This window comes from Anolis sagrei, chromosome Y (assembly GCF_037176765.1).
Source record: "Anolis sagrei isolate rAnoSag1 chromosome Y, rAnoSag1.mat, whole genome shotgun sequence".
NCBI classification, from domain to species: domain Eukaryota; kingdom Metazoa; phylum Chordata; class Lepidosauria; order Squamata; family Dactyloidae; genus Anolis; species Anolis sagrei.
Window position 1 is genome coordinate 71646136 of NC_090035.1, and position 60421 is coordinate 71706556.

At 42.5% G+C, this 60421-nt stretch overlaps 4 protein-coding genes across 7 annotated transcripts in view; all 4 read right to left on the reverse strand.

The window, feature by feature from the left end:
- LOC132780103 (cytochrome P450 2G1-like) overlaps positions 1-656 on the reverse strand; it is an 11912-nt gene extending 11256 nt beyond the window's left edge. The window contains exon 1 of the mRNA XM_060783642.2: positions 478-656. Coding sequence (XP_060639625.2) covers positions 478-654 — 177 coding nt within the window. The 5' untranslated portion in view covers positions 655-656. The remainder of the gene's footprint in view (positions 1-477) is intronic.
- Positions 657-4871: 4215 nt separating this feature from the next.
- Positions 4872-14643, reverse strand: LOC137095723 (cytochrome P450 2G1-like). Its single transcript, XM_067462530.1, has 9 exons — positions 14451-14643; positions 12209-12371; positions 11206-11355; positions 10925-11085; positions 9016-9192; positions 7511-7652; positions 5701-5888; positions 5441-5582; positions 4872-5224 (listed from the first exon to the last, which is right to left on the reverse strand). Exons 1-9 carry the CDS (start codon positions 14637-14639, stop codon positions 5043-5045), a joined length of 1494 nt encoding a protein of 497 aa, XP_067318631.1. The 5' UTR covers positions 14640-14643; the 3' UTR covers positions 4872-5042.
- Positions 14644-17847: 3204 nt separating this feature from the next.
- On the reverse strand, positions 17848-27066 carry LOC132780805 (cytochrome P450 2G1-like). Its single transcript, XM_060784597.2, has 9 exons — positions 26890-27066; positions 25388-25550; positions 24381-24530; positions 24103-24263; positions 22004-22180; positions 20839-20980; positions 20357-20544; positions 20089-20230; positions 17848-18029 (listed from the first exon to the last, which is right to left on the reverse strand). Exons 1-9 carry the CDS (start codon positions 27058-27060, stop codon positions 17848-17850), a joined length of 1476 nt encoding a protein of 491 aa, XP_060640580.2. The 5' UTR covers positions 27061-27066.
- A 5754-nt stretch (positions 27067-32820) lies between these two features.
- Positions 32821-49032, reverse strand: LOC137095336 (cytochrome P450 2G1-like). 4 transcript variants are annotated; one of them, XM_067461858.1, is made up of 10 exons: positions 48850-49020; positions 46921-47083; positions 45714-45863; positions 45437-45591; positions 43949-43956; positions 36773-36950; positions 35543-35684; positions 34424-34611; positions 34161-34302; positions 32821-33002 (listed from the first exon to the last, which is right to left on the reverse strand). In XM_067461858.1, exons 1-10 carry the CDS (start codon positions 49018-49020, stop codon positions 32821-32823), a joined length of 1479 nt encoding a protein of 492 aa, XP_067317959.1. The 4 variants fall into 4 exon arrangements, with proteins under 4 accessions (XP_067317959.1, XP_067317962.1, XP_067317960.1 ...); XM_067461861.1 differs by lacking the exon at positions 43949-43956 and having other exon boundaries at positions 45423-45591; positions 48850-49032; XM_067461859.1 differs by lacking the exon at positions 43949-43956 and having other exon boundaries at positions 36773-36968; positions 45462-45591.
- Positions 49033-60421: the final 11389 nt, after the last annotated feature.

Sequence of the window (60421 nt, forward strand, 5' to 3'; positions counted from 1 at the left end):
GAGCAGCATACAATGGTGGCAGCGTGCATGTGGACAATGGCTCAGACCAAATTGGACCTGATTCAGCTGTCCAGGTGGCAGAAACACTGGAAGAAGCTCTGTGGGTTCCTGCAAACTCTGAAGTATCCCTCAGCTTTACTTAGTGTGGAGCAAAGCTGATATTAGGGCAAAAATAAAAAAAACAACAACCTCTGAAGCAGTGGTTCTCAACCTGGGGTCCCCAGATGTTTTTGGCCTTCAACTCCCAGAAATCCTAACAGCTGGTGAACTGGCTGGGATTTCTGGGAGTTGTGGGCCAAAACAACTGGGGACCCACAGGTTGAGAACCACTGTTCTGAAGACTTACAGTACACCATCACCATGAAGATTGTCAGTACTAGATTCAGGGTGAGAACAAGATCTTTCTCATATTTATGAGAAGTCTTAGGTCTACTTCTAAGTCCGCCAAAGAAGGAAGACAAGTGAATTGAGACTCACCTTAACCAGGGACTTCATGATATCCTTTCGGTCCAGTTGGAAAAAATTTCCCAGGATGGGGAGTGGGGTGGGTCCAGGGGGCAGGAGCCCTTTGCCCCTTTGCTGCTTCCATGTCAGGACAATAAGGAGACAGCAGACACAAAGGAGCAGCAGCAGAAACCCTGAAACCATCTCCATGTGGGCAGAGTTCTCTGGGCTCTTGCAATGGGCTCAAAAACTGTGCTGGATTTATAACAGCTGGAAGGAGGGGTTTCACCCAATTCAGTGCTTATCACTGCCCATTCCACCCATGACTTTCTAATCCAACTAGGAGGACACCTCCACATTTAGGAGAAATAAGTTAATTCCCCATCTTATTATGTGGAACAATGTAGCCATACAAAGTTCATTATTAACTGATCATTTCAGACACTGTCAAGGAGGGAAAAGAGGAGATAACCATTATCTGCAGGAGAAGAATGGAAAATGCAGCAAAATGTTGCAACACAAACCATTACATGAAGGATAGTTTATTTGCTTTTTCATTGTCTATACCGGTGGTTGGGACAATGGTGTTCTCCTTCAACAACACTGAGTGAAACGTAAGGTACTCATTTCTGCCCTGGGAAAAAGTTGGGCAAGAGAAATGTGAAAAGAGGAAAAATAAATTGGGATATTGTGAAATTGATTAAAAAGCAGGGCAATTGATGATTAACCAGGACTATCCCATCTAGGTCAGGATGGCTGAATGATGTGAGAACCTTTCCTCTCAAAAAGAGTGAACAAAAATAGAAAATGATGAGCAACAAAGAACAAAAGTTACCAGGTTGTCCCCCCCCCCCCCCCCCGTATCAGGAGTGATTTGAGAAACTGCAAGTCGCTTCTGGTGTGAGAGAGAATTGGCTATCTGCAAGGACATAGCCCAGGGGGCACCTGGATGCTTTGATTTTTTATCATCCTTGTGGGAGCCTTCTCTCATGTCCCTGCATGGGGAGCTGGAGCTGACAGAGGGAGCTCAACTGCGATGTCCCCGAATTTGAACCTCTGACCTGTCAGTTGTTGGTTAAACACAGAGAAGTCAACATAAGGATGGATATAAAGGCCCATGGCTTGATGGCTCTGCTTGGGGGTTTGCAGGTGCCTGAAGGTTTCTGATAGGTAAGTTCACCTATAATCCAAGAGCATTCTGAACTCCACCAACAACGGAATTGAACCAAACTTGACACACAGAACTCCCATGACCAACAGAAAATACTGGGTTTGGTGGGCATTGACCTTGAGTTTTGGAATTGTAGTTCACCTCCACCCAAAGAACACTGTGGACTCAAAAAATGATGGATCTGGATCAAACTTGACAGGAATACTCAATATGCCCAAATGTGACCACTATGGAGTTTGGAAAAAATAGACCTGACATTTGGGAATTGTAGTTGCTGGGATTTATAGTTCACCTACAATCAAAGAGCATTCTATACCACATCAAAGATAGAATTGACCTTGTATTTTGGAGTTGTAGTTCACCTCCACCCAGAGAACACTGTGGACTCAAAAAATGATGGATCTGGACCAAATTTGACAGGAATACTCAATATGAAAAAAATGTGAACACAGATGGAGTTTGGGGGAAATAGATCTTGACATTTGGGAGTTGTAGTTACTAGGATGTATAGTTCACCTACTATCAAGTAGCATTCTGAACCCCACCAACGATTGCACTGGGCCAAACATCCCACACAGAAAATACTGTGTTTTCTGGTGGTCTTTGATGACCCTTTTGACACCCCCCTGGTGACCCGCCCCCCCGTGGCCTTGACTTTCCAGGTTGAGAAATGTTGCTTTAAGACCATCCAGTCCAACTCCCTTCACCAGGGCAAGAAAACATAATCAAAGCCCTCCTGACAAAGGGCCAACCAGCCATTCACACACACACACACACATGTATATGACAGATGCAGTATCAAAGATTTGAAAGGGACCCCTAAAGAAGGACAATGATACGTTGCCTGTTCCAGAGTAGGTAAACCAGACAATCTCCACATCAACATTAGCAAAGAAACAGCAGGAAATACTGTTCACCCGCAAGCATAAAGACATTACATATATTAGAAACCAACACTTTCTCATTACTTTATTTTTCAGATCACCAGGCTGGGCCACAGCAACAGGAAGGAAGGAGAGAAGAAAGGAGGGAGGAAAAAAGGGAAGGAATGAAGAGGGAAAGAGGGAAGGAAGGAAAGAGAGAAGGAGAGAGGGAAGGAAAGATAGAGGTACAGAAGGAAGGAGGAAGAGAAAGTAGAAAGGAAAGAAAAAGGGGAGGAAAGGCAGGAAAGAGGTAAAAAAGGAAGGAAGGAGAAAAGGAATAAAAAGTGAAAGAAGGAAGGAAACAGGGAGGGAAGAAAGGAGACAAAGGAAGAAATAGAGAAAAGAGGAGGGAATGAAGGAAAGAGAAAAGGAAGGATGAAACCAAAGAGCGAAAGAAGGAAAGAAAGAAAGAAAGAGGTAGAGAAGGAAGAGAAGAGAGAAAGGGGAAGGGGAAGAAAAAGGGTGAAGGAATAGGTAGGTACCTCTCTTTCATAATAGTCCAGATATCTACCTCTACTTTGAAAAGTCTTACTATAGGCCACAGCAATGTGTGGCAGGGCACAGCTTCTTCTTCCTTTTCCTCTTCCTCTTCCTCCTCCTCCTCCTCCTCTTCTTCTTCTTCTTAATATCACAACAAGATTAGTACACAGCAAACAAGATCACTATGCTGGTTGCTGTATTGGATCAGACTTTGGACACTTCCCAAGTGTCTAGGACTGTGTGATGTATCGGCGAATAATGCGTGCAGATCCCAGTAAGGTGGCCTTTTGCAGCTGGCAGATGGTAATTTTGTCAGCATTGATTGTGTTTAAGTGCAGGTCAAGTTCTTTAGGCACTGCACCCAGTGTACCGATCACCACTGGGACCACCTTGACTGGCTTGTGCCAGAGTCTTTGCAGTTTGATCTTTAAATCCTCATATCATGTCAGCTTTTCCAGTTGTTTCTCTGCAATCCTGCTGTTGCCTGGGATTGCAATATCAATGATCCATACTTGGTTTTTTAACATGATAGTGAGGTCAGGAGTATTGTGCTCCAAAATTAATAATAATAATAATAAAATTTTATTTGTACCCCGCTACCATCTCTTCAAGGGACTTGGTGCGGCTTACATGAGGTCAAGCCCACAATAAATCAGTAAAAACAATAACAACAGTAATACAAAACAATAAATAATACTCATAAACAGAAAATAAGCAGTAAACATTAACAATAACACAACAACGTTTAAAAACCTATGGCTGGGCCAGATGTAGTAATTAAAATTTTTAAAATAATGCTGAGCATGATCAGGTAAAATATAACTAGGATAGAATTTTCTGAGAGGAATAGGACGTGCAGACAATCCTAGATAAAGTGCATTTAGGGACATATTGCTTGGAGTTTCCTTATTCTGGGAAGGCACACTGGAACAACCACATTTTCAGGCTCCTCCTAAAGACTGCCAGAGTTGGGGCATGCCTGATGTACTTGGGGAGTGAATTCCAGAGTCGAGGGGCCACCACCGAGAAAGCCCTCTCCCTCGTCCTCACCAATTGCGCTTGCGATGGAGGTGGAAGCGTGAGCAGGGCCTCTCCAGATGATCGAAGAGATCGTGTGGGTTCGTACACAGAAATGCGGTCACGCAGGTAGGCGGGTCCCAAACCATTTAGGGCTTTGTAGGTAAGAACCTGCACCTTGAATTGGGACTGGAAAATGAATGGCAGCCAATGGAGCTCCTTAAACAGGAGGGTTGACTGCTCCCTGAAAGGAGCACCAGTTAACAATCTGTCCGCTGCCCGTTGAACCAATTGAAATTTCTGGGCCATTTTCAAGGGCAGCCCCATGTAGAGTGCATTACAGTAGTCCAATCTGGAGGTGACTAAGGCATGGACCACCCTGGCCAGATCTGCCTTCATGGATCTGTCAGTCCTGCACTTAAACACAATCAGCACTGACAAGATGACCACCTGTCAGCTGCAAAAGATTGAACTGCAAAGACTCTGGCACAAACCAGTCAAGGTAGTCCCAGTGGTGATCGGCACATCCTCCATTCTTAAAGTTCCTTTAAGCAAAAGTTCATTCCAAGTATTTTTTAAAAAGTCATTTAATTGATAGTCATCGATTTTAATGTGAATTGGTGCTTTGGACAGATTATTGTGAAAAAATTCACCTAAAGAATTAGAACCAGGGAATTGTAGAGCTGGAAGAGCCCCCAATCCAAGCAGTCCAACCCCCATGTGCAGTGCAGGAAGACACAATCCAACCAGTCCTGATAAATGGCTATCCAGTCTCTGTTTAAAAGGCCACACTCCAACACAGAGACCATCTGAATGGCCCATGCCTAGTAGATCAATTGAGTTCACAATTCCATTTACTATAGTGATTAGCCACCAACAGAACAAGATATGGCATGATCCAGAGGTTTTTTAATGCTTAAAACAATGCCAGAAGTGTGTGAACAGTTCTCAAGAAAAATGTTGTGTCTGCGCGCTACTAGAAAAGATGGAAAATTAGATTAGCAAAATTAGCGAGGCACCAAACACAGCTGGTAGACAGGAGGGATTCTTGCAAAGCCACTTAGTTGGGGAGAGATGTCAATGTCTTTTGGATCCAGAGAGGATTTCACTGAGAAGTTTTGCAGGATGGACGTGAAATATAAGAAGAGCTCCATGCGGGCCATCGATTCTCCTACGCAGGCACGTTTCCCTGGAGACAGAACAAAAGTCAGTCAAAGGCCTGCAGGTTGGGAAAATGGCTACAAAGCTTGATCCGTGTTGTATTCTGTGTGGCAATTAAATATTCCCAGCAAGACTTACAGAACTATATCTGCACATTCAAGAGCATGGCATTATTGCCACAATAATACATGCCTCTCCTCCAACCTACCTTAAAAGCAAACGGAACAGGGCAACAAAGTCCTACCTAAGGAGAATGGCACAAAGGCATCAATCTTCTTAAAGCGTCCTTCTTCATCTAAGAAGTGCTCAGGGTTGAATATTTCAGGGTCACTGAAATATTGGGGGTCATGCAAAGCTGAGCCTAGTAAGGTAATGATGTTAGTGCCCTGAAAAAAATAGAAGAAAATTGTCAATCAATGGCTGATGAAGGAAGGTGATGAAGATCCCAGACATGTATTCCCATTGCCTTCATCCATTCCACTTCGTACAACCACACACACCTACCTTGGGAAGAAGGTAATCCCGGAACTCGGTGTCTTCAGTTATCTTGTGCGGCAATCCTACAGGGAGGATATCTACCAGCCTTTGGATCTCATGGATGACAGCATTCGTGTAGGGCATGTTCACTCTGTCCTTGACAGCAGGGACACGATTGCGACCAATAATACAGTCAATTTCTTGGTGGACCTTCTCTGTAAAAATTTAGAGAAAATATGCCCCAGAGAGCAACCAGTGGAAGAGGTGATGTGCAAGCCAGGGAATGGCATTATATCACTGGAAATTTGCCTTGGGATGTGGAATCTGAAGATACAAGAACAAAGGCTGATGCAAAGCTCACCTGCCTGGATATTTTTCCCCCCAGTTCATAGGAACACAGAAAACTACCCTATATGGGTGTTCCTCGTTTTTATTTTTTTTCCAATGACCCGCTTTTCTTCAACTGACTGTTTTGACTTGTCGAAATAGATAGCTTGAACTTCATTTTGACACAGTTTCTTCCCTTTTGATGGTTTTGTGACCATGTTCTTAGCTGACTGTACAAAATAATTTCACTACCCTTATTGTTGACTCTATACCATCCTTTTCATTTAGTTTGTATCCAGTCATTTGTGGTGCATCTAGAAATGGTGGTTAGTGTGTCTCTGATACAAAACTGTATAATATATACAGATTATTATACAGTATTGTGAGAGATCTCTGTGGAAGAACGGTCACAGTGTGTTAGTAGGCTTCAGTATGAGTAGGCCTCAGTGTTAGTTTACCTCATTGGGAGAAAGGCCTGAGTGTAAGGTAGGCTGCAGTGTTAATAAGGCTTCAGTGTTAATAGGTCCAGACTACCTATCCAAACGTATCTCCTGCCACAAACCATCATGAAGTTTAAGATCTTCAGGAGAGGGCCTGCTCTCGATCCCACTACTATCGCAAACACGGTTGATGGGGACGAGAGACAGGGCCTTCTCTGCAGTGGCCTCCTGCCTATGGAAAGCCCTCCCTAGAGATATCAGATTGGCCACCTCCCTCTTGTCCTTTAGAAGGAAAATCAAGACCTGGTTATGGGACCAAGCGTTTGATCAGTGAGCAGCAAGTGGAAGAAGGTCACACAACTTATGGCAATGAATTGACTCGGACTGGTTTTTGGATTTCGATTTTAATGGGTGTGTCTTAATTAATTGTTTGAATTGTTGTTTTAATTTCTAATATTTTGATTGTACTGTGGTTGTTTTTATGATGCTAGCATTGTATGATGCTTTTGTTAGGCCGCCCTGAGTCTCCCTTCGGGGGGAGAAGGGCGGGGTATAAATAATAAATAAATAAATAGTAGGCTTCAGTATGAGAAGGCCTGGTGTGAGAAGCTTCGGTGAGAAGAAGCCCCAGATTGAAGGCCATCGTGTGTGAAGGCAGCTGTGTGAAAAGCTACTGTGTGAAGCTCCTGTGTAACTTTGGGGTGAGAGTGAAGCTGTCGATCTGCATGAGAAAGAAGCCAAGCGTGGAAGCAAAGAAGGAAGTATAAAGAACTTTCTTCATGTTATGGAAACTTTGTTTTCATAAATAGTGCAACCATATTATTTGTCTATAAAGAAAGGCCTCCTATGGAAGAGATAACATTGGTCTGTGTGTTTTTGTTCTTTTTTTAATCACTTTTGGCTACTGGTGCTGGTTCACGCTGCTGTTGATAAATTACTGTGCTGTACATTTATGAGAAAGGTCTTTTGTTAATAAGCCCACTCGCCCAACAAAGACATGGTTTGTTTGTTGTCTTTTTTTTTTAAGGAACCTATTAGCTGTGAGCCCTTGCATTTGGCCACCTTCATACCTTCCACTTCTGGGTATTTCAGCATCAGGAGGAGAAAGTATCTCAGGCTACTGCTGATAGTTTCTGTCCCAGCAAAGAACAAGTTGAGAACTGTGATGATCAAATTATTCATTGTGAATTCTGTGGAAGGGTCTCCCTTTTCCTTGAAAGGAACAAAGAATTGATGTTCAATTAGTGAATGCATAGCAGAGGATTTTATTATGGTTGGAGACATAACTATCTTATCTGGGATATGAAATCTAAAAGATCTGGAGGTTGGAAGGTTGAGAACCACTGCCCTAAATGAGTCTTCAAATCAAGTCTCTATACAAAGGATATAGTGAGCCTTCCATTTTCTTTGGAGTTAAGGATTCAGAACTCTTGCCAAAAGTAGAAAAATACTTTAAAAATGGAAAGAACGCCTCTTTAGGAATCTTTAGGTCATCCAGTACAACTCTACGGTTAGGTTCCACTTACAAAGAGAAGTGTTTTCTCTTGGACTCTTAAGGTTCTCCAGTATTACTCTATGGTCAACTTCCACTGGAAATTGATAACAGAGTTGTACTGGAAGATCTAGGGCAGCGTTTCTCAACCTTCCTAATGCCACGACCCTTAATACGGTTCCTCATGTTGTGGTGACCCCCAATCTCAATATTATTTTCATTGCTACTTCATAACTGTAATTTTGCTACTGTTATGAACCGTAATGTAAATATCTGATATGCAGGATGTATTTTCATTCACTGGACCAAATTTGGCACAAATGCCCAATATGCCCAAAACTGAATACTGATGGTGTTGGTGAGGGAGGGGAGATTGATTTTGTCATTTGGGAGTTGTAGTTGCTGGTATTTATAGTTAACCTACAATCAAATAGCATTCTGAACTCCACCAATGATGGAATTGAACCAAACTTGGCACAAAGAACTCCCATGACCAACAGAAAACACTGGAAGAGTGTAGTGAGAATTGACTTTGGGTTTTGGAGTTGTAGTTCACCTACATCCAGAGAGCACTGTGGACTCAAACAATGATGGATCTGGACCAAACTTGGCACAAATACTCAATATACCCAAATGAACACTGGTGGAGTTTGGGGAAAACAGACCTTGACTTTTGGGAGTTGTAGTTGCTGGGATTTATAGTTCACCTCCAATCACAGCAGGAGGAGGGCTTTTGGTGGGATGATACACTGTCTGTTTCCAAAAAGGAAGACAAGGACAGGCGGAGAGATCTTCAGCTTTCTCTGCCAAAGGGGTCCGTAAGACAATCAGAAATATGTGTTTTCTGATGGTTTTTGGTGACCCCTCTGAAACCCCCTTGCGCCCCCCAGGGGTCTCGACCCCCAGGTTAAAAAACACTGATCTAGAAATTTCTAGAGGGAATAGACTGATCAAATCTGTGGAGGAGCAAGGTTGTACAATTTGTATCAATTGGGGATTTTCCACTTTCCTTTTCATCATTCTCCCCAGTTTCCGGAACTCAAAGAAGCCCTGAATCCTTCTTCCTTGAGTGATGAAAAATACCTTCTCCATCTCAATGAGGAAGCAATCAATAAAATCTCTTGGGTTCTTCGGATCTAAGGTTTCTTGATTGATTTTGATTCTCTCAGCAATGAAGGCGTTCAATTCCTCCAGGAGGCTGGAGAAACGGTTGTGTCCCCCGGGAAAGTACTTCATGATGCCAGAATACATATCATACAGCTAGAATGAAGATCAACAGTTACGGTTCTTTTTGTCCATCGGGCATATACGAATGATATTTAAACACTTAGATAAATAAGTGCAGGAAAGAATAAAGATTAACCATAGACCCCAAAAATAGTTCATTTCTCAATCCCCTTAGCTGTTAATCATTTGCTTGTTTTGTTTCTGCATGCAAAAACAAATATTCTTTTTCTCGTTGAAGGCTTTCATGGCCAGAATCACGGGGTTGTTGTAGGTTTTTTTGGGTTATATGGCCATGTTCTAGAGGCATTCTCTCCTGACGTTTTGCCTGCATCTATGGTAAGCATCCTCAGAGGTAGTGAGGTCTGTTGGAACTAGGAAAATTGGTTTATATATCTGTGGAATGACCAGGGTGGGACAAAGAACTCTTGTCTGTTGGAGCTAGGTGTGAATGTTTCAACTGACCACCTTGATTAGCATTTGATGGCCTGGCATCTTTTGTTGAGAGATGATTGGATGTCCTTGTTTTTTTCCTCTGTTGTTTTGCTGTTGTAATTTTAGAGTTTTTAATACTGGTAGCCAGATTTTGTTCATTTTCATGGTTTCCTCCTTTCTGTTGAAATTGTCCACATGCTTGTGGATTTCAATGGCTTCTCTGTGTAGTCTGACATGGTGGTTGTGAGAGTGGTCCAGCATTTCTGTGTTCTCAAATAATATGCTGTATGCAGGTTGGTTCATCAGGTGCTCTACTATGGCTGACTTCTCTAGTTGAAGTAGTCTACAGTGCCTTTCATGTTCCTTGATTCGTGTTTGGGTAATGCTGCGTTTGGTGGTCCCTATGTAGACTTGTCCACAGCTGCATGGTACATGGTAGACTCCTGCAGAAGTGAGAGGATCCCTCTTATCCTTTGCTGAACGTAGCATTTGTTGGATTTTCTTGGTGGGTCTGGTGGTGGGCCATCAAATGCTAATCAAGGTGGTCAGTTGAAACATTCACACCTAGCTCTAACAGGCAGTTGAAACATTCACACCTAGCTCTTTGGCCCACCCTGGTTATTCCACAGGTATATAAACCAATTTTCCTAGTTCCAACAGACCTCACTACCTCTAAGGATGCTTGCCATTGATGCAGGTGAAACATCAAAAAAATCCGGGCAATGTCCCGTGGGCAACGTCCTTGCAGACAGCCAATTCTCTCACACCAGAAGCAACTTGCAATCTCTTAAGTCTCTCTTGACATGAAAAAAGCTTTAATGCACAAAAAGCATATTTTATTCTATTTATTTTGTCAAAAGCCTCATCAAATGACTATTTTCCTAAGTGGTGTTATCAATCAGATATCTGGTCTCATTATGTATGATTCTGCAAAGTGGAATCCATGACATGCGAGTGTGGAGAAGAGCAAACTACAAACTACAGATCACCTGCTGCAATGCACCCTGAGCCCTGCCACATGCACAATGAAGAACCTTCTTGCAGCAACACCAGAGGTACTCCAAGTGGCCAGCTACTGGTCAAAGGACATTTAATCAACTACCAAGCTTGCAAACTTTGTGTTTTGTTTGCTTGTTTGCTTGTTAAAAAATGCAATGCAACTCTTTGGTCTGCTCCTGATATGATAAATAAATTATGTATGAGAATATTTGTGAATATTCTTTTCATCCCTATTTTGTTTATCATCTTTTGCAGGAGGAGAGCTCCACAGAATTGGACACTTTGCTGCAGTATTTCAAAGGAATAGTTCTTTCTTTAAGCTGGGCCTTCTTACCTGTGCCCAAGGGGTACTCATCTCACAAAAGGCTTTGTTTATTACATCCAACAGGTAGAGAAAGGTCTTGTCGTCATACTCAAAACGCCTGCCAAAGACAATGAAGCAAATAATATTGGAAGCTGTGCAGCTTAGAAGGAAGGTGGGGTCAAAGGGCAGACCTGAAAAAGTACAAAAGGAAGAGTCATTATTGATTTTCATCCTTGCTACATTCTGGTTGGAAAAGCCATCAATATTATTTCCTCAGCTGAATGGAAAGAGCTCATCAAGCTGACACCAACCTTGAGTTTTTCTGAATTTCTCCAGCAGGTACTGTGCTTCATCCTGGATTCGTTCTTCAATGGAGCATTTCCCCATCCCAAAATTCTTCAACGTGCTGAGAGAGAAGTGTCGCAATTTCTTCCAGCGCTCCCCATTGGAGAAAGCAATTCCTGGAGATATTTATTTTTTTAAGTATTTATTCACAACATTTCTACCCTGCCCTTCTCAACCCTCGAGAGGAGACTCAGAGCAGCTACCACTGGCAACAATTCTATGCCGCAAATATCACAATATAACAACAATATAAAACCATAAATACACAATAGGTTAAAAACAATAACATTAATTATACAGTCATATAGCTGTTTCCATTATTATGTAGAGTTATTGAAGTTCACTGTCAAAGGTTACTCTCCTGCGCCAAAAACAAGCTCATCCCCAAGTGGAAACACAAAGCAGTGTTGACCAAGATGTGTTAGTGACCCTCTCACTGAATCCCTACAACAAAGCTCCTAATTGTTTAATCCCAATTAATGTAGAGAATCTGCATTAATGGGATGCAGCTCTGTGTTGATCCAACATTTGTTCCAATTGAGCTATTCTAGTTGGGACAAACCAATTTTTTTTTGTAATTATTCATTTCCTCCCTTTATAACTCCAAAGCCACCCCCCCTCAAAGACTCACTTTGAGAGCATTCCCCAGCCACTCCATAGCTAGCATACATATGTATGGATCATATAAGCCAGTTGCAGGCCAATGATACCATTACACTTCGAGAAGATCCCAGCAGATTCGAGTAGAAGGTGTTCTTGGTCTTCACATGGTTCTGGAAACATAGTCAGATGTTCCTCTGATATTGCCTTTCCCTCTTTCCATCTTATTGGAAAGGGGATTGTCACAACACTATGGTGAATCCTGGAGTAGTAACAGGTACCTGTTTCCTGTTACAATGTACCTGTTTCCTGTTACAATGGGGGATCTTAGCCTTTATTGGGAAGCCACACTAGATCCAGTCCACTCACCAAAACCTCTGAAGGACTGGTCAATGATAACCATCTCTCCCCTGCCAGAGAACTGTTCACCATGGTCCACCAGTGCTTCCTTCAGTATCTCAAGCCCACAAAGAACCACAACCCGGCGGGGCCCCAGGTACAATGTGTATAATGGGCCGTATTTGTCCCTCAGCTGCAAGGAAAGGAGGACAACATAAAATGATAAGTGTCAGATGGAGCAGAGATAAGCAGAAAATCATACAATTCATATACAGCATGGACTAAATGGATGGAGAAAATAATAATAATAATAATAATAAGAAAAAACTGGCAAAAGAAGGCTCTCCATGGACAGTTCCTGGAAAAATTGAGAGCCAAATTGACAAAGAAAAACATGGCTGTGGCTCACAAATAAAACTTTGAAAAAGGAGACGGAGGGCCTGATTCTGGAAGCCCAAGAACAAGCCATTAGAACCAATGCCATCAAGCCAGAATTGAAAAGTCGATGACAGAGCCCAAATGTAGACTCTGCAAGGAAGCAGATGACACAATAGATCACAACCTCAGCTGCTGCAAGAAGATCGTGCAGACAGACTACAAGCAGAGGCACAACACCATTGCCCAGATGATTCATTGGAACTTGTGCCACAAATACTATCTGTCTGTGAGAAAGAACTGGTGGGATCACACGCCGGAAGGAGTTACAAAGAATGAAAACGCCAAACACTTCTGGGACTTCTGAATTCAGACTGACAGAGTCCTGACCTCACAATCGTGTTAAAAAACAAAGTATGGATTGTCGATGTTGCAGTCCCAGGTGACAGCAGGATTGAAGGGAAATAACTGGAAAAGCTGACATGATATGAGGATTTAAAGATTGAACTGCAAAGACTCTGGCACAAGCCAGTCAAGGTGGTCCTAGTGGTGATCGGCACACTGGGTGCAGTGCCTAAAGACCTTGGCCTGCACTTAAACACAATTGGTGATGACAAAATTATCATCTGCCAGCTGCAAAAGGCCACCCTACTGGGATCTGCACACATTATTCACCGATACATCATATAGTCTTAGACACTTGGGAAGTGTCCGACGTGTGATCCAATACAACAGCCAGCAGAGTAATCTTGTTTGCTGTGGACTCATCTTGTGTTTCAAATAATAATAATAATAATAATAATAATAATAATAACTTTATTTATACCCCCCCCCCCCCCACTATCTCCCTGAAGGGGACATGGGGTGGCTAACATGAGGCCAAGCCCAAAGTTACAATACAGCAAAATAAAATGCAAGCAAGCAATAATAACATCAAAATAAAATACATAAAATAACAGAGTATACAATAAGCAAATGCAAATAACATGGTGGAGGAATAAATGCACAGTGGGTGGGCCAAATGATCAGAATAAAATCAGTAAAACCCTGGGTGAGATAAGTAAACGGAGTACTATGTGTCTGAGGGAGAACTCAGAAGGGATGAACAATGTGGTTGACCTTCACTAAAGGACAAGAGAAAGTGTATCATGAGGATAGCTCTTTGTGGCAGACAAGATATGGGGGTATGTGTTCATTTGTCAAAGGCACAAAGAGCCAGGTTGTTTTTTTTTTTGTTGTGTCAGGAGCGACTTGAGAAACTGCAAGTCACTTCTGGTGTGAGAGAATCGGCTGTCTGCAAAGACGTTGCCCAGGAGACACCAGGATGTTTTGAAGTTTTACCGTCCTTGTGGGAGGCCTCTTTCATGTCCCCGCATGGAGAGCTGGAGCCGATTGAGGGAGCTCATCTGCCTCTCCCCAGATTCGAACCTGCGACCTGTCGGTCTTCAGTCCTGCCGGCAGAGGGGTTTAAAGAGCCAGGTATTCAGGCCTTTCTTAAAGGCTGCCAGGGTGGGGGTTTGCCTAATCTCATTGGGTAGTAAGTTCGAAAGCTGAGGGGCCACAATGGAGAAGGCTCCATTGTGTAAGTACAGGGTATGACTACCAGGGGTCTAAGTACAGGATGAAACTATCTGCATACAGAATGAATGTACTTTTGGATGCTACGTGCTGTGGAACAAATAAGAAAAGGGGGAGAGAAGAATTGCTTTCAAGCCATAGTTTTGAACTTCCCAGATGAACCCAGTTGTCCATGAGATGCTGGACCAGGTGGACCCAGGACTTTTCTCAAAGTGAAGCCATACTATCAAGATGCATATTGACAGATGGGAACTCTCGGAAACTGAGCATGCAGACCCCTCCAATCCCATTTTCTCTCATAATAGAAATCACAACTCACCACTAGGAGGGATTTGAGAGGATCCTTGGGGTTCAGTTGCAGTAAGTTGCCGAAGAAGGGAAGAGGCATTGGCCCAGGTGGAAACCTCCCCTCTTTGTGCTTCCACTTCCATGCAGCAACAAGGACCAGGCAAATGCCCAACATGATGGTCAGCACCCCTTCGAGCTCCATAGTGAATGGGTTGGTCATTCAACTAGAGACCTGTTTTGATACACGCACACATGTAGTCTCCTTACAACTGAAACCAGTCAGCTTGACCTCTTATGTATGATAAAAACTAGTTTTTTGGCATGTTTACCTTTAGGGTGGCTGGAATAGGCTCTTTTTAAAGTTTAAAATAAGGGTTTTCAGAATCAAAGGATTTTTTTCTGCCTAAGGTTTAAACACCCTGAAGGCTTCAGATCCTGTCTGTACTTGAAAGGTAATAGAAAATCCTATGGAATTCATGGAGTCAGTGTTTCTCAACCTGGGGGTCAGGACCCCTGAGGGGTCGCAACAGGATTTCAGAGGGGTTGCCAAAGACCATCAGAAAACATATATTTCTGATGTTTTTAGGAACCCCTTTGTCAGAGAGGGCTGAAGACCTCTCCAGCTGTCCTCTTCCGCTAACATACGGCGAATCCTCCTACCAAAAGCCCTCCTCTGCTGTGATTGGCCAGCCTGGGGAGGGCTGTTTTTGAAACTCTAGGTGGGGAGGGGAGAGCTGGTGTGCTTCACGCATGGCCGTGAGATGTGCATGCACGGGGCAAGGGAGAGCATGTGAAGCTGGACGGAGGCTAGCATCAGCGAGTCCCTTCAAGGCATGGGCATCAGTGGGACATTTGGGCCAATTCTATTGTTGGTGGGGTTCAGAATTCTCTTTGATTGTAGGTGACCTATAAATCCCAGTAACTACAATTCCCAAATGTCAAGGTCTATTTTCCCCAAACTCCACCAGTGTTCACATTTGGGCATATTGAGTATTCGTGCCAAGTTTGGTCCAGATCTATCATTGTTTGACTCCAAGTGCTCTCTGGTTGTAAGTGAACTACAACTCCACAACTCAAGGTCAATGCCCACCAAACCTTTCCAGTATTTTCTGTTGGTCTTGGGAGTTCTATGTGCCAAGTTTGGTTCAATTTCATTGTTGGTGGAGTTAAGAATGCTCTTTGGCTGTAGGTGAACTATAAATCCCAGCAACGACAACTCCCAAATGATAAAATCAACTCCCCCCCCTCACCCCACCCACACCACCAGTATTTGGTTTTGGGCATATTGGGCATTTGTGCCAAATTTGGTCCAGTGAATGAAAATACATCCTGCATATCAGATATTTACATAGCGATTCATAACAGTAGCAAAATTACAGTTATGAAGTAGCAATGAAAATAATTTTATGGTTGGGGGGTCACCACAACATGAGGAACTGTATTAAGGGGTCACAGCATTAGGAAGGTTGAGAAACACTGCTGTAAGTCAACAGAAGACTTGAAGTTCCAGTCTTTCTCTCGTTCACACATACACACCTATGACAAAAAACATACTATCCAAATACTTCCTTATTTGGAAGGAAAAATAAAAAAAAATCTAGATGTGGGAGGTTGTATTCAATGGTAAAACCTCCCCTGATTTTTCCTGGTCTAAGCAAACCCTGTGAAATTCATCAAAGTGCCATAGGCGACTTAAAGGCACACACATGCACATGGACACAGAAACCAAGTTCTGAACTTGGTCTCTTTCTTTACAATATTTGGATCCTCTGGTTCCCTTACTGACCTTATATGTTCTCTTGTATTTTTCACTTGTGCAGGGAAAGAGGTGAGATGGCCAGCTCAAACTCTGGTGCCACAGCCTCACCCTGCAGCCAACTCAGCTGCGATGGGCGGAAGAGAGAGTCGGAGACATAGAAACAAAGAGAGCCTGAAGAGGCAGGAAAGGAAGTGAAGAAAGGGATGGGAACTTCCTCGGAGTGTTGCCAAAGAGATGGGGGCTCTGACTGGCTGGATCCTGGGCCCCACCTCTCCTTGCCCACCATTCGCTCTTAGCCTTTTCCTTGCCTCTCTCTCTCTTGATGTTCCTTCAGGGCTTCTCTTTCTCTCTGCTGCTCCACATTCTTTCTTAACCTTCTTTGCTGCAGTATTATCTTTCTTTACCAAATTCCTCCTCTCTTTCCCACTCACCTTCTGTGTTTTTTGCTCCCTCCCTCCCTGCAATTACACAAATACACACCCCTCATACAAACACATACTACCTAACCATGGTCAGACCTTGTTAGAGAGGCCCCTTCTTTGGTGGCTTTTAAGCAGAGGCTGGATGGCCATCTGTTGGGGGTGATTTGAATGCAATTTTCCTACTTCTTGGCAGGGGGTTGGACTGCATGGCCCACGAGGTATCTTCCAACTTTATGATTCTATGATTCTATGCTGTGGCACCAGAACAATGACTTCTAACTACAAGAAAAGAGATTCCATTAGATCATTAGGAAGAACTTCCTGACTGTGAGAGCTGTTCAGCTGTGGAACTCTCTGCCCCGGAGTGTGGTAGAGGCTACTTCTTTGGAGGATTTTAAGCAGAGGCTAGATGACCATATGAGAGGGGTTCTTTGAATGCAATTTTCCTGCTTCTTGGCAGGGGGTTGGATTGGATGGCCCATGAGGTCTCTTCCAACTCTATGATTCTATGATTCTATGCAAATCGCTTCTGCTGTGAGGGAATTGGCTGTCTGCAAGGATGTTGCCCAGGAGACGCCTGGATGTTTTTTTATGCTTTACCATCCTTGTGGGAGGCTTCTCTCATGTCCCCGCATGGGGAGCTGGAGCTGATGATCTAGAGCTAAAAGGCCAATGCCCACCAAACCCTTCCAGTGTTTTCTGTTGGCCATGGGAGTTCTGTGTGCCAAGTTTGGTTCAATTCCATCGTTGATGGAGTTCAGAATGCTGTATGTTTGTAGGTGAACTATAAATCCCAGCAACTACAACTTCCAATTGACAAAATCAATCCCCCCCCCCCCCCAAAAAAAAACACCACCAGTATTCAATTTTGGGCATATTGGGGATTTGTGCCAAATTTGGTCCAGTGAATGAAAATACATCCATGCATTATGATTCATGACAATAGCAAGATTACAGTTATGAAGTAGCAACAAAAATAATTTGATGGTTGGGGGTCACCAGAATACGAAGAACTGTATTAAGAGGCTGCAACATTGGGAAGGCTGAGAACCACTGTCTTAACCGTTTTTAATCTTTCTATGCAGGGGCATACACATGGCTAGAACAATGTCAAATGCAGACTGTGTATACGATAAAATACGTTTTATTCGACATCATCACCCAAACAATTGCACAATGTGTTATGTACTAGAAATAATGTTAATAGACTCTTCATGTCCTGATCCTCAAGATGGGAAAAGGCAAGATTAGCGTGGCATCAAACTCAGCTGAAAGATTGGAGGAATGTTTAAAAAGCCATTTAGTTGGGGAGAGACGTCAATATCCTTTGGGGCCAGAGAGGATTTCAATGAGAAGCTTTGCAAGATGGTGGTGAAATACAAGAAGAGCTCCATGCGGGCTATAGATTCTCCTACACAGGCACGTTTTCCTAAGGACAGAACAAAAAAATCAGACAATTGCCATCAGGTCAGGAAAATGGCGAGAGAGCATGGTACCTGTTGTACAGTATGAGTAGGAAGACATCAACAGTGATTGGTCAAGAAGATCATAATTCTGGATTCAGAATCTAGAGTTACAGAACCATAACTGAGCTGGCCATTGACCGTAATGAAGGGAACGTGGACCATAACTACTCCCTTTTAGTAAAAATCAGATAAAAGCTAACATGTCTGTAAAATGGTACAGCATGAACTGGAAAACATCAACAGCTATGGATCAAGACTGTGATTTTGTACATCAATCAAGGATTCATAATGGAGGTGATGTTGAACATGAATTTAGGGGGCCCTGCCAAGGCAGAGGCCGGCCAGACCCGTAAAAGAGGATCCGAGCACCTGGTGAGATAGAAAGCACCTAGAAAGATTTTTCCTAAATTTCCCAATAAATCTCACCAAGTTGAAGAAGAAGACACCGAATTGTTTATTTCATTGGAACGGATGACGACCGCAATCATTTGCCCAAAGAGTCGACATAACTCACAAGGGGAAATATTACAGTTTTTATAGGAAATACAGAGCTGTCAAATTCAAATTTTCTGCTTCTACCCCCCTTGCCAGCTTCTCGCTGATTGGTTGGAGTCATCAGTTGGCTGGGAGGCGCGGTTAGCAAAGCTGCGCCTCATCCAATCAGGGCACTAGCCCCGCTTTGGCCTCTCAGCCAATGGGAAGGGAGGAGGCGGGCCAGGCGGGAAACAATGAAAGAAGCAAAAAATGATAGGATTAAAAATGATGAATGTTTGTCCAAGTGATCAGCAATAGCTTAAGCCCTCGAGCTGAGCCAAGATTATTGTTGATATCTTTTGAATTAACATCTTGGTCTTGTTCAGGGGCTAGATTCTTTGTTTTCTTCCTTCCAGGGTATGGAATCTATTGATGAAGTTTGAGGCTGGTTTTGACCAGTTGGGCTGACACAATGGGAAAGCCTGTGGTGAAATCCTAATTCTTCGTAGACAGGAAAATACCCTTTGTGTTGAGTCATCCAAATGTCCATAGGTCTTATTTTTTCAGATGGTCTACCTTTTGCCCTCCGAAGTCTGATCAGATAAGAACCATTTATTTATTGTTCATGCAAATGAGTTTTGGTTGAGTCCTTTGTGTAGGGATTAAGTGGCTCAGGCAATTGGGAAAGTTTCCTGGAGCCATGAGGTGCTGGATTCATGGAGAAGGTGGCTTTTTCCTTCATTTTTTCAAAATGCAGACACACTCACATATAATGATATGGGGAAGTGGAACATATAAGGAATTCATAAGGGATAGATCATGCAAAGTCAAAGGGGAGCCATGTCAGCCCTCCCTCCCTCTAAAGTTCATCAAAAGTCCATAAAGTTTGGTGAAAATCATGAGGAAATCCAAAGGGATTTGGCAACAGGGTCTCCGAGAGTTCCAAAAGTCCTTTAAAGTTGATAAAAGTTCATGAGGGTTGGGGAAAGTGTATAAAATCCTAGAGAAGTCCATAAGAGTCCATGGGGAACCTACTGGAGTCAATGGGAGCATTGAGAAGTCGGAGTCCGTCATAAAACAGGAGTTTCATTCATGAAAAAGGAATCCAATAAATAAATAAATAGCCAAATTGGTCAGATACTAGATTGGGACACAGAGGCGTTGCCATGTGGGGCCATGGAGCCATGTAAAAAGCCTTAGGTTCCCACATGGGGGAGAGATAGGGGATTATAGGATCATTCCAGCCTGATGTCCTTGGCAAAACTATGAATTCCCTGATCTTGAACTATCTTTTACAGAGTCCTGGGGGGGGGGGGGGGGAGAGTCACCTCTGATCTCAGAGAGTTACAGAACCATGATGACTCCATTTTAATAACACTACATATTCACAAGAATGGCACGAGGGCCACAATACTGTATCTCAATCACCATTTATAAGGAAGGACCTTCTATTGAACTGCTTTTGGTTTTGATAGAAGTTTGTAATCAGACTTCAGAGTCATGCTATTAAGTAGTAAAAAACAAACAGAACATGGCAACGAGTCCTACCTGAAGAGAATGGCATAAAGGCATCATTCTTCTTGAAGTGTCCTTCTTCATCAAGGAAATGTGCTGGGTTGAATATCTCAGGGTTACTGAAATATTTAGGGTCATGCAAAGCTGAACCTAATAAGGTAATTATATTAGTGTCCTGGAAACACATAAGACAGAGAATTGAATTGTTAGTGAAGAGGTGATGAAGATCTCAAATATATGGTCACATGAGTATCCTCATTGTTTCTCTCCCTCCCACTTCATACAAACCACTTGTGTCTACCTTGGGAAGAAGGAAACCCCGGAACTCTGTGTCTGCAGTAACCTTGTGTGGCACTCCTGCAGGAAAGATATCTATCAGCCTTTGTGTCTCATGGATGACAGCATTGGTGTAGGGCATGTTCATCCTATCCTTGACAGCAGGGACACGATTGCAACCAACAACACTGTCAATTTCTTGGTGGACTTTCTCTGTAAAGATATTGAAAAAAGGATGTCCTGGAAAGCAATCTGTCAGAGAAATTAAATGCAGACTGGGTGTCATACTATATCATTGGAAACTTGCCTTGGGACATGGGATCTGAAGATATCAGTTCTTCTGTTGGTAAAGTTTAGAAAACAATAGACTCGGTGCATTTGTCCTGGTCTGTTGCTGGCATTAATGCTTCATATTTCAATGCATGTTAAACAATTATTGCAACATCAGAAATCAGGCAGGGTTTGGTTTGAGTTAAATTTGCATTGCCCTTGAATTGCCCTTCCTACCTTCCACTTCTGGGTATTTCATCAGCAAGAGGAGTGCATATTTTAGGGTGGAGCTAATAGTGTCTGTTCCAGCTGTGAACAAGTTGAGAGCTGTGAAGACCAAGTTGTTCATTGTGAATTCAGTGGAAGGGTTTCCCTTTTCCTTCGAGAGAACAAAGGAAGAAGTGATCTAAAACTAGCAAATGTACGACAGAGGTTATTATATCTCATCTTATCTTATCTTCCAATCTTATCTTATCTTTCAATCTTATCTTATCTTATCTGTCTTGGGAAGTCCAAAGCTAGAATACTGTTGATGACCTACCAGGAGCATGCATGCATGCACGCACACATACACACACACACACACACACACACACACACACAATGTTGTACAAGAAGGTATCCTGTACCTCCTTTCACAATGCCTTTCCTTAGCTGCACAATAGTAGCTGGAGGTCTCTTATGTATAGTTGTGCCTTTTGGAATCTGGCACCCATGCCTTGCATTGACTACATTTCCAGGAGGGCAATCCCATGGGGGGAAAGCATGAATATGCGTGGAGCACTCAGCTTCCCCTCATAGATTATGGCAACAACATGGGAAGCCTCCTTTGTTGCTGCAGTAGCAGCAGCATGCAGGTTTCACCTTCCTTCACCCACGGAGCCAGCACAACGTCGTCTGATGGGAGCTCCATAGGTGACTGGGGGTAGATTGGCATATGCCGCTGATTCTTGCTCCATGGGTGACTGGGGGTAGAATGGTGTATGTTGCCGATTCTAGCCCCATATGATGAGGTAATAACTGTGAGGTTTTGCCTGGATGCCAAAGGTTGAAAATTATTGCCCTAACTTGCTCCCCAACTATAAGTGAGCCTTTCACTCTCACAAGGATTAGACGTGCAGGACCCCTATGAAAGTGGGAAAACTACAAACCTTCTAAAACACCCTTTTAAAATGGTGTTTCTCTAGGAATCTCTAGCTCCTCAAGCATGCATCTATAGTCACCTTACAGCAGAATTCCACTAGAATACCAAGAGATTCCCAAAGAAAACTTATTAATTGAATGTATGGAGGCCAATTGTACACCGAAAATCTGTATCAAACTTGGGGATTTCCATTTGCCTTTTCTTTCTCCCACGTTTTTAGATCTCAGATAAAGTTCTTTGTTAAGTGTCAGAAAATACCTTCTCCATCTCGATGAGGAAGCAATCAATAAAGTCTCTTGGGTTCTTGGGATCTAAGGTCTCTTGATTGATTTTGATTCTCTCAGCAATGAAGGCTTTCAGTTCATCCAGGAGGTTGTAGAGACGGTTGTGTCCCCCAGGAAAGTACTGCATGATGCCAGAATACATATCATACAGCTAGAATGAAGAAAAACAGTTACTGGGTTTTTTTTGTCTGTCAGGCATATAAGAATGATACTCACACATTTTGATAAATAAATGCAAGAAAAAATAATGATTATCAACAGTTCCAAAAAACGTTCATTTCCCAGTCCCCTTGGTTGTTAATATCTTGCTTGTTTTGTTCCTGCATGCAGAAACAGATTTTCTTTTTAAACAATAATTTGTATTGAAAAGGAAAAATAATAATATGACAATAATAAACTAGAAATCAGATGAGCAACAGCCTCAGACAAAAAGTTCCTTTCCTTCTCCTCAGGATGTTAGTTCCGTACTTGTTTTGTTCTGGCATACAAGAACCAAGACCCTGAAAAGGTTTCTCCACATTGAGTGAGATTAAGACTACAGTATTTTTGTATAAATTCAGGGTCTTTTTCAGGTGGGGCCAGCAAGAAGGATATTGATGTGTCCAGGGATGGGCCAAAATGGTAAAAGTTCTGGAAGTCATGCCCTTAACTAGATCGATATGTTTAGCTTGAAAAAGAGAAGACTGAGATGGGACATGAGAGCCATGTATAAATATTTAAAAGGATGTCAATAGAGGAGGGGGTAAGCCTGCTCTAAAGTCTAGGACACTGAGCCATGCGTTCAAGCTACAGATATTCCATCTAAACATTAGGAAGAACCTCCTGATAGCTACAACTGTTTGACAGTGGAGAATGCTGCCTCAGAATCCACTGAAGGTTTCTAATCAGAGGTTGGAAAGCCATCTGATGGGAGTGCTTTGATTGTGTGTTTCTCCTTGGCTGAGGGTTGAATTGGATGGCCCTTGTTGGCCTTCAAGTTCTTTGATTCTATGAGTTTATGCACCTCTTCACACATGTCTAGCAGTTGCTGACAAAATGGTAGGCATGCAGGGTGTCTCATGGCACCCCACACACCCTCCTTTCTTGCCCTATCAGACGGGGACAATGGGACAAAGTGTGTTGGTACCTTGTCCCCATCAGATGGAGGAAAGGGAAGCAACACTTATTACTGCATTGCCCTTTTCCCCATCACATGGAAGAAAGGACCCAAAAATGCAGAGCTTCCTGAGCGCTTAGAGCAGGGGTCCTCAAACTTTTTAAACAGAAGGCTAGGTCACAGTCCCCCATACTATTGGAGGGCCGGGTTATAATTTGAAAAAAAATATGAATGAATTCCTATACACACTGCACATATCTTATTTGTAGTGCAAAAAACACTTTAAAACAATACAATAATTTAAATGAAGAACAATTTCAACAAATATAAACTTATTAGTATTTCAGTGGGAAGTTTGGGCCTGCTTTTGGCTGATGAGATAGGATTGTTGTTGTTGCTGTGTGTTTCATGTTGTTTCAGACTTAGGTTGACCTTGAGTGAGGGCTGGGTAAATGACCTTGGAAGGCTGCATTCTGCCCCCTGGCTTAGAGGGTAAATGGGACGGAGTCTGCTCTGCATCATGTGATGGCTTTCGGCAGGCCCCAAAGTGCTGCAAAGGAGCAATTTGTCCCACTGTGATGAGGTGGCATGTCACCTATTCAAGCTGGACTCAAAACATATTGGGATACCAGCTACTCGCAGTGGTTCTCAACCTATGGTTCCCCAGATGTTTTCACCTTCAACTCCCAGAAATCCTAACAGCTGGTAAACTGGCTGGGATTTCTGGGAGTTATAGGACAAAATACCTGGGGACCCACAGGTTGAGAACCACTGAGCTAGGGAGTGCCAATGTACAAATTTGTTTTGTAACATACACACCAGTGCGCCTTACACATTTTTGCATGATAATAGTTGTGAATATTCTTTACACCTCTATTGTGTTTATCATACTCTACAGAAGCAGATCTTCTCATTATCGGTCACTCTGCTTTGGTTTTTGGATGGAATAGTCCCTTCCTTCGGCTGTGCCTTCTTACCTTTGCCCAAGGGCTGCTTAACTCAAGAAATATTTTGTTTGTCAGATTTAACATGGAGATAAAGGTCTTGTCTTCATACTCAAAACGTTTACCAAAGACAATGGAGCAAATAATGTTGGAAGTTGTGCAGCACAGAAGGAAGGTGGGATCAAAGGGCAGACCTGAAAAAGCACAGAAGAAAGAATCATTATCGTTTGCCATCTTTTCTTAACCCTGGCTAGGAATGTTGTCAATATTATATTCTCCATTCAATGGAAAGAGTCAGAGTCAACAACAACCTTCATATTTTCTGAATTTCTCCAGCAGGTACTGCGCTTCTTCTTGGATCCGCTCTTCAATGGAGCATTTTCCCATCCCAAAATTCTTCAATGTGACGAGAGAGAAGTGACGGAGCTTCTTCCAACGTTCCCCATTGGCCAAAGCAATTCCTGGAGGAAGATTTAGTAGAGTTCACTGTGAAAGTTATCCCCCACCATAGGAGAGTTCCTCCCCAGATGGAACAGTAAAGCAATGTTGGCAGAGATATGACAGTGGCCCTCTCACTGAGTTCTACAACAAAGCCCCTTATTTTTAGTCCAAGTTAGTGCAGAGCCACTGCACCAATGAATTCACCTATATGTTTATCTAACATTTAGTATTTAATTCAATAGCCACATTCTACCTATAAGTTCAGGCCACAGTTTCTAATTATTCTGGTCATAATGTTCCATCACTATAGGGATCATTATTCTTTTTTTCCACTCATAACATCTAAGATCTTCCTAAGACTTATTGTGATAGCATTTCCGAGACACACTATTACTAGCATTATCTTCTGTGCTGGCTCTATATAAATAAATGATGATGAAAATGATGATAGTGGAATGAGTGGACATGTGTGGATCATCGAATTCAGTTGCAGTGCAATGATATCATCCATTAGACTTCCAGAAGATCTGAGAAGATTTGGGCAGATGCTCTTATTCCTGATATGGTTCTGAGAACACAGCCTAATACTTCTCTGGAATTTCCTCTATCTGCCCTGTAGGACTGGGATTATCCTTGCACAATAGTGAATCTTGCAATGATGACAGATGCTTGTATCCACACAATATATGATCTTGGCCTTTATTAAGAAGTAACACTAGATCAGCAGCTCTCAATCTATGGGTCCCAAGATGTTTTGGCCTTCAACTCCCAGAAATCCTAACAGCTGGTTAAGTGGCTGGGATTTCTGGGAGTTGTAGGCCAAAACACCTGGTGACCCATAGGTTGAGAACCATTGCACTAGATCCATTACACTCACCAAAACCTTTGAAGGTCCGTTCAACAGAAGCTACCTTTCCCCTCCCGCAGAACTGTTCACCATGGTCCACCAGAGCTTCCTTCAATGCCTCAAGTCCACAAAGAACCACAACCCTTCGGGGGCCCAGGTACAATGTGAATACTGGGCCATATTTGTGACTCAGCTGCAAGAGAAGGAACACAACAGAAAAATGCTACATGACAGGTGTGGGTGAAATGAGTAGAAATGTCTATAAATCACACACAACGTGGACTAAATGGATGGAGAAAACCAGTGGCCGAAGGGGAAAAAAATGAATGAGAACATTGTACTCCAAAGAAGAATCCCCACAATGACATTTTCCTTTATAGTCAGCCTTTTACAGTTGTAGGTTCAACTTTTATGGATTTGATTAACATAGTCTCAAGGAATCTCTAGGTGTGTGGATGCTAACCATGAAGTTGCACAGGAGGACCTTGAGATTCCAACAAAGGTTTTCTCTCCAGTTGAAAAAGTGTTACATTATCTGTCTTTACCACAGATTCATGAGCGCCATAATCCCTGCAAATATGTAGGATATACTGTAGTCTTGGAGCCCCTGGTGGTCCAGTGGGTTAAACCATTGAGCTGTTGAACTCACAGACCAAAAGGTTGCCAGTTCGAATACAGGGAGTGGGGTGAGCTCCTGTTGTTAGCACCAGCTTTGGCCAACCTAGCACTTCGAAAACATGCAAATGTGAGTAGATCAATAGGTACCGCTCTGGTGAGAAGGTAACAGTGCTCCATGAAGTCATGCTTGCCATATGACCTTGGAGGTATCTATGGACAACACCGGCTCTTCAGCTTAGAAATGGAGATGAGCACCAAACCCCAGAGTCAGACATGACTAAACTGCCAGGGGAAAACCTTTACCTTACTGTAGTCTCAAAATGGAGACATAGAAAATCTTCCGTGTCTCAGCCAAAGCTTTAAATTGCTGTAATGTTAAACATCTGGGGACTGAAGGAAAATTCTCTTTGTCAAAGTAGGATACATACGGGGAGAAGGGCAATGCCCTCTTTTTGCTCCTTTTGGGTTACACTTTCTGAGACTACCCACTCCTCTCCTTAATAATAGTAGAATTTGGGTTTGTCCATTGATAGGACAGGATCCAGGACAGAATTCAGTGTTGCATACAAATTAAGCTGGAACAAATGAATGGAAGACTGAGCCATCAGTGGAGATGAACCATAAAGTTTTTATGGACCATTTGCTTTCAGAAGGCATGTATGTTTGGATACCACATGTTGCACAGCAAATAAGGAAAGGGGGAGAAAAGAATTCCCTTCAAGCCAACATCTGGGCTTTCCAGAAGAACCAAGTTATCCATTAGCCAGGTTGAACTCTGGACTTTTCTCAAAGTATTCTCATAGTAAAGCCATTCTATTAAGATTCAAAATGGCAAAAGGATGGGAACTCTCAGAAACGAAACATGCAGACCCTCCAATCCCACTTTTTCTCATGCCAGAGATGACGAAACTCACCTCCAGGAAAGACTTGGGAATATCCTTGAGGTTCAGTTGCAGCAGGTTGCCAAAGAAGGGCAGGGGCATTGGCCCAGGTGGAAATCTCCCCTTCTTGTGCCTCCACGTCCATGCAGAGATGAGGACCAGGCAAATGCTCAATGAGATGGTCAGCAACCATTCAAGCTCCATGGTGAATAGGCTGAAGTGAACATTCAACCAGATGCCAATCTTGACACAAACATATACCTTCTTTTCAACTGAAAGAAGTCAGCTTGGCCTCTTATATTTAGAAGAAAAACAAGATTTTTCTGCCTCAGGTTTAAACACCTTGAAGGCTCCAGATCCTGTCTGATCTTGAAAGTTAATAGGAAATCCAATGGAATTTACAAGGTCATTACAAGTAAACAAGACACCCGAAGGCTTAGTCACAAACATTCTCCTAATATAAATACATGCTCACCTAAGTATGGTCAGGCATGATTAGGATGTGGATGAGGGAAAAAATCTAAACTAGGTCCAGTATGTATAATCAGAAGAAGTCAATGGCAAAACCACCTCTGAGCATTGCTTGCCTAGTAAAATCCTGTGAAATTCATGGGAGCATTGTGAATCAACAAATAAGTAATAGACATACAGATGCACACACAGACAAGATCTAAACTCAGTCCCTTACTACCAAATTTGGGAGAACAGAACTTTTGGAGCATGGGGAAAAGTAGGCTCTGTTGCAGAGGAACAAACTGGCCAAACAATAGAAAAATAGCACAAAAGAAATGTCTCACAAAGTTCATATTAAAACCTACAACGCCAAACGGAAGCCACCAGACACTATAGCTTACCAGTGTTTTTCACTTACTCTTGTGGCTTCACTCCTATTGACCTATTATTGCCTTGAGAAGTTGAGGGCTAAAATGATTACGATAGACACCACTCCTGGTAAAATGATGTGACAAGTAAGGTGATTACTGAAGCTAAATATCAAAAAGGCTACTTTTCAGAAGGTGACCTATCAGAAAGTTTTGGAAAGATTTGGATGCCACCTTTACATCCAGCAACTACTTCATGCAACTACATTAGGAGCCCCTGGTGGCGCAGTGAGTTAAACCCTCGTGCCGGCACGACTGAAGGTTGCAGGCTCGAATCCGGGGAGAGCATGGATGAGCTCCCTCTATCAGCTCCAGCTCCCCATGATGTTTTACCATCCTTCCACAAGGATGGTAAAACATCAAAACATCCAGGCAACATCCTCTGGACAACATCCAATTCTCTCACACCAGAAGCGACTTGCAGTTTCTCAAGTCACTCCTTGAGAATTATGCAATGAGATCCATTAACTTGCCAATCAGGGCAGAAACTGGACAATGTTTCTAGCTTCCCCCTGCCAGCAAACAAAGACTTTAAGGAGCTCCATTGGCTGCCGTTCATTTTTCGGTACCAATTCAAGGTGCAGGTTCTTACCTACAAAGCCCTAAATGGTTTGGGACCCACCTACCTGCATGACCGCATTTCTGTGTACGAACCCACATGATCTCTTTGATCATCTGGAGAGGCCCTGCTTGCGCTCCCATCTCCATCGCAGGCGAGATTGGTGGGGGCCAGGGAGAGGACCTTCTCGATGGTGGCCCCCCGACTCTGGAACTCACTCCCCAAGGACATCAGGCATGTCCTAACCCTGGCAGTTTTTAGGAGGAGCCTGAAAACGTGGTTGTTCCAGTGTGCCTTCCCAGAATAAGGAAACTCCCAGCAATATGTCCCTAAATGCACTTAATTAGTGCAGAAACTGATTGTTAATTGTTTAATTGCTGCTATATTGTTTTTATTCTACTGTTATGTTGATGCCGGCATCGAATTGTGCCTTTGTAAGCCGCCCTGAGTCCCCCTCTGGGGTGAGAAGGGCGGGGTAGACCTAACCGAAATAAATAAATAAATAAATAAATAATAAATTAGTTATCTAGGATTGTCTCCACGCCCCATTTTTCTCCAAAAATTCTATCCTAGTTATATTTCACCTGGTCATGCTCAGCATTATTTTTAAAATTTTAACTATTACATTTGGCCCAGCCATAGGGAGGTTCTAACACATCCTCACATAGGTTTCTTAAATGTTGTGTTATTGTTGATGTTTACTGTTTATTTTCTGTTTATGAGTTTTATTTTATTGTTTTGTATTACTGTTGTTGTTTTTTGCTGATGTATTGTGGGCTCGGCCTCATGTAAGCCCCACAGAGTCCCTTGGGGAGATGGTAGCGGGGTACAAATAAAGTATTATTATTATTATTATTATTATTATTATTTATGAGGAATTCGTATAGGGCTTTGCTTCTGATTGTTGTTTTGCTTGCTAGCAGAAGGGTGATGACAAAATCATCTTTCTTGCACCAGGATCGGCAGCTGCACGGACCTCTTTCATCCCATGCAGCTGCCTGCTTTTAAATGTGTCTTGCCAGAAATTACTTGGTTTTATACTAAGACTACATTGTTTTACTGAACAATTCTGTAATTAGGTTAAAAATCTGTATATACGATACAGAACATCAGCCCTTCTTAGCAAAATATGCTGGTTCAGCTGAGCTCAGGCAGCAATGGATGGAATAGGAAAAGCTTGCTAGAAGAGATGCCTCTCATCAGAATATGTCCATCCACTGGCTCAGCCACATTCTCAAACAATATTCTTTCTTATCTGTCCAAAACAGGGACCCTTGACCTGCTTTGAAGGTGGACAAGGCCCAACTTTGGCATGTGTGGACATGAGTTTTATCTGCTTGCTTTACAAAACAGTGAAAACATAGAATACATTTCATTCAAATAAAAAATAATAACAATAATAGTGTAAAATGGTATAGTGACAACCTTATGGAATTATAAATCTGATGCTGGTAAGATGGTAAACAATTAGAACATAATATGCCATACATAAATGGGGTTGAGAAAAGGAATGTTTGGATTATTGGTGTGGACAGCAGAATCGTAGAGAACGGGAAAAATGATGGACTGTTGAAGCCTCTAGTTTAATGAATTAGTATTGGAATTTTGGACTTCAGCTGGGCCAATCCATGCAGAGTGGTCTAAACTTTTCAACCACCATGCCTCCAATTTTGTTCCAATTTTAGCTGTAGTGCCAGTCAGGTGTTAAAGTAAGTTTCCCAAAATCTGAGGTCTCTAACTGCAGTAGTTGCTGATCTAGACCCACTTAACCATAGAATCATAGAATCAAAGAGTTGGAAGAGACCTCATGGGCCATCAAGTCCAACCCCCTGCCAAGAAGCAGGAATATTGCATTCAAATCACCCCTGACAGATGGCCATCCAGCCTCTGTTTAAAGGCTTCCAAAGAAGGAGCCTCCACCACACTTATCTGAAGGGTAGTCAGATCTGGACTTCAGCTCCTGACTTTTGGCTAGACTGGTTGGGGCTATTGGGACTTTAAGTTCCAAACAGGACCAAAGTTTGGGAACCATTGCCCTAAAGGTCCTAGGTCCTGTCTAATCTTAGAAGCTAATCTGGATCAGGCCAGGCCAGTGCTTACTGTAGATGGGAGGCTGCCAAAGACTACTGGGTGCTGTGGCTTCTATTTCAGAGGAAGAAGCTGCTGAAATCATCTGATGGTCTGAAAGTCTGTATGTCCCATATCATTCTGCTCAAGTATTATGATGCTAGGTTTTCTCTATGTCCCATCAACCTCCCAGGATTGTCTTGTGAGGATGTGTTAGAACCTCCCTGATGGTTGCATCTAGGCTATGGAACTCCCTCACAAGAGAGATCTGCTTCAACTCTTCTCAGCTCCTTCCCCCACCCTCTTTTGACTTGCCCCAGGCAAGTTAGGGGATTTAATTTAACTTCTCACTTGTTCTTTCCTTCCATCTCTTCATATCTTTCCCTCTTTCCTATCTCATCACTTCTTTTTCCTTCCCTCTTTCCTTCCTTCCTTTCTTCCTTCCTTCCCTCCCTCCCTCCTTCCCTACCCGTCTTTGTTCTTTCCTTCTATGCCAGCATTTCTCAACCTGGGGATCAGGACCCCGGGGGGGGGGGGGGGGGGGGTCATGAGAAGGGTTTCAGAGGGGTCGCCAAAGACCATCAGAAAACATATATTTTTATGGTCTTAGGAATCCATTTGGCAGAGAAGGCTGAACATCTCTTCACCTGTCCTTCTCTTTCTTTTTGGAAACAGATGGTGAATGCTCCCACCAAAAGCCTTCCTCCTGCTGTGATTGGGGGGGGGGGGCGACTATAAATCCCAGCACCTACAGCTCCCCAAAGTCAAGGTCTATTTTCCCCAAACTCCACCAGTGTTCACATTTGGACATATTGGGTATTTGTGCCAAGTTTGGTCGAGGTCCATCATTGTTTGAGTCCACAATGCTCTCTGGATGTAGGGGAACTACAACTCCAAAACTTAGGGTCAGTTTCCACCAAACCTTTTTTTCAGTATTTTCTGTTGGTAATGGGAGTTCTGTGTGCCAAGTTTGATTCAATTCTATCGCTGTTGGAGTTCAGAATGCTCTTTGATTGTAGGTGAACTATAAATCCCAGCAACTACAACTTCCAGATGACAAAATCAATCCCTCCCCACCCCTTCAGTATTCAAATTTGGGCGTATCGGGTATTTGTACCAAATTTAGTCCTGTGAATGAAAATATGGGCATCCTGCATATCAGATATTTACATTACGATTCATAACAGTAGCAAAATGACAGTTATGAAGTAGCAATGAAAATAATGTTATGGTTGGGGGTCAGCACAACATGAAGAACTGTATTAAGGGGTTGCGGCATTAGGAAGGTTGAGAACCGCTCCTCTAAGCTTTCATGCAATCCCCTCTTTCCTTTGTCTTCTTTCCTTTCATCCTTTTACTTTCTTCTCCCCGCCCTTCTTTTCCTTCCTTATTATTAAAACAACTACAACTACAACATCTCATCAGGAAACCGCCTTCATGTCAGTGGCATCCTTCCATTCTCATTCATTTAAAAGAGCTTCCCCTTTTTCTCCTTGTACCCCTTCATTTCTTATTGTTTATTTTGAAGGCTCTTCCCTCATAGTTTCCCTCTTTAATTTTCATTCCTCCTCCCCCCCCCCTCGCTTTTTTCTCCCTGTATGCTTTTAACTACAGTACAATCTTTCTCTCCAAAGGGGATGTGCTCCCTGATTTCTTGTGGAGGCACAAAACCATGGATTATAATGAATCCAAGAATACTATAGAGTTGTATTGGAGGATGTAGAAAATGCATAGAAGGTGCATATCTCTCTGATGTGGATAAAAGTGAAACCATGGATAGAAGTCACATTGATACAGGAGTCACACTGAAATAATGTGAACTGTCGTTTTACGAAGTCTTTAGGTATCTCTGCCAAAGACTGCTTGTGCCTCCCCTGAAAACAGCTTCCAGAATTCCCTAGCATTGAGCCATGGTAATTTAAGTAAGGTAAAGGTTTCCCCCTGACATTAAGTCCAGTTGAGTCCGACTCTGAGGATTGGTACTCATCTCCATTTCTAAGTCAAAGAGCCTCCAAGGTCATGTGGCCAGCATGACTGCATAGAGAGTCTTTACCTTCCTGCTGGAGTGGTACCTATTAATCTACTCACATTTGCATGTTATTGAACTGCTAGGTTGGCAGAAGCTGAGGCTAACAACGGGAGCTCACACCACTCCCCAGATTTGAACCTGTGACCTTTCAATCTGCAAGTTGAGCAGTTCAGCGGTTTAACCCACTGTGCCACCGGGGTCTCCTAGTAATTAAATTGTTATCAACCAATTCCACTAATCCATGGCTAAACACTAGGATCCCTTAAATGTTTTTAACATTTGTAAGCAGGGTGCATACACAATGTCAAATGCAGGCTATGATAAAATATATTTTATTCTACATTATCACCAAAACAATTGCATAATCTACTAGAAAAGTTGTAAATAGACCCTTCATGTCCTGATCCTCAAGATGGCCAATGGCATGATTAGCGAGGGATCAAACACAGCTCATAGATGGGAGGAACGTTTAAAAAGCCATTTTGTTGGGGAGTGATGTCAATATCCGTTGGTGTAAGAGAGGATTTCAACGAGAAGCTTTGCAGGATGGTAGTGAAATACAAGAAGAGCTCCATCCGGGCCATAGATTCTCCTACGCAGGCACGTTTTCCTGGTGACAGGACAAAAAAAAAAAGACAAAGGTGTACAGGTTAGTAAAAGGGTACAGTATGAACTGGAAAATAACCAACAGGTATGGATCAAGGTTCTTCATTCTATATTTCAGTCAAGGATTCATCATGTAGAGCAGCGTTTCTCATCCTGGGGGTTGACTCCTGGAGGGGGGGGGATCATGAGAGAGGTGTCAGAGGGGTCACCAAGGACCATCAGAAAACACAGTATTTTCTGTTGATCATGGGGGTTCTTTGTGGGAATTTTGACTCAATTCTTTCATTGGTGGGGTTCAGAATGCACTTTGATTGTAGGTGAACTATAAATCCCAGCAACTACAACTCCCAAATGCCAAGCTCTATTTCCCCCAAACTACACCAGTGTTCAAATTTGAGCATATTAAGTATTCGTGCCAAGTCTGGTCCAGATCCATCGTTGTTTGAGTCCACAGTGCTTTCTGGATATAGGTGCACTACAACTCCAAAACACAAGGTCAATGCCCACCAAACTTTTCCAGTATTTTCTGTTGGTCATGGGAGTTCTGTGTGCTAAGTTTGCATCAACTCCATCATTGGTGGAGTTCAAAATGCTCTTTGGTTGTAGGTGAACTATAAATCCCAACTGACAAAATTAATTCCCCAAACCTCACCAGTATTCAAAGTTCGATATATCAGGTATCTGTGCCAAATAAATCCCAGCAACTACAATTCCCAAATGTCAAAATCCATACCCCTCCCCCCTCAAACACCCCTATCTGTATTCAGATTTGGGCATATTGGGTGTTTGTGCCAAATTTGGTCCAGTGAATGAAAATACATCCTACATATCAGATATTTATATTATGATTCATAACAGTAGAAAAATTACAGTTATGAAGTAGCAACAAAAATAATTTAATGTTGGGGGTCACCACAACACGAGGAACTGTATTAAGGGGTTGCAGCATCAAGAAGGTTGAGAACCACTTATGTAGTGTTACCGAATCATGACCGTTCCATTTTTAGTAACTCTGCATGGTCACAAGAATTGTGCCTCAATCATCATTTACAAAAAAGGATGTCCGATTGAACTGCTTAGTTTTGAAATAAGTTTGCAGTTAGACTTTAGAGCCAACCTCCTGAGCTGTATAAAGCAAATAGAACATGGCAATGAGCCCTACCTGAGGAGAAGGGCACAAAAGCATCAATCTTCTTAAAACATCCTTCTTCATCCAGAAAGTGCTGAGGGTTGAATATCTCAGGGTCACTGAAATATTGGGGGTCATGCAAAGCTGAGCCTAGTAAGGTAATGATGTTAGTATCCTGATAAAACAAGACAGAGAAGTGAATTGTCAGTGAAGGGGTGATGGAAGAAAGTGATGAAGATCTCACAGATGTATCCCCATTTTCTCGCTCCCACTACATACAAACCACTTCAGTCTACCTTGGGAAGAAGGTAGCCACGGAACTCAGTGTCTTCAGTCACCTTATGAGGCAGTCCTGCAGGAAGGATATCTACCAGCCTTTGGATCTCATGGATGACAGCATTTGTGTAGGGCATGTTCACCCTGTCCTTGACAGCAGGGACACGATTGCGACCAATAACATTGTCAATTTCTTGGTGCACTTTCTCTGTAAAGATATTGAGAAAATATATCATGCAGAGTAATCAGTCAGAGAAATTTAATGCAGACCGAGTCCTATCATTGGAAGATAGCTATGGGTGTGAGATCTGAAGATATCGGTTCTTCAGTCTATATAGTTTTGAACAAAGTAGGCTGAGTGTGAAGTCTTGGCTCTACCCTTTCCTCTTCTTTGCTTTAGTTTTCCCCTGTTCATAGATTTATTGAATAGTGTAAATACCTTCCTCTGTATTCGTTTTTGGTAGAGCATAACACCTCCCAGAAGCCAGCTTTAGTTGGTCAATTCCATTTCCCTGTATAGAGCTCTCTTGCTGGACTCCTCTCTTTTCTAAAGTCACTAGAGGCTTGGGGCATTGTCTGGTAATCCTAGGCCAAGCAATAAAAAAACAGGCATTCTTAGCACCTGCATTTAGCAGTATTTTTATACCACCACTCCAAAGGATAACAGAAGCTTTTGGCCAGCCTAAGTTTCACAGTAAAGAAGATTAAGACAATTTATAACTATCGCTTTGCATCAGAGGCAGAAGATTCCAGAGAGATGACTGCAGCCAGCAAAATCTCCTTTTCTAATGTATTGTTTTTAGCTACCTTATGATAGTCCTGGGTGGAGTTAACCCTTTATTCATCTTGTTTCAGTAAACTCATTTGTTATTTTTTCACCTTGCCTCAAAGTGCCTCTGTCTGCTAAGGGTCTTAATCTTAACAGAAGGTACACAGAGGGCCCCCAAGTAAAGCCAGACAATATAGTTTCCCCAAAGGCTTGGGCGTACCATCACACTGAGTACATTTATCCTGGTCTCTTGCTAGCACTAATGCCTCATATTTCTAGTCATTTCAAACTATTATTGCAACATCTAAAAGCAGGCAGGGTTTGGTTTGAGTTAAATTTGTATTTCCCTTGGATTTGCCCACCTTCATACCTTCCACTTCTGGGTATTTCATCATCAAGAGGAGTGCATATTTCAGGGTGGAGCTGACAGTGTCTGTCCCAGCTGTGAATAAGTTGAGAGCTGTGAGGGCCAAGCTGTTCACTGTGAATTCAGGGGAAGGGTTTCCTTTTTCCTTCAAGAGAATAAAGGAAGAGGCGATCTATTAGCAAATGCATGGCAGAGGATATTATTACTTATCTTATCCAGTCCAAACCTAGAATCCTGTTTATGACCTATCAGGAGCATATGCATTTTTAACGTTGTGAAAGAAGGTATTCAGTACCTCAGAAATCACGAGAAATTTATGCTGCATTCTTCTAAACCAGGCGTTCTCAAACTTCAGCCCACAGCACTTTGAGACTCTAATTCCCAGAAGTCTCTAACTGCCAATCTCAGGAATTCTGGGAGTTGGAAGACAAAACAGCTGGAGGACCACAGTTTGAGGATGACTGCTCTAAACCAGTGGTTCCCAACTGTATGTCCTCCAAGTGTTTTGGAATTCAACCCAGGAAACATCAACCAACTTGACCAAATGCCAAGACTTCTAGTGAAGGAGGCCTCAAGGGTCTCTGAGCAAGGGGCTTTGAGAGCTTAAGTCCAATACACTTGGAGGACAAAAGGTTGGGAACTATTGCCCTAAATGATGGTTAGGAACATTCTAAGTTGCTCCTCAAACTATATAGTAAGCTCTGGGTTTAGGAGTGTTCCAACCTTATGAAAGTAGAAGACCCACAAATTCAAGAAAACTCATCTCTTAGAATTTCTAGGCCTTCCAGCATGCCTCCTTAGTCAACTTCCACCTACCGATGCCTAGAGTAGTGGTTCTCAACCTGTGGGTCCCCAGATGTTTTGGCCTTCAACTCCCAGAAATCCTAACAACTGGTAAACAGGCTGAGATTTCTGGGAGTTGTAGACCAAAACACCTGGGTCCCCACAGGTTGAGAACCACTGGTTTAGAGAAAAGTTGATTCTAGGAATCTCTAGGTCCTCCACCACAACTCTAAGGTCACCTTGGAGCCAAATTACATAGAAAGACTTAGAGATTCCCAGAGAAAAAATATTAATCAAACTTGTGGAGGCCAATTACACATTGAAAATCTGTATCATCTGGGTGTTTTTAGTTTTCCTCTTCATCCTCCCCAGTTTCCAGAATGCAAATAATAGATCCAGTTGAGTTTCACTTTAACACTGCATCCTTTTTTCCTTGGTGACAAGTAATACCTTCTCCATTTCAATGAGGAAGCAATCAATAAAGTCTCTTGGGTTTTTGAGATCTAAGGTCTCCTGGTTGATTTTTATTCTTTCATCAATCAAGGCTTTCAGCTCCTGTAAGGGGTTGTAGATACGACTGTCTCCCCCAGGCAAGTACTGCATGATGCCAGAATACATATCATAACAGCTAGAAAGAAGAGCAAAAGTTATTGTTTTTTTCATCCATGAGCAGCATAAAAATGGTAATCTCATGCATTTTGGTAAACTAATGCAAAAAAATTAAAATTAAAATAGTCTGAGATTTTTTCTTTTCCTTTTTTTCCCTTTTTCCTGTTAGGGTGTAATTTCCTTGCTTATTTTGTTCCTATATGCAAGAGCCAGCTGAATAAAATCCCATATTTTCTGCTTTGAACTGGAATATATGGCAGTGTGGATTCAGATAACCCAGTTCAAAGAAGATATTGTGTGATTTTCTGCCTTGATATTCTGGATAATATGGCTGTGTGGAATGGTCTTGAGACTCCAAAAAGGTTTCTCCTCATTGGGTAAGATAAAGAGTAGAGTATTTTTTGCATACTTTCAGGATCATTTGGGGGTGGGGAATGTTGCAAACTTTCGAACTGGAAATTCTTCTGTGCAAAAATAATTATGGCTGTGATCCTAACTGCAAAAACAGAGATTCCGTGGGTAGAATGGCACCGTAAAGTCAGAGAAAAACTAAGTATTATCCCATGGACAGGGATGCTAAAAGAGAAAGGCATCCTTGGTGGATGGGAGCTTCCAAAAAGCATGGGAAATCCCTCCCCACTTCCCCTTCTCTTCACACAGCGTTTTAGTGCACCAAGAACTTTACAAGCAGGCTATGTGTGTGGTTTTCAGTTAGGTTTTAGGACCTACATTTGGGGATTTATCTGTGTTATCTGTTTTCTGGGCTCCTGGAGCTTCAAAAACTAAGATGCCTGTGTGGATTGGGCCTGGGAATCATGTGACATGGTTAGGGTTAGAGTTAGGCTCAATACACATAGGGCCTATACCTGGTAAGATCCATATCTATCTTCTGAATTACCGGAGGCATCATTTGGACTCCTCCGGTAAAACCGAGACAGATCATGAGATATGGGCCTGTCTGGATGGGCCCAGAGTAGACCACAAGCTGCATTAATAGGAGTAGAGTATACGGATGAAGGTGTTGAAGCCCCTTGTTGTGCTGCTATTTTGACTGGTAGAGAATTTTAATTTTCTTTTTTAGCACATTCAATTCTATCCCTTCTTTCTGTCTTAATCTTCTTTGGCTTTCTCACAAAGTTCCATCTTCTTCCAAGGGAAGTAACAGTCCCACTCTAGGTTGCTGTAAGTTTAATGGGTTGTATGGCCATGTTCTAAAAGCATTCTAGTCCCACTCTATTTTGTTTTGGTCAGTTTCTCCTGGAAGAGTGTGTCCAACTCTGGGCACCACAATTCAAGAAGGACATTGCCAAGTTGGAATGTTTCCAGAGATGGGCCAAAAAGGTAAAGGTTCTGGAAGTTGTGCCCTATGAGGAGTGTCTTAGGCAGCTGAGTATGTTTAGCTTGGAGAAGAGAATGCTAACAGGATGCATGATAGCCATGTTTAAATATTTGAAAGGATGTCACATTGAGGAGGGAGCAAGCTCGTTTTCAGCTGCTCTAAAGTCTAGGACACTGAGCCATGCATTTAAACTATAGAGATTCCATCTAAAAATTAGGAAGAACCTCCTGATGGTAGAGCTGTTTGGCAGTGAAATTACCTTTCACTGATCCAAGAGAAGCTGGAGAAGTGAAAGGGCTTTGCCTCTTCCGCCCAAGGAAGTAAACAGCCCAAAGTAGTTCCTAACGGAACTACTTTGGGGGCGGAGCTGGGAGGGAAATAGCCTCCCTCCAGCTCAGTCTTGTTCCTGACGGCGAGGACAGCGGACGTGAGGAGCAGGCCTCCGAAGAAGGCCTGCAGGGGCGGCGAGACATTTAGGCTCTTGCCCCCATCGTCGGGATTCTCACGCCACAAGGAGCTGCTCCCGCTGCCAGACCGGCAGCTGAAGAGATCGCGCAAGTAGCCAAGGGTCTTAGCAGGGGCTTGTAGGCCTTTGGCCTCTTGCCCCTGGGGACCACGTTTTTTGGTGCGCACGTGGCGCACAGGCGCGGTTTTTTCGGCGCCGCTCGCGCTGGGGTGGGCGGCGTCCCCCACCATGGTCTGATTTGGATGGCCTTGGGCCTTACAGGCCCCATTTTCAATCGGGGATGCCCTCCCCACCCCTCCTTTTTTCTTACCCCATTTCCCATCCCCCCCCCACGGCATCAGGGGACGCGCATGACCCAGGGGGGTCGGGTTGGTCATCTTCAAACTGACCGCTGCCCAGCAGGCAGTGGGCTTGGCCATCTGCCTGTATCTCCCTTGCAGTGTCTAATGGCGGTATAGATCACACGCGCTCTGCCTGGGGGGCTTTGTTGAGCTATCTGGCTCCTTGGACAATTTTGGCTGGTGTTGTCTCTCGCGTTGCAGGATGGGTTAGACCCTTACCTGCCTTACAACATTAGACTATTAGTTGCTATACCTGGATGTTAACAGCCAACAACCCCCACCCTCCCCAATCCCAAGTTGATATTAGGCCACATATAGGCATCACTGTTTTAATTTGGAGCTTAGGTTGTGTTGACCTATCAGATACTCCTACTGCTTCCCCCCCCCCCCCCCCCAGCAGAGCTCCCCTGGGCTCCTTCAATATATACATTGAAACCATATAGGTGCATGTGTGTGGGTGGGTTTATTCGTGTGCGACTATGTATATATGTATATGTATGTGTGTATGTATATATATATATATATCTGTATTTGTATCTAGCTATGTATTAATGATAAGTGTGTGTGCGTTTGCGAGGATATATCATATAGGTATATGTATACTCCGAAACAGAAACAAAGCCTCCCTCATGGCCGGCGGCCATTTTAACATTTCCTCGTGGCCGGTGGCCATTTTGGGGGTGGTTGGTGGCCACGTGGCCCAACTGAGTGACGGCCATCTTGGACCCTCACACAGACAGATTGAGCCAATTTGCTATTAACAATTATAGAATCAGTAGTTCTAAGAGACCTCATGGGACATCCAGTCCAACCCCCTGCCAAAGCAAAAATATTGCATTCAATGCACCCCAGACAGTGGGTCATCCAGCCTCTGTTTATAGGCTTTCAAAGAAGGATCCTCCATCATACGAAGGGGCAGAGAGTCCCACTGTTGAACAGCTCTCACAGTTTGAGAGTTCTTCCTCAGGTTCGGATGAAATCTCTATTCTGTAGTTGGAAGCCATTGTTTCATGGCATCCTGGTCTCCTGGGCAGCGGAGGGCAGACTTGCTCCCTCCTCCTGGTGACTTCCCCTCACTTATTATACATGATTATCATGTCCCCTCCAGCCCTCTCTGCTTCTAAATTTGTTTCACCTTCAAATGCCAACAACCCACTACTGAATTTACAGGATATTGCAGTTTCAGTAGGCATCCTGTTTTACTCATAGGCGGCGTTTACGATAATGATGATAATGATGATAATAATAATAATAATAATAACGCATTTATTATATACCTGACCAGTCATTATAAGATTGTTACTCAACCCAGGAGATAGGCTGATATACATATATATAAGTATACGCACAGATATAGCTCTATAGTCATATAATAATCCACATCTATCGCTCAGTTACTATTATTCTAATTATATCATTATAGAGTGGATGAGCCACCATGGGCCATCCAGTCCACCCAAAAGATGGCTATTCAGCTTTGGTTAAAAGTTCCATACAAGATCATCCCATACTCTCATGACGGAGAGTTCCTCAGTTAAACGGCCTTCACACACACAAAAAAAAAAAAAAAAGTTTTGACTGTTTGCCCCAAATTAACATATAATCAGCTATACTGTTGAGGACAATGACGAGATGGATATACAGGAGATAAGGTTGTATAAAGAGACCCTAACTATTGTTTACCTAACAACCACATATATAATGGCCAGGCACAATATCTAACTTAATGATCAGTAGATTATATTACAGCCAACCATGATTTTAATCTCGAGATACAACGGTTCCATGGCTCCACGGATGCTTATACAATAACGTTAACTGTATACTGATATGTTGTTACAGGATTTTACCCACAAAATATGAGAGGAATGAAGGCCAAGGGCCCGACTGATAAAAGGCCAACATAATGCAGTCAGCACCCCCGGAGCTCGGTGTCAGATGACAGAACATCGATGCAAGGATTCAACATTTTCTAGCTCACATTGAGGCGGTCGGAAAGGATATGGACAATTACTGCCTGAGCTATTCCACAATTTAACGAAGCTCCCTTACTTAATTCATCTTTTTCTTCTAATTTTACATTAGTGCCCGATGCGGAGGGGGAACCTGACCATAACTTTGACCATCACATCCCTCGGATGTCCAGCGACTAAAAGCAGAGCCTTTAGCGCCACCGGTTACATGCATTGGCCTTCTCATCAATAACAGCTGCTATCTCAGGTCAGATATAAACGATGCTTCTAGTTGATTCAACTGAGTCACTAGTTAATATCGATTGGCCTGCAGGACCAAGAGATGATGTACCACGTAAAATGCAGAATGGTGCTTCACTTGCATCGAACGGCACACTGAAGTAATTCCCCAGTGGTCGTTAGTTTGAGCACCCAGACAATTGCCGAAACGAACAACACAGTGGCTGTTAAAATTGGCACACAATAACTAGTTGATAGAGCACAACCTGAGGCCATTGTTAGAGGGACTTGCCCCTACATCGTGGGGTCACACTTACAACAATAACCAATAGTGGCGGTTTAAACAATGAAGTTATAGATTTATTCACCCTAGTTGGATATCGCAACGGGTTATGGATGGCCCAAGCACATAAATGACAACACTTACAGAGAGGAGAGATCAGAGCTTGGCCAATGGCTTTACTGATTTATATTTTACGCTGGGGAAATAATACAACATTACTGGGCTCAAGCTCATTCTCTTTTCAAATATCTTGATAATTGGAGAGGCATACTTCAGTTCCCTGGAGATGCTTGGCTCCTATATGGCAGGTTGTTTTCATCAAAACGCAGCCGGTGAGCCTTAACTTGGCTGAGATTGATAACGGAAATCGTGAGGAGATTAACCCCGAGTTCACATGGACTGGTCACCTGCTATGGTCAGGCTTGGCGCTTAACGCTAACATATGGTCATTTTAACTTACAACATGAGTCCACTCATTACATGTAACCAAGACCAAGTTTAACTCCCTAAAAGGAGTAATATGTATATATAGACGCTTTAAAAAAAATGGGGTTAAAATAGTTTTTGGGGACCAGCTCAAATTAAGCCTCCCCTCCTTTCCTTCCCCGGTTTGTGCGTTGGCTTTAATCATGCGATTCATGTAGTGGAGACCAGTACATTTCTTTTCAAAGAGAGCCTAGGTCGGGACACGCGAACTTATATTAAAGATGCCATAAAGTTGATAAGGGGCGGCCCATGACAACGAGTTGTCAAATGACTCCGTTACAGGGCTAGGTCTTCTACAATAGATTGGGATAAGTTGTCGTTTAACTGCGATTTTGATGAGACTTAAACAAAGGGGCGCCATGCACAGACCCCCCCCCCCCATTCTTCTTCCTAATAAGTTCACTTAAGATAATGGCCAGCATGCCCAACCTTTCGCCATTTAACTAGTCAGTTACAGCCAGCGTTTCCTGCCCAGTCAGCTCATGGACCACCATATTTGCCTTCACGGGATTGAAATTAGACTTTACTTTATTAGACGTCTGCCTTACAAGTTTTAGAACAAAATTAATTAAACATCCAAATAAGTAAATCTATGATTTGTCACATATCGGCTTTGCTATACAATAGCGACAAGGACTTTGGGCCTTGCTGGAAGACACTAAGGCAGTCCACCACAAACGATGAAAGTCATGAGTGTTATCTAAGACCTGGGCGATCCATGTTAAATGCTAGTGACAACCTCTAGCTACAGATGCCGAAGTATTTCTGATAGTCGGGGATATGTTGGCGTAACAATATTAACAAGTTACGCGCGATAGTCCAGACTTTACTGATTGTTAATCGATGTTGGGATCCTCAAGGGACATAGGCGTTTTCTTAGTGCTGGTTTGTCAGGGTCTTTTCCCAGGTCAAACGTTACCTTCGGCTTAACCAGTGTTTACAGACATTGGAGTCCATTAGTCACAATAATGCACTTACGTGGATTGGTGGTTGCCAGAACCTACAAAACTCCAAGCTGGGATTCTGGGGATACAGACTCAAGTTATTGTTAGGAGAGCCCCTCGATTAAGTCAGGGTTAGCCAATATATATATATATATATATATATATATTTACATTGACGGGCTCCCATCCAGTTATATTACCTTTATTATTGTTGAGGCGCACGGAGCCCAGGCAACCACCAGTGCCAAATTTAGCAAAAATTACCAAAACACATATAGCTAATTATAACCGTTCTGGGATAATCTTGGCTTTATATAGTCAAGTTATGAACACAAGACAGATAGACAAAAGCCATAATCATTGTTGTTACATTCCGGGGGGGCGCAGCATAGGGTGTGATGGTGCCTCGACAGGTTTACCACAATTAGGATATACTGTATATAAATCGAAATAAATGGCTAAATAATACTAATGATGCAATATTAAGAATAATACCATTACATTACAATTAAGAGATAAGACAATCTCAAAGAACAAATTACACTGGCCCACACTAGTGGTTCATTTATCACTTAAGCCAATTTTTTAGGTTTTCATGTTTCTTAAATACCAGCTAAAATGCTTGTGAGATCTTAAACCTCACAAAGAGTTTAGTGATAGATTCCCTCATGTTCGATAGTTTCGGATACCTAAGATGTTATACCATCACAGCACCAAAAGCCATTACTAGTTTGGGTTAAGAGCCGTCACACATCAGTTGATACTGGTGAGATGGAATGGTTAGGTGTCATTGAGCGGACCCAAATAGTTCATCACTACCAAACCCTGTTATTTTCATGACTTTGGCCAGCCATTGTCGACAAACTTTGAAATACGACACAGGTGGTGATGGAGATCAAGTCAAATTGGGAGAGTGCGGGCTGCACTCATTGCAATGCTGATGTCACTTGGCACGGAGTGCGAGACAACTGTATCTGAGTGAGAGCGGGTTTAGGCCTCACAGATAACGGTCTGACCTATGAGGGTCATGGTGACTATATTCGTTGGGCTATGTATATCGCAAGGTTAGCCTTGGATATATAGCCCGATTTGTGGGGTCAGAGGGGTACGGCGCCCCCTCCCCCTTGTCTCTGATCTTTGTTTTGAGTCTTACAGCCTCAGTTTGGTGAAACACAAACAGCTGTCCGGAGGAACCACAGGGTCAGAGCGACGGAGGCTTCTATTGGACTATCTGTCCCAGGGTCGGCACTGGAGATTTGCCGTGACTGATGCCAACAGCGAAAGGCTGATGTGGTTTTTTGGTACAACGGATCACCGAGTGATTGGACTGGAGGTTCTCTACTGGTGATCGATGACAACCTTGCATCATTGAAGACTGGTGATAACCCCAGCTTCTGACACATTACCATCATCACACACGCTGACACTGTCATAATACAATATAATATTAAGATCTTCTTGGATGGTGAAAAGATATACAATGTCATTAAATTAAGGTCACCACAATTACTAAATGTCAACATACACAACAAGGTATTGATTTTTGCTCACGCATAGGGTCTGGGACAACTTGTTACAGGTTAGGCTAGCAGTTGGTTAAGAGCTGTTTTAAGGTGTGGGGGGATGGAGCTAAGTAGACACTTGCCCTCATCCTGTGGCGGAAAAACAGCTAGGAAGAAATACATTTGGTGTTCACCCGAAGCAGCCCCCTTTTGGGAAAAAGCCATTAACTTAAATATCACTGGTTGTTACCCTAACCGGGGTGACTACTGGATAAATGGCTTTCAAATGGGGAGGGTCTTACCTCAATATCCTTGAGGAAGATTCCTCCAACATTGGCTAAAAGGTTACCCTGGTTTAAGTCACACGGGAACCGGGTGCTTCGCCCTATTTTGCCGAGGGGTAGGCCGGGAAGGGACACCACCTCGGCTTTATTCACTACACGTTCATGCTAGTCTGATTTAGAGATTCTGGTGCTGAGTTAATTAGGTAACAATAAAGTTGCCCAGTTTTAAACCCATAACTGTTGTCTGGTGTCTTCTTTTGGGTGGTTAGCAGGCAATATGCTACCTGAGTTAACTGGAGGTTTCTAAACAGAAGGCTGTTAGCCATCTAATGGGAGTGCTTTGATTGTGTGTTTCACCATGGCAGAAGGTTGAACTGGATGACCTTTGTTGGCCTTCCAACTCTATGTCTCCTATTCAAGCTGGATTCAAAACACATTGGGATACCAGCTAGGGAGTGCCAATGTGCATCAAGCTCTACACGTTTGCATTGTCACACACTCAACAATGTACCGCTACATGTTTTTGCATGAGAATATTAGTGAATATTCTTTGCACCTCTATTTTGTTTGTCATCTTCTGAAGAGGTAGATCTTCTCATTATTGGTCACTCTGCTTTGGTCTTTGGATAGAAAAACCCCTTCCTTCAGCTGTGCCTTCTTACCTTTGCCCAAGGGGTGCTCAACTCAAAAAATAATTTGTTTGTCAGATCCAACATGGAGAGAAAGGTTTTGTCTTCATACTCAAAACGTCTGCCAAAGACAATGGAGCAAATAATGTTGGAAGTTGTGCAGTTTAGAAGATAGGTGGGGTCAAATGGCAGACCTGAAAAACCACAAATGGAGAGAGTCATTAGTGGTTGCCACTCTTGCTTTATCCTGGCTATAAAAGCTTCCAATATTCGTTTCTGAACTCAGTGGAAAGAGCTAGACAAGGTCAACACAAACCTTTGGTTTTTCTGAATTTCTCTAGCAGATACTGCGCTTCTTCCTGGATTCGCTCTTCAATGGAGCATTTCCCCATCCCAAAATTCTTCAACGTGACGAGAGTGAAGTGACGGAGCTTTTTCCAGCGCTCTCCATTGGCCATAACAATTCCTGGAGGCAGAGTTATTGGAGTTCATTGTGGTTGCAGCTATGCATTGGAGAGTTCCTCCCCAGATGGAACAGAAAAGCAATGTGTATTTATTTTATTTATTTACAGTATTTATATTCTGCCCTTCTCACCCCGCAGGGGACTCAGGATGGATCACAATGCACACATACATGGCAAACATTCAATGCCACAGATACACAACATTTATAAAAAGACACAGAGGCTATTTAACTTTCCAGCTTCATGAGGGTATGCTTGAATTCTGGCCACCAGGGGAGCTGTCGCTTCACTGTCCACTTGTGACACCGATGGAGTACTTCCTCATTCTTTTGCATGCTGCTGGAGATTTTTATGGCATCATAAATTATGAGGGGTATTTTTTAAGTAAGGTCTGTTTGAACATAAGTACACAACGAAAGTTTATTTCAAAAAAGTAAATTTATTTTCGGAAAGTACATACTTCACTCTATTTTTCGACATAGTTGCCAAGTTTGTTCAAACACTTATCATACCTCTGAACCAATTTTAAAATACTCTCTTCATGAATCCTCACTTCGACTGAAGCCACCAAATCATCTGTAATCAAAGAAGGGCGACCGGAGCGGTCCTCATCATGGACATTGTCACGGCCATCTTTGAATTGTCGTACCCACTTATGCACTTTGCTTTCACTCATAACAGTATCACCGTACACTTCACAAATGTGTTGATGAATTTCTGCAGCAGGCAGGTTCCTTGCTGACAAAAACCGTATCACTGAGCAAACCTCACATGCGGCGGGTGAGTTGATAGTCTTAAACATTTTTAAAGCACAGAACAGAACCGTACAGGTTAGCTACAAAGCGGAAACTGAGCACAGTTGTTCCCGAGGCATGCTGGTACATGACGCACACGCTCGTTGCGGTATGCGCGCGAACTACTAGTGTCTACAACAAAACAGATCTTACTTATCTATCACAGCACCATTTTGAACCCTGGAGTGGTGATATGGGCCTTTGTAATCAGACAAGAAGGATTGTGGCCATGATTTGGAAGCCACACTAGATTTAGTCCACTTACCCAAACCTTTGAAGGTCCGTTCAACAGGAGCTATCTTTCCCCTTCCACAGAACTGTTCCCCATGGTCCACCAGAGCTTCCTTCAGTGCTTCATGTCCACAAAGAACCACAACCCGTCGGGGGCCCAGGTACAAAGTGTATACTGGACCATATTTGTGACTCAGCTGCAAAAAAAAAAAAAAAAAAAAAAAAGAGGACAAGAGAAAAATGTTAAATGAAATGTGTGGCTGAAATTATTGGAAATATAAATCACACACCGCATGGATGGAGAAAACCAGTGGTGTAATTACAGGGTAGAGAAGAAAACAGAACGAGGGCTTTGTCTGCCAAATAAGAATCCTCGCAATGATTTTTCCTTTATAGTCAACCTTCTACAGTCATAGGTTTGCCTTTTTTGGATATACTTAATAGTCTCAAGGAATTTCTAGGTGTATGAATGTTGACCATAAAGTTGGACAGGAGAACCTTGAGATTCCTACAAAGGTTTTCTCTCCAGTTTAAAAAGTGTTAGCCAAAACTAACAAAATGAAGTTAAACAGTGACAAATGAAAGATACTCCACTTAGGCAGAAAAAATGAAATGCAAAGATGCAGAATGGGGATAATGCCTGGCTCGAGAGCGGTATGTGTGAAAAAGTTCTTGGAGTCCTTGTGAACAACAAGTTAAACATGAGCCAATAATGCGATGTGGCGGCAAAAAAAGCCAACGGGATTTTGAACTGCATCAATAGGAGTATAGGGTCTAGATCCAGGGATGTCATGCTACCCCTCTATTCTGCCTTGGTTAGACCACACTTGGAATACTGTGTCCAATTCTGGGCACCACAATTGAAGAGAGATATTGACAAGCTGGAATGTGTCCAGAGGAGGGTGACTCTATTGATCAAGGGTTTGGAGAACAAGCCCTTTGAAGAGCGGCTTAAAGAGCTGGGCATGTTTAGCCCGAATAAGAGAAGGCTGAGAGGAGACATGATAGCCATGTATAAATACGTGAGAGGAAGTCATAGGGAGGAGGGAGCAAGATTGTTTTCTGCTGCCCTGGAGACTAGGACGCGGAACAATGGCTTCAATCTACAAGAAAGGAGATTCCATCTGAACATTATTAGGAAGAACTTCCTGACTGTGAGAGCTGTTCAGCAGTGGAACTCTCTGCCATGGAGTGTGGTGGAGGCTCCTTCTTTGGAGGCTTTTAAATAGAGGCTGGATGGCCATCTGTCAGGGGTCTTTGAATTAGATGTTCCTGCTTCTTGGCAGGGGGTTGGACTGGATGGCCCATGAGGTCTCTTCCAACTCTATGATTCTATGATTCGTGTTTGTTCTTCTTGCATAAGCATCATGATCCCAGTAAATATGTAGTGTGCACTGTAGACTCAAAAAAAAATCTTTCATGCCTCAGCCAAAGCTTTAAATTGCTGCAATGCTAGAAATCTGGGGATTGAAGGAAATTTTCCTTTGAGGGAGTAGGGTCTTTACAGGGGGAGGGCAATACCCTCTTTTTGCCCCTGTTTAGCTACACTTCCTCAGACAATCCACCCCTCTCCTTGTCCTCTGATAGGACAGGATCCAGGACAGGCAAAGGACAGAACTCTGTGTTGCATACAAATTAAGCTGGAACAAATTAATGGAAGACTGACCTATCAGTGGGGATGAACCATAAAGTTTATATGGACTATTTGCATTCAGAGGAAATGTAAATTTGGGTATCACATGCTATAAGGAAAGGGGGAGAGAAGAATTCCCTTTAAGCCAAACTGTGGGCTCCTCAGAGGAACCCAGTTGTCCATGAGATGCTCGCACAGGTTGAATTCTGGACTTTTCTCAAAGTGTTCTCATACTATCAAGATGAAAAGGGAAGGACAAGAACACTCAAATATCAAAACATGCAGACCTTCCAATCCCATTTTTTCCATGGCAGAGATGACAAAACTCACCGCCAAGAGGGACTTGGGTAGATCCTTGGGGTTCAGCTGAAGTAGGTTGCCAAGGAAGGGCAGGGGCATTGGCCCAGGTGGAAACCTCACCTCCTTGTGTTTCCATTTCCATGCAGAGACGAGGACCAGGCAAATGCCCAATGAGATGCTCAGCACCCATTCAAGCTCCATGGAGAATAGCCTGAACACTCAACTGCACGCCAGTCTTGACACATACATGTATTTTCCTTTAAACCAAAACAAGCCAGTTTCGTCTCTTCGTCTCTTATATTTAGGAGAAAAACAAGTTTTTTTTTGCAATCTCCACCCCTGGAGTGTCAAGAATAGGCTCTTCCTTGGGCTAGAAATGAGTGTTGCAGACTCAAGCAAACATTTTTTCTTTCTCGGATCTAAATACCCAGAAGGTGCAGATCCTGTCCGATCTTGAAAGTTAATAGGAAATCCTATGGAATTTATGTAGTCACCATAAGTCAACAAGACACCTGACGGTTTAGTCACACATATTCTTTTAATGCAAATACTTTTTATTATTGACTGTTTTTATTATTTTATTATTTATTGTTTTAATGATTGCTTATGTACTGTCTAATTATGATTTATGTTTAATTGTGGTTTTATTATTGTGGTTGTTATGGTTTGGCATTGCGTCAGTGTCCAATGTATGGCACTGAAGTTTTGTCAGTTATGTGTAAACCGCTTTGAGTCCCCCTGTTGTTTGTTGTTCATTCATTCAGTCGTCTCCGACTCTTCGTGACCTCATGGACCAGCCCATGCCAGAGCTCCCTGTCGGCCGTCACCACCCCCAGCTCCTTCAAGGTCAGTCCAGTCACTTCAAGGATGCCATCCATCCATTTTGCCCTTGGTCGGCCCCTCTTCCTTTTGCCTTCCACTTTCCCCAGCATAATTGTCTTCTCTAGGCTTTGCTGTCTCCTCATGATGTGGCCAAAGTACTTCAACTTGGTCTCTAGTATCCTTCCCTCCAATGAGCAGTCAGGCTTTATTTCCTGGAGGATGGACTGGTTGGATCTTCTCGCAGTCCAAGGCACTCTCAGCACTTTCCTCCAACACCACAGCTCAAAAGCATCTTTCTTCCTTCGCTCAGCCTTCCCTAAGGTCCAGCTCTCACATCCGTAGGTTACTACAGGGAATACCATGGCTTTGATTATGTGGATATTTGTTGCCAGTGTGATGTCTCTACTCTTTACTATTTTATCGAGATTGGACATTGCTCTCCTCCCAAGAAGTAAGCGTCTTCTGATTTCCTGACCACAGTCTGCATCTGCAGTAATCTTTGCACCTAGAAATACAAATTCTGTCACGGCCTCCACATTTTCTCCCTCTATTTCCCAGTTGTTAATCATTCTTGTTGCCATAATCTTGGTTTTTTTGATGTCTAGTTGCAACCCAGCTTTTGAGTCCCCCTAGGGGTGAGAAAAGCAGTATAGAAATACTGTAAATAAATAAATAAATACATGCTAAGCTAAGTATTGATTTATTTTTATTTATTTATGATATTTATATCCAGCCTTTCTCTATGTCGAAGGGGACTCAGGGCAGCTTACAGATAGGCAATAATTCAATGCCTTAACCACAGTAACAATTAAAGTACATTTAAATTAAAATAAAAATCAGCATTAAATACATTAAAACATAATAAAATGTTACTATCACTATAAACTACATAATCAGCAATCATAGTCCAGGTCATTCCGATAGTCATTGCACATAATTCCGATTAATCTATTGCACTATTGTTCTTCTCCGAAGGCTTGATCCCAGTGCCATGACTTCACTCACTTTCTGAAGGTCAGGAGGAAGAGGGCTGATCTAGGGAGGGAGTTCCACAGCTGAGGGGCCACCACTGAGAAGGCCCTGTCTCTCATCTCCACCAGTCATGCCTGTGAAAAAGGTGGGACCGAGAGCAGGGTCTCCCTGGATGATCTTAAACTCTGAGATGGCTCAGACAAGTAAGCTGGGCCAGAACCATTTAGGACTTTATAGACTAAAGCCAGCACTTTGAATTATGCTCGGTAGCAGACTGGCAACCAGTGGAGCTGACGTAACAGGGGAGTTTTGTGCTTCCTGTACACCCCTCTGGTGAGCAATCTGGCTGCCGCCCATTGGACCATTTGGAACTTCTGAACAGTCTTCAAAGGCAACCCCACATAGAATGTGTTGCAGTAGTCTATTTGGGATGTAACCAGAGCATGGACCACTGGATGGGGGAATAGTATAAACTAGGTCCAACCAATACAAAAATAGCACAAAATAAAGCTTTTACAAAGTTCACATTAAAATCTACAATGCCAAACCACACTTGCTAAAATGATGTGACAAGTAACTGATTACTAAAGCTGAATATCAGAAATGCTACTTTTCAGAAGGTGACCTATTAGAAAGACTTCCACCACATCTTGGAAAGATTTGGATGCCACCTTTACACCCAGCAACTGCATTATGCAATGAGATCCATTCACTTGCCAATCAAGGCAGAAACAGAACGATGTTTCCAGCCCCTTCTGCCAGCAAACAAAGATGTGATAAGAAATCTGTATAGGGCTTTGCTTCTGATTGTTGCTTTGCTTGCTAGCATCATTTTTCTTGCTTCAAGATCAACAGCTGACTGGACCTCCTTTATCCTGCAACTGCCTTCTTTTAAATGTGTCTTGCCAGAAATTACTTGGTTTTACATTAAGAATACATTGTCTTATTGATCATGGAATAGTTTCAAATCTCTCACTCTAGGTTAAAAATCTGCACCAGCCCTTCTAAGCAAAATATGCTGGTTCAGCCAAGCTCAGCAAGCCATGGATGAAGCAAGAAGAGCTTTCTCAAAGAGAAGCCTCTCATCAGAGTATGTCCATCCACTAGCTCAGCCACATTCTTAAACAACATTCTTTCCTATCTGTCCAAAACAGGGACCCCTGACCTGCTTTGAAGATGGACAAGATGATTGAATATTGAAGCCTCCAGTTTAGCGAATTAATACTGGAATTTTGGCCACCCAGTTGCTTTGGACTTGAGCTGGGCCATTCCATGCCAAGTGGAAGAAATTTTCCTACTATCATGTCTCCAATTTTGTTAACATTTTAGCTGTAGTACCAATCAGGTGTTAAACTAAGTTTCCCAAAATTTGAGGCCTCTAACTGCAATAATTGCTGATCTAGACCCCTTATCTGAAGGGTAGTCAGACCTAAGTAAATGGATACTTAATGGCCGCATTGCAAAACAAAAGCATATCAGTCTTGTAGAGCAAATTTTTCTCTTTCAGATGATACTATTGGCTTTGAACTTTGGTAGATTTTACTATTTGCACTGATAGTGCCAAATTTGAAGAGATCCTGCAGGGCGGTTATAGATTTTGGGTAGTTGCAAATCTGGCAGTATTATGTCCAGCATAAGCATAATGCTTTGTCAAAATTTCAAGTCCCCAGGCTCCCCTTCCCCTCAGTTTTAGGGCTAGAGGGTTGAAAATTGCCACATATGGAAGGCGCATCTACCACTCTTAGCCCACCAAGTTTTATAATGTTTGGGTCTTCCCCTGATTTTTAAGGATTGTTTTCTTACTATAAATAAAATCTCCTTCAAAACATTCCCTCTTTCCCCTTGCTGGCACCACCCTCTAACTTCTCCAGGAGCAGCAGCAGCAGCAGCAGCAGGGAGACAGGGAAGAGCACCATTCCTTCCTGCCAAAGAAGCTCCACATACCACACATGCAACCCAGTGCCAAGCCCCACTATTTCACTTTTTCTTTAACTGGCAGCAATTGGGGGAGGAGGGGGGGGGGAGGAATTTCTTTCCCCTTCCCATCATTTCTGGCAATGGCATGGTTTGTCCTTATATCCTTCATTACAACCTGGATTAAAAGCATCAGAGTTACTTTATGGTACCACTATTTCTGTGATGCTTTCCTCTCCATATGCAGAAGAGGCGAGTGGTGGGTAGGCGAGGTGAGGCTGGCAGCAGGTAAGGCGGATGGCATTCTCCTCCGCTTTGGCCAGGCCACATTAGGAGCGTTACGTGGACCAAAAAGAAGACAAGGAAACAGTACCTGCTCCCGATTTCTTTTGTTTTGAGGTTATGTTCATACCAAGGGGTGTGGCCTTCCCCTCCCCCCCCCAGAATGAAAAAACAGAATGAAACAATGAAATGGGATAAACGGGTACCACGCACAGCTCTACAAGCTCTACAAGAGAGATTTGCTTTGTCTCTCCTCAGCTCCTTTTTTGCCTTCCTGTTTAAATGGGTTAGGTGTGACTTAACCAAGGTCATTTAGATGTTTTCATGGAAGGTCAGGAATTTGAATCCTGGTCTTCAGAGGCACATTTCAAAGCTCAAACCACTACAGTATGTTGGCCCAAATAGTATCAGCCATTGAAATCCACAGGGACTCATTCCCTTTTGATCATGGAGCAGCTGCCTGATTATTTCTCCCCATCTTGTGTAAGCACGGGTATCTTTGTTCTGTCTGTTGTAAAGAAGATTGACTTCTTTTTAATTTTTAATTGATTTTTTAAAAAAATACAACTTAATTCCCCCAATTAAAAATAAATAAGCAGAAAACACAAACACTGACAGAAAATAAACAAAACAACACTAAAACAATTCCTTTGCCCTCCTTCCCCCACCACTGTGCACCCTTTTTATAAAGAGAGATAAGATTAAAAAAATATAAGAAATATATATTAAAACACCATTGATTTATCCACCTGTCAAGCCATCTATCAAACTATTATAATTTCCTTCTTTTCTTCTACTTAAATCAACTTCTGCTAAATATAGAAAATATACTTATGAGCAAAACCTACACACAAGTAATATTAATACAAACAGTTAGAGAATTTTGACTATAATTCAATTGTCATGATTATCCAATACACCTCCCAATTCTTTCCCTTTTGATTTTGATTAACTTTACTGTATTTCAACATTTTTAAATATAATATCTTGTTGTATTTCTCCCTTTATTTTCAGTGTTCTTATTTCACCAATTTACTACCCTGCATTCTAAAAAGTCTTCACTTTATTTTAGTTCTTCTTGAGTTCTCCATTCATTTATCCCAGCCCATTCTCAATTATTTTCTTTTAGAGCAAATCATCTTTCAAATAGTAAATTGTGCATTTAATTTAAACATGTTTCTCCCATTGAAATGGGCTCTCATTTAGTTCATGCAGGTTTGCTTGTGTGTTTGGACAAAGGATGAAAGTTTAAATATCCTTCACCCCTTATTTCTGTATTGAATACTTTGTTTTTCTTCAGTCTGAAAATAAATATGTACTACTTTTCTACTTCAGAACCCATCTATGTACATAGTCTATTTATAGGAATCTGTTTCTTTGATTCCCTCTGTTTCCTTTATTATCTCTTTCTTTTCAACTCCTACTTTTTGAATTGTACTATATCATCTCTTCCTTCACTTTATGTGACTTGTTCTTTTCTGGCAATCTGTCTTGTGGATATCAAGAACAAGACACATAAAGAACAAGACTCATAAAGTGAAGGAAGAGATGTATTTATTTATAAAATACATAAATAAATCTCTTCCTTCACTTTATGTGTCTTGTTCTTTTCTGGCAATCTGTCTTGTGGATATCAAGGTCTGTTTGGATTTACTATATATTACTAGATCCTCTTTAATTCTGATTTCAGTTTGAGAAAGCTCTTTTTAAAATTTCATTATCACTTGCAAAATCTGTAGTTGTGACATCTTTCAATGTTCTTCATATGCAATGGGAGCAGAGACTGGAAGGAACTAGTTACAGCTTTCTGCCTGCAAGGGACATAGATTAGTTGCTTATTGAAATGGTTTACTTCTTATATCTGCACTGGAATGTAGTCTGGTTTCCCCCACTACATTTTAAAATATTATTTGGGTCAAATTGTTTATAATCCTGATAATTTTGTCTTTATCTCCTTTGGAAAAGATAACTCTCGGTAGAGTTGGAAGAGATCCCAATCCAAGCAGTCCAACCCCATTTTGCTATGCAAAAATGCACAATCCAACCAGTCCCCCAAAAAGACCATGAAGCCTTTAAAAGCCTCGAAAAAAGGAGAGAACATCACACTCCAAGGCAGAGAGCATATTTATTTATTTATTTATTTATCTATCTATCATGTCAGACATGAGTTGAGGGTACAATTAAAATGTATTTAAAAACACAAAACAAAGTTTTAAAAAACTTGGCATATGAACTATCTTAATGGGTCATGCCTAGCAGGTCAGTAGAATCAACATTTCCATTTATTACAATGTGTAGTCTGCAACGGAGAAAGATAAGGCATGATCCAGGGTAGGTTCCCCCCCCCCCAGCTTAAAACAATGCTAGAAGTGTGTGTTTGGAATGGCTCACAAGAAAACTGGCTGGGAGATACACAACTACCAATGTTGTGAATGAAACCCATCCTGCTCTGAAACCCAAGAGGGGATATGGCAAGATTAGCGAGGCACCAAACAGAGCTGGTATATGGGAGGAATTTTTAAAAGGCCACTAAGTTGGGGAGAGGTGTTAATGTCTTTTGGGGCCAAAGACGATTTCACTGAGAAGTTTTGCAGGATGGTGGTGAAATACAAGAAGAGCTCCATGCGGGCCATTGATTCTCCTATGCAGGCACGTTTCCCTGGAGACAGAACAAAAGTCAGACAAAGGCCATCAAGTCAGGAAAATGGCTAGAGAGCCTGGTCCCTGTTGTACACTATGAACTGGAAGGCATCAACTGCTATGGGCCAAGGATGACATTCTGAATTCAAGGAAGAATTCATAACCTAGAGTTATAAAATTGTAACTGCTCAGTTTTTAGTAACACTACATATTTGTAAATATGGTGCAAGGACCACAATCGTAAATGATTATTGAGATGTTATATTACGATGCCAACCATTTCTTACTGTTCATCCTTAATGCATTTTTAAACACAGTATTGTGGAACTGTGCTTTGTCGAAATAGTCTGCCAACTATTTCTTATTATGTAAAACAAATGGTTTCTTTTTCACAGTACGAGCTGTATTTTAGGTTTTATCTTGTTAATATGAATGAGAACAACAACCTTGGTTTTGGACACATTTGCTAGTACTGATCCTAGGATTGCCAGAGTAAAACCTTGAGGGGGCTTCTGCTCCTTTAAGAGTTGCACAGAAGAGGAAATTTCAGCACTTGTTGCTTGTTATCCAGTTGTGTGACAATCTGCTCCAACGAAAATTCTGGCTTTCTGACTTCTGTGCAGGAGCTTACTCCAGTTTTCAGTCTGGCACCCTAAGTACAGTTGGCAATTTGGAAGGAATGAGAAGTCCATCTTTTGATGCAACTCACTTTATTATTTATTTATTTATTCATTTACGATATTTCTAGCCTACCTTTCTTGAACCTGAAGGTGACTCAAGGTGGCTTACAACCAGGCAGCCACTCAATGCCTTAACAATATAAATTTAAAACCACATTTAAAACAGAATTAAAAAGTACATAAAGTAAGACCTTTTTTTAAAAAAGCATATAAAACCAATATATAAAACCGATACCTTCACTGTTAGCCTCGTTTTCCAAAATAATCTTCTGAGCCGTTCCAATATTCAATGTCACATAATTCTGTGTTTGCCTATTGTACTAGATTTCAAAGACTTGTTCAAATAACCACGTTTTCACTTTTTTTCGGAAGGTCAAGAGGGAGGGGGCCTATCTAATATCCCTAGGGAGGGAGTTCCACAGCTGAGAGCCCACCACTGAGAAGGCCCTGTCTCTTGTCCCCACCAGTCGTGCCTGCGAAAAGGGTGGGATCAAGAGCAGGGCCTTCCCAGATGATCTTAAGCTCCTAGATGGTTCATAGGGAGAGATACATTCAAACAAGTAAGCTGGGCTGGAACCGTTTAGGGCTTTATGGGCTAAAGGCAGTACTTTGAATTGTGCTTGGTAGCAAACTGGCAGCCAGTGGAGCTGGTGTAACTGGGGAGTAGTATGCTCCCTTAATGCCGCTCCGGTGAGCAATCTGGCTACCACCTGTTGGACCATTTGAAGTTTCCAAACACTCTTCAAAGGCAACCCCACATAGATCACGCTGTAGTAGTCCATACCGGATGTAACCAGAGCATGGACTACCATGGCCAAGTCTGACTTCCCAAGGTATTGTGCTGGTGCACAATATTTGATTAGGCAAATGCTCCCCTGGCCACCGCCGAGACCTGGGTTCCAGGCTCAGAAATGAGTCCAGGAGGACGCCTAAGCTGTGAACCTGCGTCTGTAACCCCATCCAACACAGGCTGTAACCCTATGCTCTGTTCAGCCTTATGACTGACCAGGAGTACTTCTGTCTTGTCTGGATTCAATTTTAATTTGTTCTAGATACGCTTGTGTCCTCCGGGCAAGTATTGCATGATGCCAGAATACATATCATACAGCTAGAATGAAGAGCAACAATTACGGTTCTTATCCTCCATTAACATGCTAAATAAATATCAACACAGGTTTTTCAAAAGCAAGGCCTGCCAAACTAATGCTCTCTCTCCTTTTGATAGAGTTACAGTCTTGGTAGATAAATTGAATGCTGTAGATGTGGCATATCTTGATTTCAGTAAGCTTTCAACAAGGACCCCATGATATCCTCACAAAGAAGCTATAGGAATGTTGGCTAGACCATGCAATTCTTTGTTGGATTGGGAGTTGGTTGACTGGACCAACCCAAAGGGTAGTGACAAATGGCTCCTCCTCATCTTGGAGAGAAATGACCAGTGATGTGCCATGAGTGTTGTTTTGGGCCCAGTGTTATTCAACATTGTCACCAACTGCTTATGAAATCTGAAGATGACACCAAACTTGGGAGTATAGCGAATACCCCAGATTACAGGAGTCAAGGACGGCTTCACATGACTCTTTTGGACCATGCCATTGCACTGCAAAAGGAAGGCACTCTCTCCTCCCCTCATCACATGGTGGAGACAGGATGCCCTTTCTGCCATCACATGGCAAAAAGGGGAGGGAAGTGCAGATTACTCTGTCGGAGCTCCCCAAACATCATTTTCCTCCCCATAGTGGAGGATGAAGTGCCTTTCTGCACTTTGGCAGGAATGTGGGCAGGGCCTGCTGTGTGCCATATGTGCGGCTGTCCAAGCTACACATAAAAGTGGCAAAATAGGACAAAAATGCCTCGTGTGAAGAGGTCTTTAGTAGACCATCAGCCTTAGCCAGATTGATATGTTTAGCTTGGAGAACAGAAGGGGATATGACAGCCATAGTTAAATATTTGAAAGGATGGCACATTGAGGAAGGGGCAAACTTGCTTTATGCTGCTCTAGGACAAGGAGCCATGCATTCAATCTACAGAGATTCCATTTAAACATTAGGAAGAACCTCCTGATGGTTAGAGTGGTGGAATACGCTGCCTCAGAGACCATTGTTGTTGTTCATTTGTTCAGTCGTTTCCGACTCTTCGTGACTTCATGGACCAACCTTTGCCCAAGGAGTGCTCAACTCAAAAAATAATTTGTTTGTCAAATCCAACATGGAGAGAAAAGTTTTGTCTTCATACTCAAAACGTCTGCCAAAGACAATGGAGCAAATAATGTTGGAAGTTGTGCAGCTTAGAAGGTAGGTGGGGTCAAATGACAGACCTGAAAAAGCACAAAAGAAAGAGCCGTTAGTGGTTGCCACTCTTGCTTTACCCTGGCTATGAAAGCTTCCAATATTCGTTTCTGAACTCAATGGAAAGAGTTAGACAAAGTCAACACAGACCTTTGGTTTTTCTGAATTTCTCCAGCAGGTACTGCGCTTCTTCCTGGATACGCTCTTCAATGGAGCATTTCCCCATCCCAAAATTCTTCAACGTGACAAGAGTGAAGTGACGGAGCTTCTTCCAGCGCTCTCCATTGGCCATAACAATTCCTGGAGGCAGAGTTATTGGAGTTCACTGTGTTTATCATTCCCTCTTACCCTCAATTGGAGAGTTCCTCCCCAGATGGATCAGTTAAGCAATGTTGGCAGAGATATAAAAGTGGCCCTCTCATTGAGTTCTACAACAAAGCTCCTAATTTTTAGTCCCAGTTAGTCTAGAGCCACTGCATCAATGAATCACCTATATGTTGATCCAGCATTCAATATTTGATTCAATGGGCCCATTCTAGGTCGGACTAACCTAAGTCCAAGCCACATTTTTTAATTTGATTGGTCATAATATTCTATCAACTTTCAATTAGTAACTTGTTCATAGTATAGATTCTAACATATGCCTGAATATTCTGCTTTTTCCAGGGGAAATGTCATTGTAGGGGTCATTATTCTCTTCCTCCACTCATAACATTCCCCAGCCTCACTGTTGTTGGCATTATCTTAAGTGCTGGTACTAAACAAATAAACATTGATGAAAATGGTGGTGGTGGAATATGTGGATCATAGAAGCCAGTTGCAGTCCAATGATATCACCCATTGGACATCCAGAAAAACTGAGAAGATCTGGGCAGAAGGTTCTTATATGGATCTGAGAACACAGCTTGATACTTCTCTGACATTCCCACTCCCTCTTTCTACCCTCTGGGAAAGGAACTATCACAGCACCATTGCGAGGCCTGGAGTGGTCACAGGGGCTGGTGTAGTCAGACAAGAAGGATCATGACCTTGATTGGGAAGCCACACAGTATCCAGTCCACTCACCCAAACCTTTGAAGCTCTGGTCAAGGATAGCTACGTCTCCTCTCCCACAGAACTGTTCACCATGGTCCACCAGAGCTTCCTTCAGTGCTTCATGCCCACAAAGAACCACGACCCGTCGGAGGCCCAGGTACAATGTGAATATAGGGCCATATTTGTCCCTCAGCTGCAGGAGAAGAAGGACAACAGAAGAAGAAGCAAAACTTTATTACACACATGTGGACTAAGTGGATGGAGAAATTCAGAGGTGTAACTATGGGGTAGAGACAAAAAACACAATGATGGTATTGCCCTCCAAATAAAAATCCCCACAATGTTTTTTCCCCCCATTTCAACCACATTTCAACATGTGTAGGCTAAATATTTATGATTTTAATAAGATGGTCTCAAGGAATCTTCTGGTCCTCCAGTTGAGATGTTAACATTTCTTGGGTCACTTTGCCTGCTTATTTATTTATTTATTTATAGTCAGCCAAAATGTTGAATTGCTGCAATTCTAGAAATCTGAGGACTGAAGGAAAAATGAATTTGGGGGAATAGGATTTTTATTATGGGAGGGAAGTATCTGCATTTTGCCTTTTGTAGATACACCACCGAGTCAACCCATCCATCTCCTGACTAACAGTAGAACTTGAGGTTTTCCAATGATAGTCTGGAGATCCAGGACAAGCAAACTAAAGCATTTTATTTCCCACAGAAGGATATAGGATAATGGTGATGGCCTCTAGCTGGAACACCTCTAAAAGCATATTAGGCAAATGAATTGAGGACTGAGCCATCAGTGGGAATGAACCATGAAATTTAAATGGATTATCTGCATCCATGAGGAGCATATCTCTGAATACCATATGCTGTGGAGCAAATAAAGTTAGGAGGGAAATAATTGCTATGACACAGATGACACAACTCACCGCTAGGAGCGACTTGGGGGGATCCTTAGGG

Excerpts from the sequence above, each read along its gene's own strand:
- LOC137095336 (XM_067461861.1), bottom strand. The coding sequence starts at position 49,020 with ATGGAGCTTGAATGGGTGCTGAGCATCTCATTGGGCATTTGCCTGGTC. Across the intron at positions 36,951-45,422 it reads CCTTGGGCAAAGGTAAGAAG|CTGTTATGATATGTATTCTG; the intron begins GCACAGCTGAAG and ends TCTTCTTTCTAG. Across the intron at positions 34,303-34,423 it reads GTGGCTACCTTCTTCCCAAG|GATACTAACATCATTACCTT; the intron begins GTAGACTGAAGT and ends TTGTTTTATCAG.
- LOC137095723 (XM_067462530.1), bottom strand. The coding sequence starts at position 14,639 with ATGACCAACCCATTCACTATGGAGCTCGAAGGGGTGCTGACCATCATG. Across the intron at positions 7,653-9,015 it reads TCCTCATTGAGATGGAGAAG|GAAAAGGGAGACCCTTCCAC; the intron begins GTATTTTTCATC and ends GTTCCTTTCAAG. Across the intron at positions 5,225-5,440 it reads CTTTGTGCCATTCTCCTTAG|GGAAACGTGCCTGCGTAGGA; the intron begins GTAGGACTTTGT and ends TTCTGTCTCCAG.
- LOC132780805 (XM_060784597.2), bottom strand. The coding sequence starts at position 27,060 with ATGGAGCTTGAATGGTTGCTGACCATCTCATTGAGCATTTGCCTGGTC. Across the intron at positions 24,264-24,380 it reads GAAATTCAGAAAATATGAAG|GTCTGCCCTTTGATCCCACC; the intron begins GTTGTTGTTGAC and ends GTGCTTTTTCAG. Across the intron at positions 18,030-20,088 it reads CTTTATGCCATTCTCTTCAG|GAAAACGTGCCTGTGTAGGA; the intron begins GTAGGACTCGTT and ends TTCTGTCCTTAG.